Genomic DNA, 72,089 nt, shown 5'->3' with positions numbered 1-72,089 from the left:
AAGGAAGAGACTTTCAGCTTCATGATTAAATCTATCTAAACAGCTTAAAAAGAGTCTGCACTATCATGCTAGATCAATTTGCATTAGGTTTTTGCCAAGCAATTTTTTTCAGGCATGTTTTTTTTCTTTATTCTGTACATGAATAGCGTCCAGGTAAAATATTTTTAATTCATTTCAGGCTGGATTATTGGAAAAAAAGAGATATTTTTTCCTTGTTGTTACTTGATTTAATTAGTGCTCTGTTTTTAAAGTGGCAAGCCAAGCTTTGCCAAGTCTGGATCTCTGACTCATGCTAACAGGGTTTTATAGCCCCACCTGCATCTAAAGCAGCAAAAAAGGCCCAAAGCTTTATTTTTAACTCCATGTGCATACCTTGTCCATTCCATTAAAACACATAAATGTCAGCACCCTCTGCCTGCCCAGTGCTGGTCTGGGAGGAGGAGTTGGAGCCCAGCAAAACCCATATCCTGAGGGATCTGTGGGACATCACTGCTCAGGCAGGGATGGGGCAGGCAGGGAGCATCACTGATGTGCTGTTTGCTATGGACACTGTCTAAGTGAGCCTGAGATGGAGAGAGCCTCTATTTTTGTCTATTTTTTTCTAGTTTATTTTTGATTTGTTTTGTATTTTGGTCTTCTCTTACAGGAGCTTGCACCCCTCCAGAAGCAGAGGACCATGTGGGTGGAGCTTGGGCTGCCTGTAGTGGCGACCCAAAATCTCATTTACCTACCCAACATCCATGTGAGAGCTGTGAATGAGGAAAGGTGCACCTGCAATTCCCCTTTTTTTCCCCCCCTCTTTTCCCTTTCCCAACCCAAATGCTCCTTTTCACTCCTGAACCATGTCCAGGTGCTGACTGAGGCTGTTGGGGTGTGGATGAAGTTCTTTTCCCACCTCACTGCCCCTAAGGCAGGTCTCCCTCCTTCACCAGGAATCCGGGTGACTAAACCTTTAATCCCACTGGAAAAATGTTGTATTTAACATTGCTGAGGCTTTTGTGCAGGATGGGGCTTATTTTGATGATTTTCTTCAGCTTGAAAAGGTTTGTGGTGAAAAAAGCTTTTTGAAAATATGGAACCTCTCCATGTTTTGACTGTTAAATTTTTCATTTTGCTTTGAAATGGTCTTTACTTTCTTCTTTGGGTTAAAACCAGTAAAAATGTTTAAGGTAAAAAAAAAAAAAAAAGAATGAAAGGTTTCAAAATGACCAAAATTAGTGATTTGTTTAATTCTGTTTTTTTTCCCCAGTGGTCAGCTCAGAAATACTTTTTTTTTAACAATCCCTCTTTTTTCATCCTGAACAGGGACAGAAAAAAACCTCTGTGAGGCCAAAACCTCTGACAAGGTGGCAGAACCCCAACTTCCCAGGCTGTGCCCAGAGTCACCCCCCTGTAAAGGCGTCGGGGTCTGCTCCTCCAGAGGTCCCCAAACCCCTGTGCTGGAGGGCAGGGGAGGGAAGGATGCTCCAGGAGGTGGCTGATTCCTTCCTCCTGCCTCTCTCAGGGCCGGGATACCCTGGCACAAGGTTTGCCTGCTCACCCTGTGCTCTGCCTCATCCCTTTGGCCTACAAGGGCCCCAATCCTGCTCTTCCCAACGCCGCTGGCAACCTCCCCACTGGCTTTGGCAGGAACAGGCCTTTTGCTGTTGATTTTTTTTCCCTGTCAATCAGTTACTTTGACATCTAAATGTCAAATGACACCACATGGCATTTTTTTTCTTTTTTCTTTCTTTTTTTTTTTTCTTTCTTTTTTTTTTTTTTCTTGTGCTTGTAATTTAATTGCAAGTGCAAAATGGTGGGATCAGTGCGAAGGGTTTTGAGAGAATGTATCATTAGCAAATTCAATTAGCTGGCACTTGTGCCTGCTGGCATGGAGGGCCCTGAGAGTGCCAGGGAGGCTGGTGCTGCACAGAGGGGGCCACGGCAGCTCTCCCAGCCTTCCTGGCTCACCTTTTCTCCCTGCCCCCGAGGGGCAGGAGAGCCTTCCCTCTCCCCTCCTAAACAGCTCAGGAGAAGAGGCTGCACAGTCAAATTCTCCCTCTGCAATGATGATAACACAAGAGCCTGTCCTGCTTCCAGGAATTGTCTTACTGCACCAGCATTTCTTCAGTTGTAGCATCTTTCCTGGAAATAGTGTAACATGACATGCCCTCGCTGCCTGTCTCAGTGTGAATGAGAATACAGCAAAGCTCATGTTTTCCATTGTTGAGATATGAGCATAAATCTTTCACTAATGCACTGCTGTCTTTTATTATAACAGTCAATGCAGCAGAGAAAGGTATGTCAAATCTCTCCTTGTTGGTACAGTCAGTTGTTGGCATTGCCCTGACACGTTGTTTCTTTCCTTAAAATGGCTTTGTAAAGGGACTGAAATGAGTTGCTCAGCCTCTGGCAGCACCTTTGCGTGTTTTGACAAATCTGAGCCTTCAGTGTTGTAGGTATGAAGGTTCAAAACAGTGGGGAAACAGAGCTGGAATTATAGGCTTTGACAAAAGCCAGGCCCAAGTCAGAAGTGATTGTTCTGGATCCCTTTACCAGGGCAGATCCTGAGCTGGTACCTGCACGAGGCGAGGGATGAGGGCAGGACTGGGAAGGGACAAACCTTTTGTTGTGGCATGGCTGGGACCATCCATCCCACGCCTTCAGGATGCTTGCCCATCCTCTGCATCACCTGCTGATGTGGAGAACCAAATCCTCCCTGGCAGCCACCAGCAGAATGCATCACTGCAGCCTGAGGATGCCAGTTTGCAGGAGCTGAGGGTAACAGCTAGCTCAAAATCAGCTGTTCTCTGCAAAGGACAGATCTGGGCTGACCCATGAGGGTCTGAGTCCCCCTCAAAAGGCTGCAAAGCATTTGGCATTGATGTTAAGAAGCAGAAATTGTTTGGCAAAGCTCCTTGGCATTTTTTTAGTTGTTTTTTTTTTCTCAACACTGCACAAGATATTTTACAGCCTTTGTGAGTCTGTGGAGAGGCTGGTTTCTGGCATGGGGTGTGCTGGAGGCTGCAGGCTGTGCTGGAGCCTCAAGAGTGCAGCTGGTCTTTAAAACCAGCTTTACAGAAAGGAAATTTTCTGGTCCCGCTGGAAGGAGGTACAGTCTTGTGACACTTAGTGGAAATAGAGCAGGTTTAGTTTGGTCAAATGGGGAGTATTTCCAAGGAAACATAAGGTTTTTTACAGTGTCCCAAAGCTGAGGCAAGTCCAAAGTTTTCAGTCCAATTGTCTTGCTTTCTCAGGCTAATTTTATAAGGAGGCCCTAAAATGTGAACGAGGAGTGATCTTGTTCGGCCTGAAAAATAAAATTAGCACCAGTATGAAAAGGGCTGAATCCCAGACAACCTCAAATGTATATATTTTTTTTTAATGGAAGGATGCAAAGGCTCAGCTCAAAATATAACTGAAGTCCTTTTGGAAGAAGGCATTTCAGACTTGCCTGTGGTTGCAAAACCTTTTTTAGAGCAATAACAGAGAATAGCGATGCTCTTTCTCTTCTTTGTCTTGTAGGACTTTCTAGTCTATCCTGGGACAATTTCCCTCAAACCTGGTATTTGTCTAAGGTAGGAAACTTCATCCCTCCCAAGTCAGCCTGTCCTTCCTTTTCTCTCCATTTTGTGCTGGGCACTGTTAGAGTTCTCAGGCAAATTTCAACAAAAATCTGTATACCACTAGCCAGGAACAAGCCTGGACTGTACCACCTCTCTCCTCATGACTGATGGTCATGTTTCTTCTCTTCCTTGCCAGCAGCTTTGGAGTTCATCTTGAGTCTCTGCTCTTCTTGTTTGTGCCTTAAATGCATTTTGATCCCCTCCCTCTCTCTTTCCCACTCCAGCCCCACATGCCAGCTCACCCTCTGGCTGCAGCCATTCCAGATACACCACCCCTGGGGTTCCAGAGGGGTTGTTAAAGAGCAGTGATGACAAAACCTGGCTAACCTAGGTTGTGGCAGTGGCTGCCAGCAGCAGCTGCTGTAGGTAAACCAGAACCCTGATATTTTTACCATTTAAGTTGCTTCACTCCCCCAAGTGAATCTCTGCAGAGTTGCTCTCCTAGGTGTGACTGTTTAGGGTACGGTCCTCCCTGTAAGTTAGACATTCTCCCATAAAACAAATTTCAGCAACTTCATTCAACTTCTATATATAAAGTTTCCCTCAAACCCTTTTAAAACTAAGTCCTGTCTCCTCCCTTGGAAGCATCTGCTCCCCATTGCCAAATTCTTCCACGTTCCTGTCCCTTTGGTCGTGTTTTCTTTAAATCCTTTAAAAAATGTGCATTTTGGCTGTGCGGTCATGCCAAGGAGTGTGAGAGTTTGCACATTTCAAGCAGGGATTGGCCCATCTCGAATTGGTGCATCCAGAGAACCTGTCACAAGTTCCTTGAAGCACTTCTGCCTTCTGTTGCGCTGGCACGGAGCTGACGGGCGCTCATTTTGCATGTCTCGGCTCCGCGCTTGGCTGGGGAGGATATTTGCAAGGCTGGATATTTCTGGTTCTACTCCACGGAAGCCTTAAATGGAGTATTTGCTGTGCCCTGCCTCACGAAAAGGAGCCTCATAAAAAAAAACTTTGAAGGCTCCTGTTCAAAACCCTGATGTCAGACCCGCCTGGGTGGTGGTTTGTCTCTCTCCTGGTTGCTGAAGGAGTTTCTGAATTTTTTGGCTGTCGCCACGCTCCTTTAGCTCCCCTGCAGTTCTGCTGGCTTTGCCTTACCAATGGCTTTTGTAGGGCTTTCAATGCCATTTCCTCTTATCCTGCCCAAGCCACTTTCTCCACATGGGTTCAAAGATCTGGAAGGGGCTCACAAGGTGGTTTGGGTTATTTTCCACTGTGCAGGGCTGCAGTGGTGCTGTTCCCTATGCTTTGAACCACCCCATGGGGCTGACAGCTGAAAGTGTTTATGGTCTGAAACCCCAGAGCAGGTCCTTTTCCATGAAACAAAGTCTTTGGAGCCTTAAGAGGTATATTTCTGCTCGTCCCCTTGGGACTTTTCCATCAGGCAATGGCAGAAGGAGCCTGTGCTGAGCGATCAGCAAACACCAGCAGTTGTAGATCCCCATCGTGCAGCAGGAGCCACCTCCCTTGAGGTTACCAAACTAGCAGTGATATCATAGGGATGCAGGTCTATCACCTGTCTCATCTGTCAGTGGTGACTTAATAACCTGGCACCTGGAATCCTCTCACTTACATGAGTAAGAGGGAGGAATGATTGATTTAAAACCTCCTTTCTCCAAGTAGCTGCCGATTTTGTGTTGCCAGATAATATTGCTGGTGCCTTCTGACCTTAAGAGAGAGTAATCTAAGTTAAATATCAGGCATTTGGATCTTGGCGAAGTTCAGATTGCCAAAATGAAGAAATACAAATAGCTGGGAAGGCGACGCTGCGCCTTCCCTGGATGGCTGAACAAGTGCCATTAGCGCTTGAGTGTATTCCCAACTAGATATAAAAGGAATCGGGAGTGTTAAGGAAAAACAGAGTAAAGTGAATGCCTCTTACAGCTGTCGCAATGGGAAAGTTGCAACATTTGCTTGTAGGAAAAGATGCAGAAGCACACAGAGTACCTGTTAGCGCGAGCGGAGCCAGACTTGGGCAGGATTTCAAGTGTTACAGACACAATCCTGAAGGCTATATGCAGAGCAGCATGACTTTTCCATGATGCTGGTTAAGAAGACGTGCCTTTGCAAATTTTTTTTTTTTTTTGAGGCTGCCTAAGTTTTCTTGGGCCTTTATAGAGCAGATGTAGCTTAGGAGTGTTGAGTGCGCTGGGGGACTGAGCTGAGGGAATGGCATCCTTGGCTGTGTTATAAACACGGCTTGTCCCTTGGCTCCCCTCGCTGCAGATCAGGTTTCTAGCTGAGAAATAAAGTTCTCTGAGGGGGAAAAAAATCCGTCCTTGGTCCCTTTGTTCTGCTTTCCCATGGCAGACTGTGCTGACTTGTAGTGTTCCCTCTTTTGTCTATAAAGTTATAAGCTCTCTGGCTCAGATATGGTTACTCCTATAAACAGGGGTTGTGGCAGAGCCATTATGGGCAAAAGCAGAGCAATTTATTCCACCAGAGATTCTGGAGTTTGGGGAAAAATATTTGTCCAGATAGATTTTAGAAAATTAAAGACCTCATGCAAGAGGATTGTCAAAGAGAACTTTTTCTGGAATAAAAAAGGAAGGTTTTTCTTCTTGTTATTATTGAATATTTTCATGAAATGGAACAGAAAGTTGACCTGAGTCTCCAGGACTTTCCAGGCTGTCAGGCAAGGGCCTGGGTCATTCCTCTTTCTGTGGGGTGGCAAAGCCCTGTGGAACTCTCCAGGGAAATGAGCAATTCCCAGCACCCATGGTGCTGCTTTAGCAAATGATCCCTCTGTCATGAGCAACTCTTTCACTGGAAAATTTATCCTCAGGCTCATCTGGGATGATTATACAGCTTCTAAGGGTATTAGCAAATAGTGTTGGTCCTGGCTTTGTCTTGAGAAGGTTTCTATCACAATTAATTTTTGCCTACTCTCCATCCTTTCTTGTTTCTTGGAACATAGAGACATTGCTATAAATAACTGTGAGTTTAAATATGGATTTCTACATGCACATATAGACCCAAGTGCACAAATGGACATTTTATCATATCATACTATGCTGCATCATATCTTTTAATACAATATTGTGTGTCTGAAGTGAGAAGACACATTTTTCTGTCCTGGTTAGTCAAAGTGAAGCATCAAAGGTTAATTTCTTTCTGTCTGAAATCTGCATGAAGCAAGTTAGACACGATTTTACTTTGCCACGATAAACTTTGCATAGTATACCTTGTATAAAGGTAAAATACATTTTCCATGACTTAAACCTTTGTGGATCGGTGCTATGCTAAGGGCAATTAGATTTAACATCCCTGGAAGCTCCAAAGGCATTTTAAAGGACTCGCTCTTTTGTTCCAACTCTAGCACTCAAAAAGACTGAGACATTTTTGGAATAGGTTTTGATGGACTTATATGAAAATTTATATGACTAAGAATTGGATTTGTTCCTCTGGAATATTATGGATTATTTTTATGTGGGAATTACATAAGTGTGCAGAGCTGCATGCAGTTGGCTTAATGTAGCTAAAAATATATATTCTGATTTCCATTTGGAAAGGTAGCTGGATTTTTCCAGCTTCCCCTCTCAGTGATGACTTTATGGTGTGTATGGGTTATAGATTACAGGAAAAATTGAAATGCATAGTAAAATCAAGGGTTTTAAAATGGATTAATATTTGATTATATCTTTGAGAAGATGAATACTGATGTGTGTCCTTCTCCACTCCTGATTTTGAACTGTGGTCAAATCCCTTACAAATAAAAATGTATCTGAGAGACCAGCTGGATGTAAACAAGGACAGGAGTGGGCAGCACATGAGGAAGCAGAAACTGAAGCTGAACTCTCCTGCTCCAAAAGAGACCACATCAGAAAACCTGATCCTTTTATTTTAAACTATTGGCTGTCCCACTTAACACCAAATTTTGGTGCATTTTGCTTCACCTTCCATGTGGAGCAACACCAGGTTACAATGCCCCAAAAGATTTTAGGAAGTTGAATTGTGGTTCTGTGGGGAACTTTGCTAGAAGGGTTTTTGTGATGACTGTATCAAGTGATACAGCACAGTGACTCTCTGAAGGGAAGAATGATGCAAATATACTGCAAGAGAGATGAACAAAGGGTGTTCTTCTAAATTATCTGCACATTTGTTTCTCACCTAGAACAAATACGGTATAAAATTGTGGAGCTGACAGGAAACTTGCATCAGGTTTTTAAATGTTGTGTGAGATGGAACATGTTTTATGGCATAAAACCCAGATTCTGCTTTTGTTTTGTTTCTTCTGTATGTTTTCTAAAATGGACATGTCACTTTGGCTGTATAATCTTATCATATTTAGATTTGATTTAAATCCTGTCTTTTCTCAGCTGTGCTTGCTAATGGAATCATTCATGCTTTTTATACAGTTGATCTAATAATATTTTCCTCACTGCTCTCTGGCATTATTTTTTACTTTGTAGGAAGCATGGCAAAACTGGCAGTATAAATTGAGTCTGCATTTTAATGACATTGATGGTGATTTTTTCATGCATTTGGATAGGGTGGGGCTTTTTTTCCTCTCTTTGTACCATGGTCATTCCAATGTACTCTGGTGTGGGCATGCAAATGACTGATTGATTTGCAGGATTCTCTAATAAAGAGGAAGACTTTTCCAATATTTGCTGCTTAAACTGCTCTGTTCCTTCAGGCCATCAGTAGAATGTCCATGAGATATCTTCATTCTTCTCTCTTTATTTTTTAAGCAGTGAACTATGAACTTTGTTGGAAGTCCCTGGTCCCTCTTCAACACAACTGAAATGTTGTCTCCCACTGGAAAGCACTAGGAGATGGTAAGTCAATGACTTTCAGCATTTTCTGATAGGAAGATTTCTCAGATTTCAAATGAGGATTGGTGAACAAACACTTCTCATTTAGTGACAGTATAGTTTTTTTTCTGGATGCACTTAGAGAACAGATTATGGACTGTAGCAATGACTGTCTCTGCTACATTTTATACTTGCACAACCCCCACGATGATTTTAGCGATGGTGAGGGAAGAAGGACAAGTGTGGCTCTTCAGAATGGTTTTTCTTATTTTAAAGAGGGTCCAAGATGCCAAGTGCTACCTCAGGAGAGCGAAGCCCTTTACAGAGGCAGCAGATGCAGTTCAGCATTGCTCATTCTGTTGTGCTTCAACTCTGACCAGGGAAGCGCGAGCTCTTGGGACAGAAAGTGCTCTGTTTACACTCAGACCTTGGCATTTTTCCTAAGGGTACCAATTATAATGGTGTTTTTTGTGATATGGGCACACATCCATTATGAATTGGCTTGCACCCACCAACTCATTTGGTACAGGCCATGGAACATCCATCAGATGGCAACGATTCCCATTCGTGTGCAATGTTAAGGAAATCTAGATCATTACCAGCAGAATAATGAATTCCCTAGAATTGTTCCATTGTGCAATTATATGAAGTATGCTAAGAGAAAGGGCAGTTTCTCAATAAAGTACTCCTTTTTATTTTCCTAAACCACAGGAATGATAGATTATTAATCATGATTAATGCTCAGTTACAGTGAATTATAGTGGAGCAGTGCCTGGAAATCCCAGTCTGCTTGGTAAACTCATTTTCTTGCATAATAGGAAACTTACCTTGCATTTAAGAGAACCCAAACAGATGAAAGCAATGGAACCACCCATTTCATATAATTAAAAGAAAAATTTAATAGATACATACATTATTAGTCTGACACTCTTAAACTTTTTTTGATACTGTACAAGCATAATAGAAGAAATACAATTGCAAACATCTTAATTGTTTCCGTATTTTACTTTCTTCCTGAGAACCAAAATCTTCTAGAGCTCAGCTGTAGCACTCAGCCTGAATCCCTAAGCAGCACTGGAGTTAAGGCAGAGCTGTGCATTTTCTGGACATTTGGAAGATGTTGGTTGTTCTAGTTGATGATGCTTGAGAGCATACAAATGATCAAAGTGAGGGAAGTCAAATGAAGTAATATGATATATTCCATCCTTATATTTGGGGATGTACATGACATAATTTTTGCCCGCCCCACATCTAGGAGACGCGTACATGGAGAGGAAGGCACCAGAACAACATTATGGAAGGGCTCATGATCAGTCAGAGAACTTAATATCCTTTGAGATAACTGAACATTAAACTTTTGGAAGCTCCCAGAGGCTTATCCAATATTCAGCAAACATCAATTCCCCTAAAGTTTACATCCTAACCCGTATTGTGTTCTGAGAACAGAGTGAAAAGAGGTGAAAAGACATTTTTGTCTCAAGGATGAGACTGCTGGGTCATTTCCAAGAGGAGATCCTTAGAGAGCATCCCATGGTCCTTTCCTGTGGAAGGTAGCAATGCAGCTCTCCGTTATTCTCTCTGTCTCTCTCTTCCCCCAAGCAATCTGTCAGTGCATTTCTGGTGCCGGGGAGAGGCGTCGTGTCGGAGCGCTGTTCCCGTTTGCAAAACGGGAACTTCTATTTGTTGTTCTCAGGAGCTGGTTTCACGCGCTGACATCTCCCCGGGAGCACAGCTGAGTCCAACATGTTCCCAACAGCCATCCACCCAAACGCCTCCTACTCCAGCACCCAGACCTTCCTTCCCAGTAAATAAAAAATACAGAGACAGCCTCGAATTGTTCCAAATGCTTCGGCTTCACTGGAATGTCTGCCCATGTTCAGATCTGATAAATGGGTATTTTTCTGCACCAGGAAGTCAGTTTAGTGTGGGAATAGGATGGCTTTTCAAAGAGTTTCTGGAATAGTTAATGGAAAAGTCTGACTGACTTTCTCTGGTGTCAATATGTTTAAGTGTTCCTACATGTCATGAAAGTACAATGTTGCAATTACCAACTTTAAGACAGAAAACGAAGTTTTCAAAAGCTGCTGATTCTACTGTGTTGTATGAAATAACATGTTTTTCAAAGTTTCATTGCTCAAAAATGTCTCAAAAAAAATCTACTTCCTAAAGCATGAAACTGAGCAGTGTGCCCTTGTACACTTCAGGCAAGGAGATATTTCTGCATTATTTAAAACACCACCAACAGCAGCTCTCAATATATCCCAGTGTGATTCCATTCCTATTGCTGGGACTTCCTATCTAATCATGGCTGTAGTAATTCTGTCTTTGACCTTACCTGTGCCCTGTAGTAGACATGACCTCAGTATGCCAACATATGGATTAAAACACACACACACACAAAAAAAAAAATAAAAAAATAAAAAAAATCTTTTGAATAATGATTCCCACGAAAAGAGTTAGGAAAAAATCCACATTTGTGCCAAAAGCCCCCAGGCCCCAGTCCAGTTCCACAGCTGAATGAGACTTCACTTGCCATACCAGTTATACTGGTGTGGTCAATGTGTTTTTTCTTGCAGACTCAGAACTGGAACAAGACATCCTGGCTTGAAAGGCAAAGTCCCCATCTTTGATTCCCTCACTGACAACATTTTGGGGTATGCCACCCTCTGGTTTCCCCTCTTGGGCTCCATCCAGCCATTGCACATGGATTCTCCCATTTTGGAGATTGAAATCAAGAGCAAGGACTGCCAATATACATCTTTATTGGTGATTCTCTAGGAACTGGTATGTGGAACAAGCTTCCCTCTTTTCTGACTCCTAAATGCCTTGGCTCACAGTTTTTCTCCATAAATACCCACATGCCACTTTGTCAAGGACAACCTGTGGTAGAAAGGATAAAATGATCCAAACCTCTGTGGCCTGATATGTAGAAGTGAGAGTTTAGCTTAGCTTTGGAAGATTTAAGATCAAAATTCTGTGGGAGAATACAAACTGAAGCATTAAAACTCAGCATTGCCCATCCTGGGGTGGGTGGCCCAAACCAGTGCCTCCTGAAAAGCAATGGGTTGTGCTCTGGGGTTTGGGTCCAGAGCAGGCTGGGACAGGCATGGTATGAAGGACTAAAGATTTAGCTCCTTTCAGTGACTACAGCTGACAATGGGACAATGCAAGATAAGCAAATCTCTTCTATTCCCCACCAATGTCCTGTAAGGAGCAGAGAAATGAGGTGCTCTGGGCTGCTCGCTGCATTGCTGAGGTTTGTTGTCTTCTGGTCACCAGGCTTTGTAAGACACCTGGAAAAAGGTTGTTAGTGGTTCTACTTCTGGCTTTCTGATTTTTTTGAAAACATGAGTTTTCTAGAAGGGGGTAAGGAAAGGATATACACGTGATTTCCCCCCCATTAAATGTTTGTGCACCAGGACTACTCTGTGGCTTCAAAGTGGCTTCAATGATTTCAGAAATGCTTAATATTCCAGCATCTTGCCCAGGATCCTTGTTTGGGATTCCAGAGACACTTCTGCACTGAGATCAGTGGGGTTTTTGGGAGAAATTTCAGTGCTTATACAAAGCAAACACTGACTTTGGTGTTAGTCTATAAATACCTAATGTGAGCAAGCAATTCTGTATTTTCCTCTGTGCTTAATACCTGTGCTCTGCACCCTCAGGCAGCTGAATTTACATGTTTTTGTTGTCATGTGTGTAATGTGCAACATGTATTACCTTTTTATTAATCAGACCTGCCATCAGAAAAGAGATAGGGGGAATCTGAAAGCACAACCAGGATAGATACTGTCATTTTGTAATCTTTTGTGCACAGGTGGAGATGTCTGTTCTAGAATAGGTGGCAATATTCTGTTTCTTGCAAAATTCTTACAAATGAAAATCAAGCAAAGGAGTTACTGGTTATCTATGGGGTAATTCTTTGGAAATGTGCAGTCAATTCCCATTTAGGCTAATTACACTTAAGAAGCCTTTTCCTGTAACTAATGAACAATAGGCATAACCTGTTATTACATAACCATGGGCCAGCACATTAATACACTGTTGAATTGCAGTACCCTGTGAAAATGCTTTCTCCACAAAAGTCACTGGAGATTTTCAGTGACATTCGCTGTAATTACCAGTAGCATGATTTCTAATTCATTAATTTTTTTTTCTACCTATACTGGCCATATAAGAGTGTTTTAAGAGATTGAATAAATAAATTTTTAATTATAAAATGATGCTATATCATAAATTATTTATAATAACCAACAATGTGTAACACATGTTTAGGTATGAATCCATTAGGAAGATGAACATATATATATATATATATATATATATATATCAGTCCTAAAATAACGTCCTAATTTGTTCTGTGCTTATGAATGGCGAAATCAGTGTTTAAAGCAATTAAAGGTTTATAAAAGCTTGGATTGACAGTGGGTAAAGCAGCTAGCACACTTGGCACTTAGGAATTCTGTTTTTTTCATTTTTCTATGGCAGAGAAGACCCCTTTTTGTCCTTTATTGGTTTCAGCAGTTTGTGATATCATGCCACCAGAGCAGTACAGATATAGAGACCTCCAGGGAGGCAGCAACAAGATGCACATAGTCCTCATTGACAAAACCTCTGGTAATGATTAATATTAAAAAAAAAAAATCTCCTTCGTAATCTGTTGGGTAGTTTTGAGGGATTTTGTCAGTTATTTTCCTATCAGCGATAGCAGACTTCTGAAATCTCCATGGCGAGCTCCAGGCACTCCCCAGTCTCGTGGCAGGACTCAAAGAGGCTGCAATCAATGTCACAGTCGCAGTTGCAGTCGTTGTTGCCGTGGTCTTCGTCGGAGGTCTGGTAATATCTATTGGATGGACAACAGGTATCTGTCAGCCAATGTTCACAGGTATCAGGCAGCATTATAAGAAAGTCCCAAAACTGGCAGAACAAGCAGGCCAGGATAAGTGTTGCGCATTCATCTAAGAGAAAGGAAAAGCAGGGAGACGTAAGAACAAGTGTGAGCTGGGATTACCCAGGTGGCTACACAGAGCTGAGGGGCTGGGCTGAAAATACATTGATGACAATGACTTCCATAGAGACAAGTGAAAAGTTTATTTTCTACTTTAATTGCTCTGGGAAAACAGCAGCTGTATGAAAAGAATTTGAATGGAGACATTCTGTGGCAGTGAAATCCAGAAGAACAAACCCCTTAAACCAAATTTTATCTTCTCATGCCTGGACAGCAAGGATGCTGAAGAGGCACGAGAAGCTGGGAGGGGACACAGGCAGGACAGCTGACCCCAGCTGGCTGGAAAGATAGTCCAGACTATATGGCATCAATATAAATTAGGCAGAAAACAAGCAGAAGTTTCTGCTCAGATAACTAACTGGGCATCAGTTGGTGAATGGTAAGCAATTGCAATTTGTATCCCTTGTTTTGTATTTATTATTATTATTATTATTATTGTTATTATTATTATTTTCTCCTCCCATGTAAAAACACTACATTGTCCTGTATTATTATTATTATTATTATTATTATTATTATTATTATTATTTTCTTTCTCCCATGTAAAAACACTACATTATCCTATTACACTGTATTTATCTATCCCATGAGTTTTCTTCCTTTTATCCTTCTGGTACTCCCATTCTGCAGTGAGGCAGTGAGTGGGGGGTTCTGTGGGGCTGAGTAAACCATGACAGGTGACACTGGAGTTTATTTTCATTTTCACAAGTGTTTGCACTAAAAATGTTTAAAGCCTGCCAAAGACAGGGAGGGAGAGCAGGTCTGGGGAAGAGCATTCAGAGAGGGGAGTGTGTCTCAGCTCATGGTCCTCCCAACTCCCCACCAAACAGGGTTCTCACCTTTTTGTTCACAAATGTCAATTTTTCAAAGGAGACAAAAGTTTGGAAAACAGATTATGTAGGATGTGTGTTTGGAGGCAGTAAATATTCCTGAAAATTTTCTCACCATGACTAAAACTCTGTGCTATGTTTGTGCCCTCCCAAAATCAACTAATTAACTCCTCATCCCTCAGCCTCCAGCATCTGGGGAGACTTCTTGGGTGCAGCAGGTGTGAGATTCCAACTGTGTGAATCCACTTGGAGCACAGACCCAGACCTTTCCTTTTTTTTTTCCCTTTTTTTTTTTTTTTTTCCTTCTTGTTTTTGGAAAGGAAAAATGCCTTCAACAATATGAATGTCTTTTCATTGGTTCTTTCAGGAAAGCATATGGTTATAACCACATTTCTTGCCCTAGGATGAGTAACTGTGAACTCATTCAACTGCATTGGTTCTGTTGTGGCATTTTCTAGCTCACGTAACATGAAGTTCACTGCCAGGAAGTTTCCAGAATTATGCTTTTTTTTTTTTAGAAAGCTTTCTTGATGAAAAAACAAAATTAAAAAAAAAAATCATTCCAGCTTCTTTATTAAAAAGGCAAGGTAGCAAGAACAAATAGCATATGACTGAACTTCTTTCTAAATGGCATATCATCACCAATGTTATCAATTTTAATACTTATTTAAATATGTCAAGATCTATTTAGGTTCAGACAAGCACAACTAACTTCTAAGTCAGTTCTGTAAAATAAGAATGACTAGGTTTTGGTGATACTCAGTAAGTTCATGCTTATATTTTTTCCTAGCTAAATGAACTGAAATAATTATAAAATTGAAACAGTTAATAAGGTGACACCACTGTATTTAATTGTATGAAATTTACACTGTAGAAAATGTAATCATTTTATCCAGTAGTTCTTGGTGTAATTAAGACTATTCTTTTTAGATTACTTATGTTTATGAAATTTCTTTCCTATACATAGATGTGAGAGACAGAATTCAAAGTTATGTCTCAATTAAGGATTTGGCAATTTTTTTCTCCCTCTCCAAAGATCCATTTTTTTAATAACAGGTTTTTTTCCTGAATGTGTTACCATAATGATGCTTGTGTAATCTGGAGAGAATAGATACAATTCTTAGGGCTTCATCCAGGAAAGAGAGCACACAAAAAGCACAAGATTTTAATAATAAAGTAATGTTTCAGCACAGACTCTGTGATGTGCAGTAAAGATGCTTTTAAATTCCCATCAGAGCACACACCATGAACTGTGATAATGGATGTAACACATTTCAAAAAATCTGCATGTGTGAGGCTTTTTGGTCCTGTTTTAAGTGGGGTAATGTATATAAATAATAGATATTAGCAATTAGACATCCATTCCTATGCATTCATTTATATATTTGAAAATAAATTAGCCACAAACTGCATAAAAGAAGATGCAATCTCTTGTTTTCCCCTCTGTTTTCCCTGCTGTTTGCCAAACGGCATTACTGCGTTTATCTCAGTGAGAACAATGACCTCAGCTCTTGTTCTCTACATTGCTAGATTAATTAGCACAAAAGAAGAATTTATAATAATTTTTCTAGCGTGTGTCATCTCTAAGTTTTCCTGCTCTTGTTTGGTGGCATCTGCTCACACAGATGATGCTCTGAACAACCCTGGTCCAAAGCTTGCTGAAGCCTTTCTGGTCATCCTTTGTGAGACCTATGAGTGTTGTATTTGCTCTTGTCTGAGCACAGGGAACAAAATAATCACCAATTTTCTAATCTATTTCTTTGCCTTCAGAGGTTCTCCAAGCACCAGCAAACAGGATTTGGCCTTGTGTATGTAGAATAAGCAGTAAGTTGTCAGAGTGGAGTGAGCGGAGTACGCAATGACAACCACAAATCTGTCTTCCTTTGGTTTTCTTGGCTTCTGTCCAGACCTTAACATTATTAATTAAGCACAGATTGGGGTTTTTTTGTTGTTGTTAATTTCCTTCACATTTAGCTTTTTTAAGGAGGATGAAATCTGTTATTTGCATCACATGGTACACACCTGTGTGCCAGTAGTGGTTGAGCTAGACCTCAGACTCAAAATAGGGAGTGTCTGGACAAGAGGCCAAGTCCCCTAAATAAAATAAATACTTCAAATCCTTCTCTGAAATTGAGCATATTCCAATAGATGTATCATAGACATCCCTTTTGTAAGGATCTGTGACACAATAGAGATGTTAATGATTCTTGGAGAACAGGGCACTTTATTGTGTTGATCTGTATTTAGAAATGCTTAATTTAGGAATTGTTAAATGATATGCACGACAGATCCCAGCTCCATTGGATATAACAGGCTAATCCATTATTGCAAAAGGCACTCAAAAGAAACTTCTGAAATACTTCACAGAGCCTTTTTTTAACATCCACTGGAATAACCAAGAATAGATTTATCTGATACTGACACTGGTGTCTCTGTGCAAACTCTCATTACTAAAGTACAAATGCTCTGTGGCACAATAAGCTCTAAGCTCCTCTTCTATGACTTTAGTATCACTGACAATTTAAGATCATCATCTAGAAATTCTCATCTATCACACAAATGTCTTCAGGGCAACTTAACATTGCTTTTGGCGATGTTCTTGAACCTCCTGTTCAACATTTAATTTCGAGTTGGTTATACATAGTTCTTTTGCAGTGGGCATTATTTAGAAATCAGCTCAAATGTGATCTGTTTTATAAAACATACCGTCACTGTCTCTCTGATGTACTGATGCATCATCTTCAATGTAAGTGAATTCTCTGCATTTCTCCAGGGAAGCAATGGATGATCTGCTTGCATCTGACAATTTCTTCTCATTTTTGGTACCCTTTGATGAAGCGTCTGTGATGCTGAATTCTGCGACAGAACTCATAACAATACCTTTCATTGGCTTTTCATCTGTGTGTTTTTCATTTGTAAGCTGGTTATCTGGTGGGATTAGGAAAAAAAAAGACTGTGATACCAAGGCAGAGATCTGAGAGAATAACATATGCAGAATTTTCAAACCTACAGTTGTTTACTTCCAAGGCCTAACCCTTCTCACCTAATGATTTCTGTCTCTTTGCAGAGGTTTATTCATAGTAAAGGTATTTGTGAACTTGCCTTCTAAGGCTTTCTCTTAAACCCAGAGGACTTAGAGGCTAAGTAATAATTCACTTCCAGTGGGTGGGATCAGGTTTGGAAAGAAAGCAGAACTATTGCCTTGGCTGACATCTATTTAGAGTTTGATATCCTAACTTCAATTTGTGACATAAAAGAAGGCAAAACAATTATCTTGTTATTTATCAGCTGCAACTTCATTGCCCTAAATTAACAGCCAACAACATGCCTGTAGGTGGTACCTGGATGCAGGTGTGCCAGCTCACCGTGGCTCATAATCTTGTAGCAAAGACAGCCAGATGGTCTCTGCTTAGCATCCAGATTCCTTTTATTTCATAACTTCATCCCCACTTGCATTGTTGGCCTGGAAGTCAACTAGGAGATGGGATACTTCACATGCTGTCGGCATGCCAGAGAGGCAGCTCAAAAACCAGAGGGAGAGCTTAATTTTAAGCCCCAACTAGGGGAAAGGTTAAGAAGAGTTCTGAGTTCAATTTATTCTCGAAGAACTCCTCAGGCACAGATAAACATGGGTTGATATATAGTTTCACTCGATCTCTGAAGTGATCAAGTGGCCAAGAAACACAGTCATTCTCTCCATGGCGGGGATGATAAAACCTCATCAGTTCTTATCTACAGCTGATTAACTCCTGCACCTCAGATCAAGCACAGTCTCACTTTTTATCTCACTTAAATCTTGTGATATGCTTGCTCTTGAGCTATATACAGAAAATCAATCTTTACAAACACCTCAGTTTTGCAAATGCTACTTTCTGAGAGGAACAGTGAGTGCTCTGAAGTGGTTCGTCTGCACTTGCCTGCAAGGAGTCTGAAGAGAGGCCCCGCATGTCTCTTGGTTTTTAGGCACCTTTGACCTCTGACACATGTTGAAGAAAAGCCAAGGAAATGCTGACAGAGAGTGAAACCTTGATGAGACTGCAGCTGATCCCCCACTATCCTTGCAGAGAGAGGAGGAAATGTGGATGGGATGGATGGATTGCAGGGTAAGTGAAAAACCAGCGCAACCATAAGGCTTGAAGAGGGGGGAAGCAAGGATTTGAGAGATAAGTGGTATCTTGCTCAAGTCCAGTGAAGGCCACTGAGTTGGTGAGGGGTCTGGAAGACCTTCTGTGTGAGCAGAGGCTGGGGGAGCTGTCTTTGGTTGGCATGGAGGAGAAGGCAAAGAACAGTTCTTGATGCCTTGTACCCCTCCAGAGCCAGGGAAACTGAGAAGCCAGACCCCAACTCCTCCCAGCAGGGCACAGATGGAAAACGAGGAGAGGGCACTGTCAGAAGCTGCAGCAAAGGCAACTGGAACTGTCCAGGGAATGAATTCCTCATCATGGGATGTGTAAAGCACCAGAACAGACCACAGCAAGGCTATGTTTGTGTGAAGAGCTCAGCTGGGCATGGACCCCAGCAACCTGCTCTTACTCTGGGTTTCTGACAGAGGCCAAACGAGGTGATTCTAGAGTCCCTTCCAAGCTAATTTTCCTATGATTTATGTGATTCCATTTACTTACAGAATGAGTGAGCAAGTAATTTAAATTTCTAGACATGTTTCTAGCCATTTTTGGTCATTTTTACCTAGTGAAATACTTAGAAGCAGAAAAGCTGGGTAGAAGTTAGTAGAGTAAGATCTTGGGATAAGATAAGTATAAAAACTAGGCTATCATTTTCATTTTAAATCACTGCTTTGAAATTGTGTGTTGGCAGAGGTAACTGACTTCTTGATTTTGAAGTCATAATGACAACAAAGTCTACTGTGATGGAAATGTGAATTTCCCTGTCCAGGAGACTTGGCCTTGGGCAGGGAGTGAAAGATAGGGTGGAGGAAGCAAGAGAGCAGTGGCACAGAGAGGCGGCTCAGAAACCTATAACTGTCAGGTTTTGTGAGCATTATGGTGAAGGAAAGCCACAGGCAAGATGAGAAGGGCAGGAGAGGCAGTGGCACCACTGGGTGTGACCCAGCAGTGTAAAGCACAACAGTTCTCCCCTGAGCTTGTACCCTTGGTCATATAAAATCAGCATCCGAGGCTATGCATGTCTGGGTTTGCCCATCTGTGATGAGTTGTTGATGGTTTTCCCCTCAGAGTAAGCAAATACAGCTTTTCCCCCACTCTTTTCTGACTTCTTGGCCAGCCTCTTCAGTCCATAATGTGAAAACTCATGTATTTTGGATGTCCTTTCATGACTGTTTTCCAGTGTCTGTAAATCAATGACATTCCACAGGTTTGCCTGCACTTTCATTCAATAACAAACCATCTCCAGGAAAAGTGCTGATTAAAGCAGCAGAGCTCAGGAGGAAGCAATGACCCTCTTAGGCATTAGATTTATTGGATAGCAATTGTTTTGTGAGTCCAAAAGACACAAGCCCTACCTGTTAGCCAGGTGCCAATATCACAAATGGGTCCTGTTTGCTCACCCTGAGAGCTACACCCAGGCTGAGCCTTTGGATACACATGGATCAGATCAAAAGGCTTAGGCAAGAATAACTATTATTTTCCACTTTCAAAATCTGCCCAAAATTCTAAACTAGATATGTTTTAATCCATGATATATTTGTTGAGTTCCCCAATTCCGCAACAATACAATGGCCCACGGAATGGATTTAAGCATTCAAGAGGCGAGACTGAAAAAAAGTCTGACAGAAGTAATCAGTAAATGCCAGACTGACATTTACTGTATCCACCAACTTCTACTATTCATACTTGGAGTCAATTTTTATTCTTGAAGTGCTGTTGAAGAGAAATCAAAACCAGAAATAGAAAGGCATAGACATAACCTGAATTTTTCAATACAGCACCATCAAACAAAAGGGTAACAAAAGCTGTCACTCAGGGACTCTTCTGTTTGTTAAAGCATACTACATCTTGGAAAATACAGTACATTTTAGTGTCAGACTTTTAGTTTGAAAAGCTCCCTTTCAGTAATGTTATACTTGTCTTGTACAGCTAGATCAAGTCTTCATGCAATCACTGTAACAAGCAACTTGCTATGACAAGCGAGATCCTTGCTTCCAGAAAACACTGCAGGAGAGGCTAAAGCAGTGTACAATTATAGGTCTCCATTTCATTTTTATGCAATTACCTTCAGTTCAGCTGTGGGTCCATCTACATTATGTCTTTTATCAATTTAATGTTTGCACAAAGTGTCTGAAGAAATAAAGATTGTGCTAGACCAGCAGAAATAAAAAGGTGGTTAGCACTTTTTTTTTTTTCTATTATAGTTTGTTGCTGGATAGAACAGTAGTAGGTTGAGAGTTTGGAACAAATAGATGTAGCCAAATAAGTTTTAAAAATATATTACATACCACTGATACTAATTATGATTACTGTTAAATGAGAATATAAAAATCCCCAAATTACAATTAGAGATGGGAAGAGGGTCAAACTTTGCAACTCTCTTTTAAGAGTCTGTGTTCAGCTTCAAATGCCCACATATGTCTGTGTTTTTAACGTATAGAAATCAACCACTGAAGTGAACTTAAAGGGAAAAATAAGTGTATCATGATGAAGAAATCTCAGATTATTCAGTGTTAGACTGTTAGGCAGAGGCTGCTAAAGGTACACCCCCACAATGTGCCATTTTTAAGTAGTATGAAGTAGCAACTTTCTTCCTCACATGGGGAAGCTGGGACTTGCCTTGGCTGTTGCAGTAGAACACTGGGATTGTTCACCCATGTTTGTATTAAAGATAGTCTCAATACTCACTTGGAATTTCTTTTTTCTTTTTCTTTTTGGAGTTGGGCGATTCAGATGGCTGACTACAAGTGTCTAAATTCATGAAAGCACAAAGTAAATCACTTATTTTCCACTGAGGCCAGCCCCAGATCCCTCTGGTTAATAGGGAAGAGCAGTGATACCAAGACTGGCATTTGCAGTATGTCCCCTGACCTCTATTTCTCTTCATTGGCTTTAGGCACAAACTAGCATCTTGCAGCCCTGGAGAAGAGGAGTCTGCAGTTTCCCTGCATGCTTCTGAAATTAGATTTACTATAGAGGTATACAAGGGCTCTAAGTCTATTTTTGATAAAGGACATGCGGTTTAAGAGGTGCTCTGTTCTGCTGAACAGGGACTGCAGCAATGCAGGTAATCCAAGCAGCTCTCAGAGCAGCTGTTTAGGAGGAGGCTCCACTGAAGGAGAGGGAGAATTGATCTCTGACCCTCCTAGGGCTCATCCACATCTTACAAGCAAAGGACGAGGGAGCCTGTGGCTCTACTCAGTGCTGGCATTTATTCCAAATCCATCCTGGCAGTGGCCCTTTGTCTCATGCCCCTGTAGCAAGGAGTCCCAAGGGTTAATGCTAAACTGTGTGGAAAACTGTAGCAGTTTAGGACCTGTAACTTTTTAATTTTCCCCTGAGGCATGTTGGTGTATCAGCGCAGCATTCATTACCCCGTGCCCTGCTGTCGCTACCTGTCTGTTTAATGTAGCACATGCTCATCACTGAAAGAGCTGTGTGCCATGTCCATTCAGTCCCCAGATGACACAGGCAGAGCTACATCAGACCTGATGGGTGAAAACTTGTACGTATGAAGGCTTGGTCTGAACACACTGGCTCTCATAGAATGGAGAAACCCAGACCTCAGGGTTTGACAGCAGTGCTTCAAAAAGGCAAAAGCCAAATAAAAACCAAACACTTTTTCTTGATTATTTAATGGATATAATGGCCTGCCAGGGAGGGAGTAACTCTGCATACATGGGGACAGCAGCTTACCTGGATGGTCCTCACTGCTCGGTGTCACTCCAGGGAGGGCCAGTAGAGGCAGGGAGCTGGTGCGACGGTCTTGGTGGAGAAAAGAAAACAAAATTGAAGAGGGATAAGTGTCAAATGAATGTGGTTTGGCACAGCTGTTACTCACAGCCACTTAGTGACAGTCATTGACTTCATGAGTTGTTGGTCTGAGGTCAAACAGAAGCAAATCTGCTTCCTTGCAGAAGGAGGTTACATGGCATGGTGTGCTGTTTGTGTTACCCTCTGTCTTGTTTCAGGAAAGGAAGCAAAAAATAAGCTGCCAAGACAGAAAATTTCACCCAAGAAGAGGTGAAGAGAATCACCAGCAAACACAGCAATTCAGTTAGGTACAGAAAATTTGAGAGCTGGGAGGTCTGAGTTGAAATGTGGGGCATCATCCATGCTCAAACACCTCAGAAACCTTAAATGAGGATATCCCAGATCTTGAGTAAGGGAAGAGAGAGGAAATTTAAGCCCAAACTCCAAGCTTCATGGCTTGTCAGTCTTGGTGGACAAGATGCCCAAGGTCCCTGTGGTAACAAGCCCAGGTCCCCACACGGAACAATGCTGAGCTCCTCCACCTCAGATGGGCCTGCAAGGCTGTTCACTCCATGCCTAAGGCTTGGAGACTTAAATCTCCTTTCCTTCTCTCTCCATGTGTCAGGGAGACGAAGCAGGAGGGGGTGTGGGACTACCCCAGCAGTGAGTGCAGCAGATGGAGCAAACTCCATGGGAACTGCTGTTGCCCACATGGGAGAGGCCGGAGGGAGCACGGGCGCCGTGGCCCATCGAAGGGAGCTGCTCCAGACCAATATATCACAGGGGCTTTCAGAGATTCGTGCCCATTACATTTTGCTGAGCTCAGGCAGAAGGATGCAGGGGATTTGGAGACTGTTTATTTTTGTCATGAGGAAACAGGAAATAGTACACAAGGCTATAAATATATCCCGGGCTTCAGATGACATCATGAACTCGTGCAAGTACTTCACTACTGATTTACGATGATGGACTGGTAATTCACAGGAGCTTTGGGTTTACTTTATTTTGCTGTTGCAGTAACAAAGCTAATGGTGCAATCCCGGGAGGGGGTATTTTATCAATAGTGAATTTTTGACCTCATTGCATACATTGTAACTTCATGAATTAGTGACCCAGCTAACTGTAAAGCCTTCTATAGGCTTATTGTAAATCTATCACAGGACTGGCAAAAACTTTTGGCCCAGATCCTAAGCTCTGACAGGCATGTGTTGATGGACTGCATAGCAAGCACTTCCACTAATATTTCTCACTAATTATGCCATATATTAAGAAAAAATGAATGAAGCCAATGTTTATATGCCGCTTTAACTGCTTTTCATATAAGAAAGCAACACAATCCCTAATAAATTTTCACCTTCAACATTTCTATTCATTATAATTTTTACCATGATGAATGAAGTTAGAACTGGAAAGGGAGGGGGTTCATCTTGAAATCTGTTCAGTGAATGACTGAATTTACTTCCCTTCCCCAACTTGTGTCGAGGAAGGAGGGAACAGATGGACACAGGAAGAAGAGGGAGGCGAGTGCGGAACGAAGGAGATGGGTGAGGAACAGATGGAGTCAGGAGAAAGTGAAGAGGAGAGTCAGCAAGGATGGTAGAAAAGTTTTCCACTTGACCTTGAGTTGAAATGAAGATCTGCATGCAGCATGGGGCAGCTAGATTTTTGGGATGTATCCTTTTTTTTCTCCATGGCATTTAGCTATAAGGTCTTGTGGGCTATCACAGCAGCTCAGTGCATCCCAAGGGGTACAGCAGAGCCAGGACCTGGATTTTCCCTAGGGGTCACCTGCTGCAGAAGGGCACCTGCACTGTGTTCAAGTCCTCTAATGGTAATGGCAGGGGAGAACCGTGTGCCAACACAGGAACAAAAATGGGTTGGGATGTTGTAATTCTCCCAGGCATCCTATCCAAGCCAGAAATTGGAGTTTATAATTTTGAAGAAGTGTATTACACCCAGTTTGTTAGGATCCAATGGCCAAAATACTCAGAGTAATTTATGATTTTACCTGCTTAAAGCAAGACATTCGAGATGGCCTGATTTTCAGAATATGCTGAGCATCTGTGTTTTGATGTGTATTGAATTATATATCCCAAATCACTAGTAAGTCCTGGAAAATCTTGATTGTATTCTTAATTCGGTTAAATTGCCTGCATATACTCCACTGGTTCTGGCTTTGCTAGCTAAAGAATGGAAGAGGTGAAAGCTAAATATTGGCCATGTGTGTCATTCCCTTTGAAGAAAATGGGAGCCATGTGCACTCACCTAACAGCAATGTTTGGCCCCAACTATGATTTCACAGCTGGGCCCTAACTTCAGGAATGCCAAAGCACTAAATGACTCAATTGGAGTAATCTGATCAATGCTGTATTTTCGCTGTGGATTTAAATTGCACACACAGCAAGAGCAGAGTTGGTTTTCTTCTCTCTCAAAATCACTTTTCTCTGCAGACTTGATAGCATAAATATGAAGTATTGCTCTCATCACACAAATAAGTGAAATGGCAGAAAACGTATGTCAAATAAAATGCACAACATTACGTCCTTTTTACTTTTTGGAGGCTGTTTAAGAAAACGGCTTCATTAACTTTGACTGAATAAAAGGTTCCTTTAAGGGATTTCAATAGGTGACATGAAAAATGTTAATACGAATGATCAAGACAATGGAGGTTAAAACTGTTTTGAAAATATGTTTCTTTTATAGATCTCGGCTGTTGGAAGAGTTACAGAATAAATATACGGTAGTGCTGACATTCAGTGCTGTTTCATCTTAGCAAAGAGTTTTTAATAAAGAAAATTCTTTTCAAGGAATGCTTTCTGCAGCCAGTCTTCAAAAAGAGGTTCCCCCCCACCCCCAGTTTAATAAAATTAAAGTAATTTATGTCATATTGATATGTCGATATGTTTTTCAATAAACTTTTTCACAGGGATTTTTTTTTTAAATTCTCTTCACTTTAAAAATTATAATTATATGTCTTCCTCCCACTTTGAAAATGGCACAAGGTGCTCATTTGCAGAGCTCTACTGTTCAAATCTTCACTGAGAATAGAAATGTCATGACTCAGTTAACAATGCTTTATTATTCACATTGATCTTTTTTTATAGTGTTCTTTATCTCAAAAACATTGTAAATCAGATATCTTCCTCCCACTCTTTTGTTCATTTGCAAATTTTTATTATTCTAGTTTAAAAAAGCAATGGAGTGTCAAGAGTCAGTGTATATTGTTTATGTTCTTTTTTGCTTCAAAATTACTTTTAACTATAAAAAGTAAGATGTATAGCAGGAAAAAAAAGCTGGATTTAAAGATGCTTAAAAAAGAATTGAAGGGATCAGTGTGAATTTTATGCTGTTCTCTTACACCTTGGAGTTGTAACGACTTTGCAAGAAGGGGGACTGAGCAATTTATGAAAAAGGTTTTTATGTGCTAAGTCCAAAGTCCCTGTTGCATCAGACATCATCATCTGTGTTAAAGGCTGTGCATAATTCATGCCCTAAATGCCCACAATAGCAAAATTCCCAGTGTGTTCACTGGCTGGTTTGCAGGGCCTGCCCAGAGCCCTTCCTGTCCATGGCTCCCTGTCACAGCCTGCTGCGAGGTCCTCAGGAGCCCTCAGCTGATGAGCACCAGGATAAATCACCGAATTGTCACAGGAACCTCACAGCTTTGGTATCAGTGTTAACTGAAGCAGAAACACAGCATCAGCTGGTCAACAGGCAAGGCAATCCCTGAAACCCAGGGGGCTGGATGTGGGATACAGCTGTGCACCTTTCAGGAGAGCCTTATAAGAGCCCTCAGGACTTGTTTGGAGATTGGCTCTCCCAAATTCCCCTTCAGCCACTGTTTTCTTTCCCTGTCATTTTTTTTCTTTAGGTCCATATTTCTGTCCTGGCAGTCCTGACTTGTTGAATGGCTTCCATGAGATAAATCTATAGCAGGAATTGGGGTTGGTCCAGAGAGCAGCAGGATCTCATAGTATTTCACATGTTTCTTGCCGTTAGGTAATTTTTTTTATCATCTTCTCCCTGTTTTGAATTTTATGATCAGAGCATCCTGGGACCCTGTTGTTTTTCCAGCAGGTCTTGAAAGAGATAATCCTTTCTGGGAGTAACTGAGGCAGGGTGGCTATATAGCCGGTATTCAGGCTATACCTGAAGTTGTATTTAAGCTCCAGACTGGATTTTTTGTCTTACTGAATTACAGAGTGGTTTGGGTTGGAAGGGACTGAAATACCATCTAGTCCCAACCACCCACCATGGGCAGGAACACTTGCTACTAGACCAGGATGCTCCAAGCCCTGTGGAACCTGGCCTTGAGAACTCCAGAGATGGGGAGGACCTTGTAGGTGTGTGGTGGCCCTATTGTATGAAACAGCCCTAGAAATTGTTGTAAATGAAGCTAAAGTCTGCTTTCCAAATTATTTTTTTTCTTTCTTTTTGTTTAAAACTGCCCTCTGCTGAGATTTGCTAAAAGGGATAATTTAAAAACTCAGAACAAGTAAGTCACAAACTGAACCTGAACTGAAAGCACACAGCCCTGTCCTCCCCCCTCCAAGTGGAGAGCTTAGCAATGTTTGTTTTTATTAATGCCAGTAGGTCACCCCTGTTACCATATGTCTGTGCCAGTCCCTATCCTCTTCCCCAGGTTGGGATTTGGGATGCACAGCACCACACAGAGCCCCTGAGGCCATGCTCTGATGGGGCTGCCTGCATACCTCTCAGTGGCTGCTGGGGCAGATCCATCCCAGTGCTCATGGACATCTTCTTGTTTTGCAGGGCTAACTCAAACCTCTCAAATTCTCTTTATTCCTCACTGCACAGAGTGAAACTGGAAGATTTGATGTATTGTCTCATTTGAATTGACCTTACTGTTTTCAAAGAAGAGAAAAAACAAACTTTACAATTGTTATTGTTGTTATTGTTGCTTTGATGTCACTGCTGCGTTAATTCACTCCTCCTTCCTCTCGTGGTTAATGACTCACCCCACAATGAGGTTAAGATTGTCTGCCAATATGACCAAACTTCAGAAACAAAATCCTAACCTGAGCTGAGTAGCCAGAAGTGGACGGGGCTTTGTTAATCACTGCCACAGTAACTAAAGGTAGATGTCACCCATGGACAACCTTGTGCAATTGCTCACTCTTTAGCTGGGAAAATTTATGGGTAGTATAAACCAGAAAATGCTGAGCTGGTTACAAAAGAATTTTTTTCCATGTAAAACTCTGTGTCATTAAATTTGGAAAGCACTTAAAATTCTCAGTTTTATTTTTGGTAATCACTGTGTATTGAAAAGTGAAAATATCAGAGGGATCTCTAGGCAGAATTTGTGAACTTTCCAATGAAAAGACAGCACAGCGTCTTCCTTTCGTGTCCCAAGGTCCTTGACAACTGTGCTGCTTTCTGAATGACACAGAAGTGGTGTGCCAAGAGTTTACTCCCAAAGCAGGCATTACACACAGTTATGGTCACAAAGATATCCTTGCACAGCATTAATGGCAGAACTGTTCCAAGAATGTCAGCATTTTCATTTGGTGGGGGGAAACACTAACAAACCCATGTATATTAATACCATCCAACCCATATATATTCTTAAAATATATGTCCAAACATTTTAAATGCTGTGAAATAGAGCTGCAAATCACAAAAGATGCAGCACTTCTCACAGGTAGTCCTTAGAGCTCTACTGTTGGTAAATTGACATATGATATATATGACTACAATCCTCCACATCTTCTAATAAGGTATAAAAGCTTTTCTTTGACTTGAACCCAATGGTGAGTGGCAATCTGTGAGTCTTATGTCTTCTATGAGTCTTTTCCAGCAAACACTTCCATTTGTTTCTCTCTTGCCTGCACGCTGGGCTGGAACACAACTGGGAGCTGGACTTGCACACTGTAATAAACATTATTAATCTTATTGCCATCTGAGCACCTCCCCAGGTGTTGCAGAACAGGCTGTGCTGGACCATGCTGGAAAACTACTTATTTATCTTTGCAAGGGCTTGATCCTGTACCACCAGATGTCAAAGAAAACAGTTCCAGGGAGCTCAGATCAGGCTCCAAACCAGCCTCCAATATGGTGGCCTTCTCTGGGTTTCCTTGCTCTTTTCCTCAGAAAAAGGCACAGACAAAGCAATTAGCAATATCTGAAGCAGAAGATGTATCATGCTGTGCATCTTTTCACAAATCCTCTTTTCTCCCTGCACCAAAGATGCAAAACATCTATTCTGGGGGCAGACAGATGACATCCACTGTTACTTATGTATGTAATAAGTACTCTTAAAGTAGTGTAGTCTTGCCGGCTCTGGCAAAGGCAAACACGGTAAGTGTTCTGCTCACAGCATTAAACACACTTCTCTTGCTGTGCAGTGGAAGAATGTGTTTAAACTCGCAGTCTATCACTATTCCTGGATAGTGTAGGAGAGTCAGGAACACTCAAGATGTCTTTTCCTGTGTATATTAACTCGTTCTGAAGAAAATAGCGTTCTTAGAAAACACGACTCTTATGGCAGAAGCAAGTTTCCTTCATGATTGTGCCACAAAGGTTTCTGAACAGCTGCTGGTTCCTTTGGGTGCATGAAATATGAGGTTCAGCCTGCTTAGAAGTGCAAACACGTAATTTCTTCTCACTGTGGCACCTTCGCTGTGGTCATTTCCACCTGGATTTGTGATGCTGGCAAGTGCAGTAGTAACACAATGTCTGCATTGTGTGAGCTCTTGGAGGAGAGCTGTAGAGCTCCACAGCCCCAGGGAAATGCCAGTCTCCCCAGATCTGTCTGTTTGTCCTGCTTCACCAGGAGCTGCATTCACAAGGAGTTTTGTTAGTCTGATGTGGGCAGTGAACCCCAGAGTTTCAGGTGTTGCTGGATGGCAGCACAGCTCCCACCTGTCTGTGCACCACGCACAAGGAGGGAAGGGTTCTTGGGCAACCTTCAGCAGGCTGGGCTTGCCAAGGACACAGGAGTGGCACCTCTTGTCCATCCTCCTTGGGGCTGCTTGGCTTGGGGACAGATGAGAGCCCAATGCTCTCCCCAGCACTCCCTGACATAAAATCATCACTGAAGTTTTGCACAAGGCTCAGGTGTACAAACAATCCATGACATAAAATCATCACTGAAGTTTTGCACAAGGCTCAGGTGTACAAACCCTTCCAAGCAAGGAGGTCACAGCCCAGGCCCTGAGAGGAAGAAGTGGGTGTCAAAGAAATGGAAGAGGTGTCACTATTTTAACACAGATTAGGCAAAATCTAACCCCCATTAATCCTTCAGAGCAGGGCCACTGGTTTGTTCTTTTTCAATCTGTTCTGTATTCAAAGCAAGCACAGTTTTTTCTGTCGCTATACTGCTATTGTTAACAACTATAAATGTATTAAAAACACAGGGGCATTTTAGTATGTGTATTGTGCATAAGAAATATTGTTACATGACAAGCTCCAATTGGCAAGTGAAAAGAGGTTTTATTGAAGGAAATAGCAGTAGCAAACAGTGAACTATGCAGAATAATGGTAATTGTTCCTTTAACATTGGCAGCGCGCGTTCACTTAATATGACTGCTCCTCTGTCTCTGCCTCATCCAGACCCAGAGGACCTGTTAGACAAGCAGGCAGCCACCTCTCTCTGGGATCAAGCTGTCAATGCAAACTTGCTTTCTTTCTATTTCTCCGAGCTAAGCTATACCCCCAGAGCTCCTGAAGCTTTTCCTGAGTGAAAGCTTTAAAAAAGCTCCATTCTAAATTACATCACACGAGCTGTTCTCTTCAGACTGACAGAACAAAAGCAGGAGAGGGGGGGAAATGCCAAAAGTACCATCTGAATGACTTGAGTTGCACAGGATGATTTACCTCCTCATGCTTTATCAGAGCAGGTGAGCATCTTGACCTTGCCTACCAAAGCCTCATCAGTGTCCTCTAAGTAGCAGAGAAAGTTTGCATTGTGTGTGCATCCAGTACAAACAGAATCATAGAATGGTTTGGGTTGGAGGGGACCTTAAGGATCACACTATTCCAAGCCCCCTGCCATGGGCAGAGACACCTTCCACCAGCTGAGGTTTCTCAGAGCTCCATCCAGCCTGGTCTTGAACATTTCCAGGGATGGGGAACTTCTCTGGCTAACCAGTGCCAGTGTCTTGCTGTCTTCACAGTAAAACATCTCCTCCTAATATCGAGTCTAAACCTACTCTTCAGATTTAAGCCATTCCCCCTTATCTATCACTTCATGCCTTTGCCAAAAGCCCCCTCCCAGCTCTCTTGTAGGTTCTCATGAGGTACTGAATCCATCAGTTGTAGGCTTTTTGATGGCAACAATGAGGTCTTGGGGGTCCATTCCTTGTGGGGACATGGTGCTTTCTAAAATTTTTGGATTATGTGGTTTCTAGCACAGCCAGCTCATTGCTACTGGAAGAGCCCATCCTGTGGGTACTGCCCAGCCTGATGTACTCATCCTTTAATCAGCAACACCCCAATTAATGGTCATGGTGAGCACTGTTGAGGGCCACTGCCAAAATCTGAAAGGTCTCTTGGGTTGGCTCCATCTGGGACGCTCCAAATGACATTTTCAGAAGTAATTGGAGCAGATAAGCATTACCCACTTCTGGAGTGGCTGGGTAGAAAGCAGATAAATTGGCATATCTCCCCATTCTAAAGGCTTTCAGATGGTGTTAATTGGTATGAGAAGCCTCAGTTAGGAAAACATCCTCAGCTGGGAGGGGAGAGGGCCATAGGCCTTGCTTCTTCTTTAGCAGATAAATAGAGGAAAGAGGGCAAACAGCATCATGGCAGTTCTCCAGGTAATGTGCAAAATTAGTAGCCCTGGAAAGGAGGCAGCTTAAGGGCTTCCTGATACCAAAGTAATCAAGTGAGATCCTGCAAATGGGAATAAACAGCATTTTTGTGGCTCCTAAGCTGACATTTTGGGGTTCTTACTCAATTTTCATAAGAGAATGGTGGTGATGTTATGAGCTCATTCTCATGCTCTAAAGCTTTTAGGCCTCTGCACAGCATTTTTGTGTTTGTACTGCTGATTTGAGTAAGCTTCAAAATGTTTCTTTAGCATCATTAACATAAAAAATAATCTCAATTTAAAGATGGGCTGAAAGCTGAAACAGACGAAAAATATTAAGGAAAAAGTGTTGCTTCCATCCCCCAATGGAGTTAGACTTACTGAGCTAATTTTTTTAATGGAAAGTGCTACTTGAGTACCTGAAGTGATGCTCTGCTCCAAGAGCAGAGAAGGTGAGGGGTTTACCTGAGTGTCTAAGGGGCTGCCCAATTTGAGAAAATAATGGGAAAAGAAAGTTTCACTAGGCAGGAGAAGCTCCTCAGCTGGTGAAGTGCCTTTGTTATCCCACATGGGTGTTTTGTGAACACCTCAAAGCTGTATTGTTATTAGAGGAAAGAGAAAAGCCAAGCTATGTCCCCTAATTGACTTCATGAGTATGTTAAAATTAACTCCTAATAGAAATTGGGCTATACCCCTTCCCTTTGGTTAATGTCCTGTGGCCTCTCACTGAGATGATCTTGGATATGTTTTCCAACCAAAGTGATTCTATAATTCTGTATTTTCCCCAGGGAATGCAGCAATTTTCGTGCAGTTGACACAACCTGGCTTACCCAAAAGGGCAGAGACTGCTTGGGGATCCTGATTCACTGAGGCAGCATTGAACCCTGAGTTTCTGAGTGAGTAAAATTTGTCTTCTGCTGTCTTTGTTTTGGTAGCCTATGTTTGAGCTTTCTTTATGCCCCTGACCAGTGAAATGACTCTGCCTCAATCCATGAGAGACCATCCTAATGTCCATTCAAGGTGAAGGAATTTTTTGGTTGCAGGGCAAACCATAGCAAGTGTTGTATCTGATACCTGCACCAAAATGAAAATCTTAATTATGTAAACCTTCATTAAAATGATCACAACTGAGGTAACCACTGGTAATGAGCTGTATGCTTTGTCACATCCCTGCTGCTACCAATGGTACAGATAAAGATGCTGGACTTTTGAAGGTCATGGAATAAGTTATTAAACATAACCCCAGTATAGATTTCTGAACAATGGGTTTGGAATATTTTGAAAGTTCAAGTTTTTCTCGCCCATTTTTACTTCTCTGTTTCAGCATAGCAATGCTTCCTATCTTTTTAGGTATTCTAGGCTTTTGTGTAGCCTTTCACCACTATGACCTCTGAGAATCTCAAAATCTTTAACTGGCAAAGTTGAAAACTTGGTGATCTCTGTAGCACTGTGCCTTTCTCCTCTGTTTGGAGGGAGCCTTTCACCACTATGACCTCTGAGAATCTCAAAATCTTTAGCTGGCAAAGTTGAAAACTTGATCTCTGTAGCACTGTGTCTTTCTCCTCTGTTTGGAGGAGAAGATGTAGCTCTCATCTAAATGACTGAATGCTTGGGTGGCCCTGGGATCCCAATGGGTGTGGGATTTTGTGCCACACAGAGGTCACAAAAATAATGTTTTGCAGTTTCTTTGGTAAATCTTGATCTGAGTACAAATTGTGTCTCAAGTTGTGCTTCTAATAGTGCTAACCAGTAGCTTGCTTTGCTATAAAATGAGAAAAATATTACCTGGAAATAACTTTCAGATAACAGGCAGGGTGCCATATTCCCAGACTGAATTCCAGCATAGCTGGCCTTCCAGCTGGACAGCAGGGGAACTTCTTGTGACTTGGGGACAAGTGTGCTTGTAGGCAAAGGCTTGTGAGACTCTGACACTTTGCCACAAGCAAGACAGGAGTCCCTGGGGAGCTCTGTGTCTGAGAAGGGATTAATTTGCTTGTGCCACCGTGCAGACCACGCTGCCCTGTTTGATTCACAGCCTGGGCTGCTCTGTCTGGCTTCAGCCTTTGGGGGTGGATTGAGGGAATGACTTATTCCCATCTGGACTGAGGTCCAGAACATGTGCTTAGAAATCTGCAGATATCATTTCTCCTTTTTATTCTCCAGGAATGTGTAAGACAAGCTTTATGTTATCTTTGAGCTTGCTAAAAAGGGAACAGAAATTCATGCCTGTTTCCATGTGTTTATTTTGAGTCATGACTCTTCTGGGAAGGGTGATTTGTTTGTCTTTCCATGACAAATGACAATGGTTTAAGTTGCATCTCTGCCAACCTCTTTCTAAGTGGTTTCAAGTAGTTTACTTACAGGGATTATTTCATCTGCCACAGAACATGAGGCAGCTCTGAGGTAGTGTCTAACTTGCACTGAACAAAACCGTGGAAAGTTAGCTTAAGGCAGGAAATTTAAGGTTCAGTAGACAGTAGGATCACAGGAGCATGAAGTGATGGTTTGCAAGCATTTTGCACTTGGAGAAAAAAGAAATTATTTGACTTTTCCTCTCCTGATAGCGCCAGGAAGACCAGGAAAGTTTTGTAACATTGGATGTGCTGACTGCTTAACTTCTGACTGTCCTTCAATAAGAACTTGTGCTATTTAACCCCGTGTAAAGTGGGGGCATACAGTACCTAAGTATATATGATTTGGTGCTGAAGTAATGGCTGTAAGCTAATATAGGCTTCATAAATGTCATTGTCAAGGTCTTGTGGTTGCCTTGCTGAGCTTCTGAAAGAGTCTGAAATTTCTGTGCAGCAAACTTCTCCAGCTCTCACATCTTCTGGTCACTCGTTATCTACAGCAGGAGGGTCAGACTTAGGAGACTGCAGCTTCTTTCCAGCCTGCAGGTTTCCTCCCCCTTCAAGTCTGTTTTTTACTCTTGCCAGTACCCTGCCTTCTGTTTAAAAGCATTAGTAATACCAAATAAAGCTAAAGACGCTTGCTATAACAACTAAGTTGTTTCCTTTTTAATCAGAGCACATGCTTGTGCCAGGTTTGGCATGAAGAATCTGTGGAAGTGTTTGGTTCAGGGCACAGTAAGCTGATCATTTGTTAGAAGTAGTGCATTACATATAATTTTGCTTTTAGTGGTACAATTTACTGGGAGGTTGGTACAAGCATTGGTAATATAATTTTTGCTTGGTTGGAGGTGGTTAAAACATAAAGACTAGGAAATAATTCTATTGCCATGTGTGTTGAATTGTGGTTTGGTCGCAGCAGTTGTCTGCAGCTAAGTGGCCATCAAAACCTTTCTTGGGGTGGCAATAAATTATAAAAAAATCTTCTGAAAATATCAGTTTTCAAAGAGTAAAAGATGCAGCAATTATTGTGACACAGGTTTGCAGTCTGTTTCTGATTATCTTTTTGGCTGGAGAGTTGGGGTTTCTAATTGTAAGGTTAAGGAATCCTTTTTATCTATCTCTTGCCTCCTAATCCTATGCTAGACAGTATTGATTTCTGTGCCTTTTGTCTTCTGGGGAAGGAGACAATCTCTGGCTCATGCGAACATCTTGTTAGAGTCTGCTGAGGATTAGGGGGTGTGACAGTTTTCTTGCTGAGCCTTTTTATTGGGGATTTTTATGCCTGCTTTTCTGGGAGGTCTTTGAAATGTCTTTTATGTAGCAATCATTTCACTCTTTCTTTGTTGTCTCAAAAATGTTGAGGCTGTATTCTTCTCATCTGTTCCTGTTTATATTCCATACTAGCTGGTCATAACAGTTTAGCTTGAAACTATCATCACACCGTGTGCTTCTGAATCACAGGAGTGTTGCTAACAGCTCTAGGACGACTGCAAATTTGAGGGTTTTTTTAGGGCATCTGAAGATTTAGCATGATAGTTTAGTATGAAATACTGATAAAGAGGTTCCAGATGAAAAACAGTCTGGGAATTGGATTTTTCAAGCATCCTCAGCCAGGTATAGGCCCTTAAAAATGCTCCTGCTCTAAAGAGAGAGGTCCCCCTTAGGGTGGTGTTCATCATTCCAGCTCTACCTGATGGGTAGAATTGTTGTTCAGTCTTGCCTAAACTCCTACAGAAATCAATGGTAGACAAACCCATCCTGCTGCAAGTCATCTCACCTTGACTGAAGAGATTAAGCCAGGAAAAAATTGCTTTTGTGAAAGTCTAGTTTTGTCACTACTCTCACACCTACCCCGTGCAGCTGGCTACAGATAATTATTCAAACCAGAACTCAAACTTCTCTGAAGTCAGATGATTGACTAATCCTGGCCAAAGAAATGAGAGAAATTTAGCTTTTCAGAAGGTTCTTCATCTCAGTTTCAGGAAGTAATGGGTTCAGTCAATGTACTTCAATACAGGTAAAGCAGTAGATTATGTTGCCTAAAATTTTTATTAAATCAATGCTTCTATATCTTGAGTAGCTATCTTAAAACATATGGACTTCTCATATCTTTTAAAACGAGATGGTATTTCTGACACTGTGTAAGTTCAGGTACCAGCTGGGCAGATCCCAGATTTAAGGCTGGGCAAAGAGCCAGGTTTATGTAACCTTGCTGATAATGAAGATATGAGAGACAGGTTTCTGAGACATTCATAAGGGAAAACTGGTTGCATCACCTTCCCCTTAGATAAGATTGCAGTAAAAATTTTGGTATTGTGACTTCCTTACCAAAAATAGAGGGACTGATGTGCACAAGATGCTGTCTCCAAATACTAATCTAGCTAAACTCTTAATTTCACTGAACTTTGTAGAGGAAGAAGCTACCTGCATCCATGCTTACTTTTTGCTGCAATAAATACTTTCCTGAAAGCTGGTTTCCTTTTTTCCCTCCCTACCAAAAATTTGCCCCATATAACAGCACTTCCATCTCCCTTTGTGTACAGCCTCTTTAGCCTAATTTTTAGTGTCAAAAGCCGTATTTAATACAGTTCAATTTCACACATAACCACAAACTCCATTCTTCCAGATACAGCCTCAGTTTATTTTATATCACACATCTTTTTGTTAAGGTATTTTATACATAGCATAATATGCAATGATACGGCACTGATGTTTATCAAAATTGTTTTACACTGTACTTATTTCTATTCCTGTCTTTTGGATCAAGTACAATATGGCTGCAGGTTAATACCACCTTTTAAAAAAGGCTTAATGTGTTTATTTTCTCACCACATTCACTTCATCCACTAACTTGTTATATGGATTATATTTAATGGGAATCTTGTGGGACTATCAAAGGGCATTTATTTTCTATTGAAATAACAATTAAGATAACACTCAACTAATATAGTAATCAAATAAACCTGACAAATAACAAAAACTTTTTTAAAGCTGCAGAGGCATGCTAACAAATCTATTTGATCAATATATGGGATGTGAAAAAAGAGGAGACAAGATTGACTGATGAATAAAATGGAACTGACACAAATAGGCTGACAGCCAGTCGCAAGTCTCTTTAGGGCAAATGCAATTAACTTAGAATAATAGACTCAAATTTGATGGTTAGAAATGCATTTTTATTAACAATCACAGCCTGAATCATTATGCACTCTTATGAATAAAATTGTAGTTATGCTGAAAGTCTGTGTATACATGTATGTACAAAAAAGCCTTGTTGAAGGAGAGCTTTATTTTTGTGACAGAATGGTTGTGTGGGATTTAAAATATAAAGCATACACAAGTATAAATCTAAATATTCAAACCAGTGATATAAAAATTACATATTTAGTGTGCTAGTATTAATGATAAAGGCAATAAGCATTGGTCCCAGGACTGCTTGTTCTTTTGGGATGTGAAATTGCAATCAGGGATTTACAGATTTCATTCTGAGGCAGAGAAGTCATTACTAGAAACATAAGCTCATTCTCTTTACTTTAATAGCTATTTTAAATCATTCATTTAGAAAATACATTAACTATTTATTGTATAGGCAGTAGGTTTCCACTGGCATTTCATTTTCATGGTTTTTTATAATCCTTTTTAGCAAATTATTTTATTAAAAGCAGATTAGAATTAGCAAAAGGATCCTACCAATTTTTGAAAATGCTACTCTTGAAGAAGAATATTTCCCATTATTAACAGGTATGCAACATTAAAACTTTAAAGGAAGGGAAGAGATTCAATTGCTAATGTGTCCTTTTTCTTTTGACCTTCATTGCAGGGGCTGATTGCTATTTGTAAATTGCTTTCAAAATTATTAATCTCATTTAATTTCTGAATAAATACATAATCTTCTTTTTTTTCCCTCCCAAAAATCCTCAGGCTTTAGATATTAATAGAGCTGCCCAAAGGTTATGTTGTAGTGCAGACATCTCTTATTTGTGGGAAAAGAGAAAAAACACCACTTAATGCACGAAAACACTGCAGGTAAATATAAATTATAACATGAACATGAAGCCACAATACTTGCGGTGCTTGGTGCTTAAATATCTTCAGAAAAAGGTGGAATAGTAGGAATTAAAACTGCACTGGGAGTTATTTAAATCCAGTGTTCTCCAGGTTCATGTTTGTGGTGGACTTCTGGGCAGGCAGGGACAGGAGAGCAGCAAGACACAATAGCCCTGGTAGCCTAGACCATGAAAAACCTCACTCAAGTTCTCAGCCAGCTCCTGGGGCTGCTGCAAGCAGCATTCACACTTGGTTTTCTCCACCTTAAAGGTGATTTTAAGCCTTCCCAATTCTCCAAAGTGAGAAGTGCACAGACACGATGGGGAGGCAGAACACCTCCTGTCAAGTAGGGGAGAGGCTTGTGGAGATCACTGAGACCAGGGATGGTGTCTGGCTGGGGAAGAGATTTTTCTGGTAAACACCTGGTGTCTGGGGAATTTGTCTTTGATTTTCTGCCTCTAATTAGCCTTAAAGTCATTACTGTGAGGAAAAAACTTGGGAACTCCAACAGTTGCTGGAGACGTTCCAGCCATTTCTTTATCTCATAATCTATTCTAGATAGTCACCACAGCACTTTGTGAGCTGGCTTCTTGAATAGCTGGCATTGCTTGTTCTTAGTGATAAGATGGATGGGTCACATGTTGTTCTAGCACCACCAAATCTGGTGTGTGCCTTAAATTACGAAAATCTAGTTGGTTCTGCCATGGTTGTTTCACCCAGAAATCATTGCAAAATATTCCAAGACTTGGCTTGTTGAAGATGTCTCACAGGCCTGCATTTAGTGTAAAAAGGAGCCTGAGTAACTCAACTTGTGTTATCTGATTAATGTCTCCTTTGTAGACATGTTGCTGGAGACTGATGGAAGAAAAGCTACTTTTTTGAATGTGTTGCTAGAAAAAGAATGTTCTTCGACCACGCTTACTTCACATTTTAAATGAGAAACAAGTCTTACTAAATTTTGCTAAGTTACTTTCGGTAAACAGACTAAAGAAGAAGGAGCACTTGATCTCCTGATTTAGATGGGGCAGCTTCTTTAGAGTCAGTGCACAACTACTATGTGGAACTGGGGCTGTGGGCTCAGTGCTACCAACTTGTTGCTTTTAGGGTACTGAAATACTGACCAACTTCACACGGTGTTTCCTGATGTATGGTGATGTAGGAGAATGGAGGCTCAGGCCCTGCATGATGATAGACTAATTCTCCACTGATGCAATCATCCAACCAGAACAGGAATGACTCATTCCTCCCATAAATATCTTGAGGCCTCTGTGTGATCATTTAAACTCGTTCACACCAACCTCATCTCATTTGCTTGAATGGCCTTTCTCCTGAGTTAGGATGATACATGAAAGAGAAAATCCAGGCCCTTAAAAATAAAATCATAATTAGTTTCTCTTAATAGCTGCTCTATTAAAAAAAGTCAGGTCTTCAAAAAGTATATTAGCAAAAGACAATGTATCTAAGTACATTGTTTTTTTTTTTCCTAACTCAGCTGCCACAGGCTTGTTGCTGATGTTTCACACTTGCAATAGGTTTCTATTGGCATTTGTGTTCCATGTTTTTTATATTGTCTTGTCAGAAATTATTTTGTTTGAAGAAAATTAGAACTACAAAAATGTAGCTACCATGTCTTGAAATCACTTATCCTGAAAAAGGTATTTCTCCCCAGCACCTGCCACTTTTGCTCCACTGTATTTTAAATCTAGTTCTGAACTCTGATTTCACTGTTTCATGCTCCCAAAATATTAAAAGATTACATTCCCCATCGATTTACACTTTCCTCAGTTTTTATCTTCTACAAATAAGGCTTGGCCGAAATGTTCTTGATGAAATAAAAATACTTTTGCTTTGCTTTCTGTTCACCTCATCCTCGAGCAGGTGCCAGGCAATCTGCGGCAGCTCTTCTGCTACCTGAGAAATATTCAGATATAGAAACACCAGGCCAGCCTCTGTTGTCACAGCATGGAAAGCCAAAAATAGATGACATGAGAACATATTTCTTCCAATGAAAATTTTTGCAGCTACGTGAGTTCTTCAGATAAGCAGGTTTTAATGCTGGAAGAGAACAGTATTGGAATGAAGAATCTAGAATGTACATTTATAATATAAAAATAGTCTGTGTAATATAGGCTTAATTAGATAGGGACAGACATGTTTGAATATTCCTTCTTCCTGTGGTGAAGAATTGTGGCAACAGCTGGTCTTCTATGTCAGGTATATGTTTCCTCCTATTAATATGGTTGGAAAGCCACAAAATAAGTAAGTTTCTTCCAAAAGCTATATCTGTAACATGTTCAATTTGCCCTTCCATGGTTTGCAGTGTGATTCAGGACTACCCTGAAGGCTGGGTTGCACAGACATTGTCTTCAGTTAGGGCCACTGGCATGGGGGAATGATGGAATATTTTAAAGCTGAGGAATGATGCCAAAAAGGATTACAGATCATGCAGATGCAAAGGATCTCAGTTCAGCTAGACCCAGTCTTCATGATATGAAAATCTCTGTGGGCTAAACCTTTAGGTGATTTTCCTCTTATTTCTCCTTGAACTTCATTAAGTGACAGTGCCTGAAACACTTCCTAGGGCAGAGCATTGCCTAATCATCCTTGCTTGGAAAATATTTCCCTAGCATTCAAGCTGTGTTTAATTCTTTTCCCTAAATGAGCACAAGGACAGGTGCCCCACGGTGAAAGTGGAAAGTTATATAATGAGTAAGTAATTCCAAGTGGAGTAAAGAAGTCAGCACTGCAGATTCTTCAAAACTTGATATTTCTGGAATAATTTGTTTCCTCCTGGTTTTGGTGGTACTGCTTACTTGTGCTTTTCTTCACAGTAAAGGGTCACATTTTGTTCTTTCATGTGGTTTTCTTTTAAATCAAATTACCCTTAAAGACACCCAAGGCAATTGCCATTTCAGTTAGGATCTAAGTATGTTTGATGGATATCTTATTTATAATAGGCAGTGTCAGTGGTGCTAGGACAAGGGGTTGATTCTGCTTTACCTTTTATGACAGTGCTAATAAAGTTCTCTGGTTCCCAAATAACATGTAACAGCCCCGTTACTGCAGTGCAAAATTATGGTTAAGACTCAGCTGGTGGTTATTGTCCTGTAAATGTTCAGCATATTTCAGCGGTGCATTAGTACAAAGTTACTATGAGGAGTGACTGGTGATTTCTGCCATGGCCAGAAATCTGTCACACTAAACGCTCAGTGCAGATACAGGTGAAACATTTCTGTCCCTGAAAACTTGAGGTCTGCATAGGCAACTGAACTGTGGTGATTTTACAGATGATAAGCTGCAATGTGGACACAGATTTATTTTTTTCTGGAGAACACAAAAGCAGCTCAAGTAAAGTCAGGTACAAAACTATGTTCATTTGAGTGCTAAATGGATAATGAAAAGTCTATTTTTTCCTCCAGTTTTAAATAGTGTCAGCTATGGCCTTTATCCTTTCTATTGCTTTAAAATCCTTGCTTTATTTTCTGCTGTCATCAAGGAAAGAACTACATTGATTCACCTTCTAGGTGGCTTTCCAGCTGTGTCTGGTGTATATTTTTAATTCCTTTAGGTTCAGTTTGAATTGTTCATAGAACACTTACGTAATTTCAGTGAAGGTTCTAATGTTCTCCCAAGAGAAGGTGAATTTGTGAGGGTTGTCATTATGCTTCTTTTCAAATAACCTTTCCCAAAATTTTAAGGAAGGAAAACCACAAAATTGCACTAAAATGGCAAAACCCGCCCTATTTAAAATGTTGCTTTCTTGTGAAAATAAGCAAAAATACCTTGGAACTCAGAGTAGTCTGTGGAGCTCTGTGATTTTTGGGAGCAGGCTAGCCCAGTACAATTATCCTCTCTGTCTGGAGCTCACAGAACCCCTGTCAGTAATTTTTCTTCCAGAGGGATTTATTCCTTGCTGCATTAGTGAATGCAGCCAAACCCCAACACATCAGCAGAGAGCCCTGTCTAAACCTAGGTGCTGCTCCCTGAAAGCCAAAGGGAGTTTTGCCATCCACTTTGATGAAAGTAGGAACAAGCCCTTTATTTGCAACTTAAAGCAAGTAGGTTAGAATTATGAAGAATGATTATTTAAAATAGCAATGATGTAATATCAGTGTCAATTCCATTATTTTAACAGATGTAAATTTGCTCTGCTCTTGAACTCTGGTGAATTTTAATGGCAATATTAAAGAGATACTATTAAGACTACTTAAAAGAACTATTTGTAAAAAGTGTCTCCAGTTAGGGGGGGAAAAAGTTTAAATTGCTTTTTTATTCAGTCTGCACAATTATTTATTGAAGGGTTTTGTATATTACAAATTAATATGCATTAGAAGCTGAAAAGATCACACAATAATTCCAGTAGTCATTGAATATGGGAGAGCTTGCACTGTTTAGACAAAGCAAATAGAGTCTTTATCCAGCTGGAGTTTAGGCAGTCTTCACCATAGTGAAAATAAGGATTTTATAATGTACATTATGGGCAATGTAGATGAAGAAAGCAGTTTAAAATCAGCAGCTTAAATAGCTGTAATGTAAATTTACATACATTCCAAGGCAAGAGCCATGCCAACAACTCCAGTGTTGTGCCTGGCTAATGGTGACTGGTGCCTCTTCCCTGGCATTCCAAGGGAATCCAGGATTTGGAGGCACTTACAGGATTCAGCTCTAATTTTTAAAGAAACCTGCATTCCAGTGATGGGAGAAGGGGGTCAGAGTGACCAGTCCTGGAGCGAGACTTAAAATTGATGTGCAGAGCTGTGAGCATCTGCCTCAAAAATGTTTATTTTTGGGAGTGAAAGTTTAGTTTTAAAACCAGTTCTAGGGCTTCAGTTCAGAGCTGATAAAATGAAATGCAATATTTTGAACAGGCTGGTATTGCACAAACAAGGTTATCACAGGCCAGAAACGTAGGTGTTGCCACTTTTTTCTTTAAGAGTGATAAAGCAACAGAAAATGAGACTGAGAATCAGGGAAAGCCAGATTCTAACAGTTCAGTGCTGGCATTTTTATTAAGGGCTCATTTCTCTCGTTAAAGTAGATGTCAGTCCTTTGTGATTTTTACCTCATCTACAGCTATTAATTTTGGGTGCTAAAATTATTTCTGTTTATTTCTTGGCTATATGCAGAGTTCATTAAGAGGTGCTGGGCACTAGAAACTGCAGTCAAGGGTCTCAGCTACCCATAAAGCTGGATATTTAGAATATCTAAGTATTACATATACCTAAAGCAATCACACTTCTAAGTAATTGCTTCACCTCCACTCCTATTAATCACCTTCATGGAGCAAATAGGCTGCTTTAGTGGTTAAGTGCTGAAAAGGATTTGAGAACCTCAAGTGAAAAGTAAAAATTTGTCAAGTTTTTTTACCTCATAAGGGAAAACAAGGTGCCTGAGCAAAGCTGGACTTAGTGAATCATTTGACCTCACACCTGTTTCTTCTGAGTAAAGTCTGGGACTGCATTCTTGGAAGAATTCAGCTTTGATCCTAGAGGAAATGTCTCTTTCTATTAGTTTTTATTTCCTTTTCTTGCTGCATTCAAACTTGAATATTACCGAGGGCAAATCCATCAAACTTTCTCTAATTTTCCTCTGGGAGGTGAATCAGGCTTCATCTTCAAGTGACAGTCTTTCAGTTGTGGGAAAAAAAGGTCTTTAATTCTGTAAAAGCCACCTAGCTGAGAACTCTAGGCTGACCTACTGGGGCAGGAGAGAAGGTGGAGGGGGTATTTGGCTGCAGCATCTGCTGTGAACTCCCATGCAGACAGATTTAGACATCACTGCATGTAAACAGTCTTCAAGGGTGGAAAGAGCTTTTTTCTGTCAATGGAGACACACCACCACTAACCTTTTTTTTTTCTTTTCTCTGCATATAACAAGCTTTTCTATATTATGCAACAAACCACATTGATCAGCTGCTCTAAGTGCCTCTCCTGGGCCACCAGGTCACCCTGGCTGTGACACCACTGACCCAGAGCAGAGGGGTCAGTGCAGCCTGTTTGCATCACGGTTGACCCAAGCAGCTCTAGCTCAGCACAAACTTTTAAAGCACAGCCTAAAGCAGCCCAACAAGCAAGGCCTGGAAGAGTTTCCCTGCCAGAACTCAAACCCTATGCTGCCAGTTTGCTTGTAACTTATTGGTATGGTCTACACAGTGCTCTTGAGATTAATAAATATATAATCCCATATCCCATTACCACGCAGTGTTTGAAACATTTCCCATTAACAAAACACAGCGCAAGCAGGTAAAAATATCAATGCATCTCATTAGTGGGGGGAGAATGGAAAATATGTATTATATAAATGCCAAGTTTTGGGCTCCTGGGAGAAGTTTAGGGCAGTGGGGTGGGGAATGTATTTCTCCAGGTGGTCTCAAGTGGAAGGATAGAGTTTCTTGACTACAACAACAATTAGAAACAGCGCAATACTATAGCCAAGATGTGGCCTCTAATCAAAACCAAGGCATTCTTCATCTTCTATCAGAAGCAGATTCCGCAACAGGCCTAAGCACATGCCTAACTTCAGGCATATGAGTAATTCTGGGGACTCTGCTCTTGAAATTTTGGCCTAAAGAATCATATCTGATGTTTTCATTTTGTCAGCATGTGCATGGGTTGTTTTGAGTTGCACAGCAACCTGCAGTGTCCTGTGCTCTGATTTTCTTCAGCAGTAATAGAGAACTTGAGTGTGACAGGAATGAAGGTGGGGCTGAAGTATGGGAGATTGAAGCCTTGGGAAAAATAGCACAGGAAAACTGTGTGTGATGAATCCATGCACTGCAGACCCCCAGCCTGAAAACCAAACAGACCGAACCATTCAAATCTTTGAGTAGCAAATCTTTTTCTCCCATTTTATAGGAAAGCTGGCGACTGAAATCAAAACTGCAAAATACTGGGGGAGGAACACTGACATTATCAATTTCAGTGAGCAGATTCTGTTCTCTAGGTCTTCACAGCTGATCCTCTGTTAAAACACCATGCCTGGGCATGGGAAAGCAGATGTTTAATTTGTGGTTTGGGTCTGGCAGGGACCTTGGTAGTTGCTGCACTCTGCCTCAAAGATGAGGTTCAGATGGACAAAAGTCCTTTTATCCTTGTAATGTTGAACCCATAGCAGGGGGTGGGAACTAGATGGTCTTTTTGAGGTCGCTTCCATCCCAAAATAATCTGTGGTTCTAAGTAGATCAGCAGCTCTTATCTGCTTTTTTTACTTTTTAGATTGAAACAATCAAACCCAAATACTTCAATGGGTGGGTAATAATTCAACCCAAACCCAATAATTCAGTGGGTGGGTTTTTTAGGGAAGCAGCTCTACGTTGGTGTAGATTTAAAGGATATAATACACCTCTTCTTGGCTAAACACAAGCAGGTAGTCAGTCCTAACAGGTTTCCTACCATGATTTAGGATACCTTAGGCAAAACCTGGAGTACCAGTTTTTACCTGGGATCTTTCTAACTCACTCTTAATGTACTGTTTCTGGAAAGTTCTTCACGGGGGAAAAAAAGAAAAACAGCCAAAGAAATTAGAAGCTTGGAATGGGAAGTCTGTTGGTTTTCTGCTCTCATAAATTGCCTGCAAAACACACGTGGCTGTTGAAGGGCTGTGCTGAGGGGATAATTCCCCTGGCAGGGCAGCACCACATGTTCCTGCTTGTCCATGTGCTCCATGCAGCTGGACAGTGGATCGCATAACGCTGTCAGTGCCAGCTGGCCATCCCTGGGGACCCCTAGAACTGTAAATAGAGTGGGCAAAAAATCGTCCTGGAGGCACAGCACTACCTGTGGAAGCAGGAATGCTTGAGCCAGCTGCCCAAGCCTTGTAGTCAAGGCCACTTGACAGGTGGCCGTGCCTGGCCCAGGGCTCTGAGTTTGTCCTGGTCTCATGCCTGGAGCCTGGATGTCTGCCAGGGTGGTTAAGAGGTCACTGAGGGTGGTTTGGGGGCTGAGGGGAGGCTGGAGAAGTGCTGTGCCCTGCAGACCTAAGGACAGGCTCCTCATAAGGCGCTCAGCATAACTGGGGCTCTCAAACTTGCTGGCATTGCACTGAAAAATAATTCTGTGAGCAGAAGGGGCACGTGGTGTGTGCACAGCTGAGAGTCTACTGTTATTTGAATAACACCAGTTATTAGTTCAATTAGTTTATGTATTAACAGTTTTTCTTTAATTGAGAAAAGTCTGGACTATATAATCAAGCTCTTGTACAATCCATGCCCAGTTTTCCAATACCCACACTCTTATGTGGTACTGTGCTCACCCTTCCCACTTGTGATGCCCCATCCACGTGGTGTTCTGAAGCTCCTGCCATCTTTCCATCTTGTCCATCCTCCTCCCTGTCCCTAGGGAGCCCAGGCAATTCCTGCCCAAGGGGGTTCAGTAAGAAATGAGGACATTATAGAGCCAGCCAGCAGGGATGTCTGGCTGTCAGAGCTGTGACCTTGAAAGAGCACCCCTGTAAGGTTCAGTAGCAGGAGAACATGAGGAAGAAATTTTTGGCAGGCAGGATGAGAGTCAGGCGAGATTAGGTTAGGTGTGGCTCAAAAGACACTGCCTAGACACGTGCACCATTTGTTTTCCCAGAGCTGATGAAGGTGCATATTTGTAGTCCAATCATCCATTGCTCAGTGTTCTGACAAGTTCTTGTTTTATGAAAATGTAGAGAGATAAAAAAAACCCAACTTGGGAAAACTATGACATTGTACATATAAATCTGTTTTATTCTGTGTGAAATTTAACTGTAATGATCTTAATGATTTATGTAAAGTGAAATATTGGGTTTTCCTTTTTCTTTCTCTTTTAGCCCTGGTCTCACACAGGCATATTAATGATTATTTGTCAAAGTCACACTGTTTGCTTACAAGGTACGAAGGCTTTTTAGACACTATAATGACAGCTTTTGATTCACTTGATAATATTTAGAATAAGCCATAAAAGCCAATCTCTGAACGAACAGACCGCTTTTATTGGCTTTTAGTGCTATTACTGCTATCATAAGTGGTAAATTGGCCTAATGCAAGTAATACTGCTGTGTCATACTGTAAAAACCACTGCTGAGATTTTATATTTTATTTATTTTTCATGAAAAAATTTCAAGGCATGGGGACTGTACTATCCTTCTACAAGTATTGGTGATTCCCTCCAAGTCAGAGCTGGGGAAGCTTCCACTGCTGTTTGGAATTTCTTTGCTCAGTGGTTACCATTTCTGATGGAACAGGGCTGATCATAAAGTTGGTGGCCAAGAGTGTGAACTGAGCATCTTCCTAAAGCTCATGGGCTATTTATTTATTTAAATCATAAATAAACTAAGAAAAGGAAAAAAAGATTTCTTAGCTGGAAGCTGAATTGGATCTAATTCAAATACTTTATGCTAGATTTTATATGCCTTGTTTTATAATAACAATTGTATTTTTTTAAATAGTAAGCACTTAAAACACCTGCTGACAATAAATTTGGTCACCACGTCATCTAGCCAGAATGACTACCAGGTGCCATAATTGCTTTTTCCTATGATTCTCTTGGCTTTCTTCCCCTAACCTCATCATCTCTTATATTGTTTTACCCACTCCTGGAATATAAGCATGGACTTCAGAGCTTCAAAATTAACCTACAACTACTTTTTCTTTTAATAAGGAAATTTGGGTTTTTAGTGTTTATAGGTGAGGGAAACTGTTGAGAAAGTGAAACTGAAGAGACTTGAATTGACTTTTGAGTTTTCATTCTTTTATCTTCCCTCTTCTTCCTCTTTGCTCATGAACTTTCATAGTAGATATTTTTCAGTGGTTCTTGTTTGAGGGTGAATAGTGTAGTGGGTTTTAAATTAAGTTAAAACTTCAATATTGTGAAGGCAAATAAAACTTCATCATGGAAAACTGTGTAGTTATTAAAAAACTAGTCTAGTGACAGAGAAGCCAGAGTAATAATCAACAACTAAACTTGGACGCATGCTTGAAATAATTATTCATATTCAATATGCTGTAGGAACAGGAAGAATCATATTCCAATTTAAATTCTGGCATCCAAGCATTTGTGGATACATGAAAGCATTTTGGCACAAGTTTTAGTTGCCATGGGCATGTAACTAAACAGAGTTTTTGGTGCTAAAAGGGTTTAACTTCTATTTAAGACAATTATATTTACAAAGATCACAAATCAGAAAGTTCTCCAAAACTGATGTCTGAGTTTTCTTGTGTTGGAAGATACTGATTTGACCTGTACCTTACTCTGCAGAACTCAAGTGGTTTTATTTACCCAAAATCTACTCTTCCTTTGAATTGCAGGTGCAGTGATATAAGCAGGGATTGTTCCTAGTTGCCTCTCTGCTGTAGTAGCATCTCCTTTCATGTGAAGCTGTTTGTAGACATATTTCAGCAAGAACACCATAATCTGTCAGTAATCAGTTCTCTCATGTCTCAGCAATATCATGGCAATGTTTGTTTTTCTGTAGAGCACAGCAGTGACTGGTGCATCTACTTCTCTGTATCTGGAGCTCACTGATGTATTCAGGGAGAAGTTTTTCTTCCTGGGCATATTTCTGTGCTGTGTGTATTCATTTATATGTGAGAGAAGACAACATTATCATGTTTAACTGCTGCAATCATAAGCACATTAAGTAGACAGATAATAAACAATCCATCTGAATTTATGATTAAGTTAATTGTGTCTGTGTTTTTCTAATGTGTTTATTCAGATTAAAGACTGAAATTAGAATGAGACTATATAATCAAGAGACCCTAAGAGACTGTTTCACTCCTATAAAATAAAAATTAATTTAGTTTAGGGGGATAACAAAGATCTCTGCAACACTGAAATATCACTTAGGGGGTTAAGAGGCCTTGTGCAATTGTCTTCAAAGAGATGAATCTCAGGAGCAGTAGGAGTTATTAAGGAACTCAGCTGACACTGAGGGCTTCAGCACCTCATTTTTGCATGTGCACTTCTGTCCAGCAGGCAACAGACTCCCAGGTTCAACCTTCTACCCTGTGCATGCAGAAGGTCAGGAGGCTGGGACTCAAAAGGTGAGGGGATAGGTGAGGAAACAAGGAATTAAAGTTGGATGGGGTGTTGGATCTCAAAGATTTTCCACTTTTTACTGATAGCTGAATACTTTCCCTGACAGAATTAGAGCCCATCTCTTCACTCAGGTGTCCTTCCCTCTATCTCTCTGGAGCAATGAGCTTTAAGTGGTCAGTCCAGACAGAGACACTTGGGAATCTTCAAACCAAGATATTGCAGAGTATCGGATATCTGGGGATGAGAGTCTTCTTCTGGAAGGAGTGAATATGAGTATTCTCATGTTCATGTGCCCTGAGCCCAGATCTCAAGTCCCAGATCTAATCACCAAGCTGTTCTGAGGAGGGGTTTGTGTCCAGGATTTTATTACTGGTCATGTAGAGCAGTCACTTTTAATGTCTCTTTCCATTTGGACTTAGTTCTAAATACTCATTTAAAAATAGATGGAAAATAATTCTGTTGAACCTCAGCTAACAAGAAAGTTTTAAACTAATTTCACTTCTGATCTTTTTTCCTGTAATATCTTTCAAAAGCACTAGACCACCAGCCTACCCAGTATTTAGCCCATCCACACAGCATTTTGTCTTGAGTACTTAGGAGCAGTTGTATTTTAGAAAATTATTAGAAATCTTCAGACAGATGAGGCGAGGTCTATTTTTTCTCCATAATCTAATTATATTTAATCAGAATATTTCGTTGAACTGCTCCAATAATAAGGATTTTGCTACACCTCTGTATGACTGTGACTGTCAGTTTGGCTCCACATACCAGTGTGAAATCTCCCAGGCCTGTAAAACACTTCCCGAAAACTGGCTGTAAATAATCCCTGTTTATTCTCCCTTCTAACTCAAAGTAAATCAGGCCTGCATAGTTTTTGTTGTGATGGGCTTGCACTGCCTCAGATCTAGCAGAGCAGTTTGGCATTTGACCCTTCCCTCTATGAACTGAGGTGGTAAAATGAGCCATGGCTTTGTTCCTCCTTCTGCAGTGATGCTCTGAGATGATTAGTGCTATCTATTCTTAAGCATATTGAGACAAATCAGATTTTTTGAAAGTCAGTGCAGCTCTGTTGCTTTAATGGGATTATTCATCTCTTTGACACTGACCCTTAGGCTAAGATTTTCCATGCACCAATTTGCCATCTTAAGTAGGAAGTGCTATGGAGGCCCTTGGACATGTGGGTTCTGCTTTAATGTTTATGTTGCTGAGATATTCAACAACTAAAGGGTGTCTGTACTGTTATTTCATGTTTTGTTCAACTGACACAACGATGGGCAAAATTCTGAATATTTTGCCCAAGTACAGCAAAGAACAGAGTTGGTCTGGAAGACTTCCAGTAGTGAATGAAACAATACATTCAGGTCTTCCCCAGAACTGGCAGCTGAATGAAATAAACTTTTCCTTTGTAGAACAAATTTACTTTAGGCAATCAAACCTAAATAAACATTCACATATATTTTTATAATAGATATCCAGGATTTCCCCACATAGGAGTGTGACTTTAAACTTTTAAAACTTTAACACTATCACCCAGAGAAATACCCTTGTCTGTACATCCAAAGTCTTACATCTTCAGGGATCTTCCAGCTCGAAGGTCAAGGACCCCTCAGTTTATAACATTGTAATTAGGAGTGGTGAGCTGGGACCATTGCAGATTTCATATACTCCCTTTCCATTGGAAGAGTCTTTAAATCTGCTGTTTTACAACTTAAAGGAAGGGTTGTCTTCATTAATTCATTTGGTCATAGTCCTGAAGCTGACAAGGCATCTTCCAGGAATTTGAGCCCCCTGGGATCCTTGTCATCAGTTTTTAAATGTGCTCTTTTTTTTTGTGTGTGTGGTGTTCTTATCTGGAACCCGTCTGCTCGGATTAGAACATTCATCTCAGAAGCATTTGGCATTTTCTGTTACATGAAACTGAGAAGTCTTTCTTTGCTATCAGTCTTCTATAAAGCTTTTCAATGCAATGACTTAATTCAGGCTGAAAGAAGAGAGTGAAAAAAGCTTCTGGACCCAAGTCAGCAAAATTCAGGAAACAAGTGTCCAACCTTGTATGTAAAATTGCATTCACTGACTTGTGAAATTTTAGGAAGAAATTCTAAAAATGTCATTTAACTCCCTAAATGAAGGCACGCAAGTCAGATCAAAACACTCTGCTGAGAATAGTCTCAGCAGAAGTAAAAGCCTTGTACTTTTACTCCAGTCCTCCCAAACCAGGGATAAAACTGGAAGGTTGTAAAAACTGGGAAATTCCCTGAGTGTCTCCAGGACAATTCTCCTTCTGCAATACCAGTCTCATGGCATTGTGTCCTTCTCACTTTATTAATGCTTGTAAAATCTCTTCAAGCCCTTGGGTGAATGGGAGAGAAGTGTTCTTGGGAAAAGGCATTTTTGAGTGCTGCCATATAGAAAGGCTTTCCCCTTATCCCAGGAGCAGGCTGTGGGAAGTTTTGGTGAAGACAGGAATAATCTGCTCCTGTGTTGGGATGTACCACGAAGAAATGTGACCCAGTCTCACCCAATGGGACTAACACTGGAATAAGGTATTATTTGAATAATGCCACTACAGCCAGGCCTATGATATAAGTAAATCTCTCTTTCCTTATGAAATGTAGTCCTTTTAAGGGGTGAAATATAATCCTGAACAGAGGCTCTATTTACCACTTAAGCCCTATTTTATGGTTTAAGTGCTGACCTTGCACTGACCCTCAGTACTGGGCTGAATTTCACCCTACAGCAAAAATCTGCTGGCTGGAGCAGTGGATTAAAGAAATTGGGGCTAGACTTTTTACTATTTGCAAGACAATGAAAACAGACTTATTTTAGACAAAAATGTTTCTGATTTATGAGAATTTTAGTGCAAAAAGGGGCTATTTTGGAGAAAGTCTTGAGATTAGACTTTCAGTTATATTTTTGGCAAGAGAGTAAGGAAGCCATTTCATTAACTTTTCACTGGAAGTTATATATGGAGGGCATTTGTGTACACAGCTGGGCAGCATAAAACAGGAGGGCTTTGTGTGAAAATATCCTGAAATGAAATTTCATTTCTGTGTGACTTGGATCTGCGTTCCTGGGCTGCCGTGGCCAGTTTGGGATGAAACCATGGGAGGGCAGTGTGAGGCCCTCAAACATTTTTTTTTTCCCCTTGCATTTGCAATGGATGCAGAAATAGCGAACAGACCACTGTGGTCCCTGTGCAAAATCAGTGTCACCTTTTATAGCTTTATGTCCGTCAGATAAGCTCCCGCCTGCTCCCACGTTTCCATATGGCTGTAATCACCGAGTGATACCAAGAGATTTGTTTGTAAGGAACTCCAAAAGCCACATGCTGAGGCTGGTGTGAATTTAGCTCTGGTTTGACCTCCCTCCTTTCCCAACAGATGGCTGCTAATCTGGCCCTAAATCACTGCCATGGTGGAAGGAGCCACTGGCCCCTGTGAAAAGGCAGGGCTGTGGCTGTGCTGGGCAAGGTGGGACCATCCCAGAGCCAATTCCTGGGAATGCTGCTCATCCTTGAGTCCTGCCTTTCTAAAGGCATGTCTTGTGTGGCTTCCAGATTTTACAGGACCCTCTAATGCTGGGTTAGGGGCACAGAGATTCTTCTTGTTTGAGGTGTGATGATCTGCTTGTTGCTCATCGAATCACAGAATCCTCGAATGGTGGATTTGGGTTTGGGTTGGAAGGGACCTCTAAGATCATCCAGTTTCACCTCCTGCTGTGGGTGGGGACACATTTCACTACCCCAGGTGGCTCCAAGCTCCATCCAACTTGGCCTTGGACACTTCCAGGGAAGGGGCTGCCCCAGTTGCTCTGGGCACCCTGTGCCAGGGCCTCCCCACCCTCACAGGGAAGAATTTCTTTCTAACATCTAATTTAAGTATATTAATTTTATTTTAAATTTTAAAAAACTTCCCACTTTTTCTGTCACTCTCTCTGCACGGAATCTTGTGAGTGCATGAAGCAGGTGGGGATGCAAGGCCTTGCAGAGGACATTTCTCAAATATTATCTTCAAGTTATATTGGCTGTTCTTTATTTATACATGTCATATTCTAGGCACTGTCATTTATGTTATTTTGTGCATGTCAGGGCAAAATGTGCATAAGTGAGGATAGCACATGCACTGAGGATTCCTGCTCCAGTTTTCTATGGCAGATAACTTTTGAAGTGCTTCTTTGCTAATAAGCCCATGTTTCACTCTGCCCTGATGTTTTGTAGGCACTGATGTGGGGATCTCTGTATCTCCATCCAAAACCAACTCCCATCTCCAGCAACTCCCTCATTCTTCTCATGGAAGGAAAAAAGCTCCAATAATTGTCTCCCCTCCTACACAAAATAGGAGTCATTGTCTGGTTTTGCTACTATATCCCAGGTTCCTTGGGTTGGTTCCCAGCAGTGTTGAGGTCAGACAAGCAGAGCTGCCTTTTCTCCATGCTCATTCATAGAGATTCTGCTTGATGTGCATGTGATGGTCTGATGCATACCCTTCAGATGCAGGGTTTCTCATCTATTGTGGGATCTTTAGAAATAAATAGTCCTAAAGAATATTCCATACTATCAGAACACATTTCTGGTGTATGTATTCCTTACCCTGGGACATCATGGAATAGGACTGTAAACATTTCACCATCCTTGTTCTCACTTTCAGCCCTGGAAGTCTTCCATTTTATCCACATCTAGACTTCAGTGCTAAATGCCTCAAGAGATAAAGATGTTTTGGGAGTTTTTGAAGTCTAAGCTAACCTAGAAAACACATTTAACACTCTTCTCCCCTGTTTACATTTTGATTACTATTTCATTATGGTTCTACATTCTGCAGGTGCTGTAGAGGACCCCTCACCAGAAAAAGGCTTGTAGTACAAGGGAAAAAAGAAAAGGAAAGGATAAATTTGTCATTGTCCTTTAAAAAAAAAAAAAACAAAAACAGATCGAGGCCCTAATTATGATTTCCCACACTGTGCTGTCTTGTGCAACATTTTTGTCCCTGTGTCATCTTTAACTGCCATCAGTTTCCTGGTGCACCCCTGGCAGGGGTGTGAGGGCACATCAGTGGGTAAAAATGACTTATTTAGAGGCAGAGCCATGAGCTGAACTGTTTGTACTCTTCCTGCTGATAAGGCACAACCCTAGATGCCCAGCCTACTGTTTTTCTGTAACACTTCTGACAAGGCTGGTTTGGTTTCTGTTTTGCTTTGGGAAAGTTCTCCCTCAGAACCAGGATTTGATTTCTGCTCTTAGAGGGTTCATGACAGAAGTAAATTATCTTCTTCCAAGAAACAGTAGAAGATAAATAACTGGCAGCCAGATAAAAATCCTTCTGCCCTGCTTAAACTGTTTCTAATGTTGAAAGACAACAAAAATTTATAGATACTTTTTTGCTGTTGACCCACTCTACAACCAGTCCATGAGCCTTTACTTTGCAAAGCATTAGAAAAGACTGAAGTCTAGGAAAGACACTAAGACCACAGCCTAGTTGTTTATTTCTGATACTATGTGGTTCATTATTGTTTCTTTTAGAAGGAACAAATAATCAATACAAAACCATGAATAAAAATAACTTTTCTTTAAGACTGGATGCTAAAAGAACATATAGTCTTCTTTCTGTGCCTGATGGAAACAGTACAAGTCTGTTCTCCACAATTCTTTGTTTATTGGAATGCCTGAAATCTATACATGAGGTATTTTTAAAACATTTAAACATAGAAGTTAAGCTTCTGCTCCAGACAATTTGTTTCACCATATTCTAAAATCCCAGTGCATACCACAGAAGTGCTTGAAGCAAAGAAACAACAACAAATTTTTTTAAAAACAAACTTCAATTTAAGATAAAATAATTTCCATATTCTTATTTCAAGGAAAACTTGCTTTCCTCATGAGACACATTCAGTTATTGACTCAGCTGCTGTAGGAGATCTTCAAGGCCCAATTCTGCTCGGTGGCACTTTGGAAAGGAGAAGTGCCAATAGTCAACACTTGGCTCTTTCTGAGAGATTGTAGCTCCTCCAAGCACAGAACAATCAAAACATTGCTAATGATCCTGAAACTCTGCATGGTGTCTCTCCTTAGGATCTGGAGGAATAAAACCTTGTGAAGTAGCCTAGCTAAGTGAAATGAGCTCAAGTAGTGTACGGCTCTGAGGGATGTAACTGGCTTCTGGAGGAGGTCTGGACCAGAGGATAAATCACAATATGGGACACTGAGGGCTCTGCCATGACTCTTACCCTGTTCACAGATATGGTAAAATCCTCGAGGATAAATCACAATATGGGACACTGAGGGCTCTGCCATGACTGTTCACAGATATGGTAAAATCCTTTGGACTTTTATATCCCTTTGCAGAGTCGCAGATCTCTTGTGTTTTACTCTCTAGTGAAGGAATATTCTTTCAGTTCAGTTACATGTTTGCTGTTTGCTCTCTCAGCTCTGTCCCTCTCTGGGACACTCAAACTACAAAGTTTCTGCTTGCTGAGTTGTTGTTGAAGTTAAGTGACCCCTTGCAAGCAGAGGACTTTGGGTATCCAGTTAAGCCAAGTCTGCAGGTTGGTCAGTGAGCCCTGCTCCAGCAGGACCTTTTCATTCTGTGCAAATGATGCAAAAACATGGAAGGCTGCAAGGCAGGAAGCCTCCTTTGCTGAAAACTCCTTTGCAACTAAAAGATCTAACATACATCTAATGGCATGAGCTTAAAATAGTGATGCACATCTTACAGATGACATAACAGCGCCTATAAATGTGCCTTTTGCCCAATACTCCCATAGTCAGCATTTTCAAAATATGAGGTCACTTGTTGAGTCTTTCCAAAATAATTTTTTTTAGGATTAGAATACAACTATTCTCATTAAAAAGCATAATTTGCACCCAGCCATGGACTTTTAACTTCTGTCTTATGCATCTTGAAAACTTACTCTTGGAACTTCTATTTAATTCAAATCATACTTGTCTGTAATAAATGCAGTAAAGGGATTCTGCTATGACCAACAAATTTGCACAAAGATGTAATAAGCTGTGTTCTAACTTAGCAAATCAATTTTTTTTCAGCAAGAAATATGTCCTAAGAAGATTTATTCTTTATCGGTACAAACAATAAGGAAATCTTTCTAATTTTTTCTTTTTTTTAAAAAAAATAACTTAAAAATTAGAATGTAGTATTTGAAATACTGGTATTTGTTGCAAATTAGCTACTTCACACCATTTCTTTTTCAGCCTTTTAAACCTGAAAGGTCCCTCTGCTTGGCTTTTATGACTTGTCTACATTTGAGGGTCTATGTTTCTGTACATCCAAAGCGCTGACAACTGATGTTACTTTATTCTAAGACACTGCGAAATCTGAAGATTCAGGCTTGATCTTTACTCATGTTTGAGAATGTAATTACTAATAGTAACTAATAATATTAATCCAATTCAGTAACAGTTTTAGTTATTAAAAACTTTTCATCAGAAATAAGATGAGCATCCATACTTATAGGTCAGTTCAAATAAAACTTTCCCAGGAATGCAAGGACATTAGAAAAATGAGCTTTCAGGTTACTTTAAAATTTGATAAATTTAGGCCTTTCTTTACCAAAAGAAATTGTATGTGCACATTGAGCAGAAATTTCAGGCCATATTCAAGCCTATAGGCTATTTTCTGTCTTTTTTTTTTTTTTTTTTTTTTTAAGAAAAAGAGAAATGTCTGAACATAAACCAGTAACTAATAACTCAAAGTAACTTACCTTTTCTCAGCCAAGAAATATTTTGCTTTTCATGTTCAAAACTTTCAGCTGCTTTGATTTTTACCTTGTCTGTCTTGTCCTCTGACATCTGTGGGAGAGAAAAGAATTTGGGGATGTCAAGTTCTCTTAAAGGAAGTTTGACAGAGAAAGATGTTCTCTGTTTAGGTTCCTGCCATAATAAATTGTGCATACTTACACAGACACTTTTTTTCCCCTGCAGATTATTGATACTACATAATATCTGAGCCGTTGAATTTATGTTCTGTCCCTAAATGCTTTATCAATATTACATGGTTGCTGTTTGCAGAGGGATGCTTTTGTAATGTAACTATAAATTACATTATGAAATAAATTATAAGCTCAGATCATGGTGGTAGTAGATAAACATATAACACATAGAATAGGTACAGTCAGGCTGGGGAGGAGGCATCCAGGCTGCCTGTTTATTGTGGCTCAAAGTTGCTGTAAAGCCTGCTGTCAGAGAACTATAATTACATAAATAGTAATAAATATTTATAAAGACAGCTTGAAAAAAGTGTCCCCCCCCCAAAAAAAAAAAAATCTTTACTGCCACTTGCACCAATTTATTTGCTGTAAAGCGAAGAATCCCGAGCGAGTCCCGGTACCTGAGGGCATTACGTGCCCAGCCCCTGCACTGTGGTTTGTGCTAGGAATAAGATCAGGCAGCCTGGGCTTCTCCTAACTGCATTCAGTGGAAATAGAAGGCAGTCATCTCAAGCATTTCTCTGTTTTTACCTGTATCTCCCACCCAGGCACAGAGCAGCAGGGTTCAGGCGCCGAGGAGAGGAGCCCTTGGCCGAATCCCTCGCTGGGTGTTGGTGTCCAGCATTCCCACACACGGCAAACCGAAAGGATGAGCAGTGCACTCTCTGCCTGCCTGCTGTGTGGTGCCAGATTTGTCTTGCTGCCAGCATCAGCCAACTTACTGCTGAGGGTTTGGGGCTTTTTCTCCCCCCCTCGTTGTTGTTTGCATTCACTTTTAGAGCTGGGGAGGGAAGGAGGAGGGTAGTGAGTATCCCAGCACTACTAGAGTGGTTTAAAAAAAAAGATATCAGAGGCTTTTCAAATAGAAAAAAATGGTTTGGAGAGTTATTACTGCAGTTCATAACCCAGTGAATCTGTGAGAGGAGGAAGAAAATAGAAAGGGAACCAGGAAATTAATAGCAACAAATCAGATAAATGTGCCATGGTTTTGGCTAAATATAAGTTAAGATACTGAAGGATATAGAAATTAGACACCAAATATCTATTTACAGCTGTCACTTTGGCAAAGGAATGGTCTTAGCCTGTGGGGAGCTGAGTGTTGTGACCCTCCCCAGCTCAGGAAGGGCAGCTCAGCCCTTCCCTCCAGTGCCACGGGGCTGAGTGCTCCCTGCTGGGGACAGCACAAGGGGGCAGGGGACAACCGGGGTGGGCTTGCCACACCTTGGAGTCACTACAAAGTTCAGTTTGTTTGTTGATTTTAAAAATTCTCTTGCCACAGTTACCAGCAATATTGCTGTACTGGTAGTAGGTGTAGGATGAAGCCTAAAGAGATGATGATTTTAGGGTGCTCAGGCAGGTTGTCTTTTCATACAGGACAAAAAAAGTCACTCTGCTTCTCAGAACTGAATTTTGAAAGGGTTGGTTGTGGAGTATGTGCAGAATTACTCATTTATCATACTTTTTAAGTGATATTTACAAAATTTCAAGCAACATTTGTCAGCAGATACTATAATCCAGGATTCCAGTGCTTAAGTGTGGCCAATAAATAATAACATATTCCATTTGTTATGACAATTATCTTCCTCTATCCTCCCATCACATGTCATTCTTGCTAGAAAAAAAATGTTTTCTTTCTTTTTTTTTTTTAAAATCTCCTGTGCCAACCTGACGGAGATTCTTCTACCATCTTTAGCTAATTTTGAACTGCGTGCTAAGTGCCTACTTACTTTTCCAAATTGCAATGATTATCTTGCATGGTTTGAAAACCTGTTTTAAGCAGAGTGCTTCAGAAACAGTTGCAACCACGGTGGGGGGAAACTCTAGGGGTAGTATTTTAAGATCTTTGTTCCATTCTCCTTGGATGCAGCTTTGAGAATCATGTGTTTTCAATTGCAGTTCCTGTTCTCCCAGAAACACCTATTTTTCCATGTTGTTGCATCTGCAATGTTTTAAATTTATCAGTGTTGGTGGTTCTTCAGCTGGATTTTCCAGGCTGTGGAGCTCCTGGTGGATCCTAATAAAATCATCTGGGCTCCACACAGAGCAGTCTGAACCTCTCTGATTGTAGCTTGGGTCTGGTGCTACTCTGCATTTCAGAAGCCTCTGTTTAAAATGAAGATACAGGTGGTTTCCAAACTAAACTAGAGTGAAAGTTCCCTAGTTCATCTGGCACATCCTCACTGTTTTTCTAGAGGTTTTGACAAAATCCTAATGCCTTTCCCAAAGAAAGTAAAACAGATGAGGAGAAAGCCCTTCTAAAACCACAGACCTGAAAACTGCTGTGGCTTGAGGTAACAGCCCCTGAAGCCTTGTCCTTCAGGGGTTCTGTCACTTAAACTCTTTGAAAAGCCAGCAGGAGCCAGGACTGAGCCTCCAGGAATGTGAGCAGCCAGTGGTGCTTGAAGACAGCTGAATGTATCCCCCAAACCTTGACAAATACCAGTTTGTCAACACCAAGCAAACACAGACCTGACTTTCCATCAGGTTTTATACCTCTGTATTTGAGCATTAACAAAGGTAATGCAGATCAGTGCTCTGGGATGTTCTCTTCACCTGCTGTCCTGAGATACCCTGCAGGACCCCCAAGTGTTGGTAGCTTGTAAACCAACAGAAGTTACTGAACAAGAAATAACCCAGAAGTGAGCTAAGAAAATATTAAATAACTTTCTTACTCTTCATACTCTCCATTACTGATATTCAATTAATGGTCCTGACGTTTTTCAGTCCAGGAATATTAAATGTAACCTTTCATGATCTTGATCAGCTCCAGTTTTCTACTGAGACATGTTCCTGTGAGCTATTTTTTGCTTCATTTAATTAAGTTATTTTGGATAAATGCATCAATATTTCTGTTTCCTAATCAATCTTAAAGTAGTTAGAGGAAAGGCAACCTTGCCATACATCCTCAGTAATGCCAGGTTTTGCAAAGGAAGAAAAAAACATTATGAGAGAAGGTTATTAAAATATTGAGTAAACTTGTTTCTGTTAAAGCTGTAATTGAATTTTTAAAGCCCTGGCTGATTTTAAACACCGAACTTTAGTTTATGGTTTGATAATTCATTTCACTTTCATTTTTATAGGTTTTATTTTATAGCTACTAAATATCTATGGGCCATCCCATGTTCATTTTCCTTCCTGGATGTGAAATAGGGTATTTAAATGGAGGATTAAAAATAAAAATCATAATGCCAAAATAGATGTGGTATCAGTTTCCAAATAAATGTACTGTATCAAGTGCTTGTTGAGATTCAAGAGTATATTTTTCTGGTCTGCTCAGCTGGGTCTGCAGTCAAGTCTTTGTGGAGTTGGAGGATAGGAAACTTTAATTGGCTGTAATAACCATCAAAACAGGGGAAAAATCTCACTGTTGGTTCTAGCAAGCATCAAAACTGTTAAAGTTTTGTGAAGATCAGGAGTCCAGTACTGGATCTTGTCATGAGTACGAGGGAGGATGTGTAGCCACAGTGAGGAGAGTTTTTGTTACACCTATGAGTACAGCATTTAAAATATTTAATTTCATTACCTGAAATTACTTTTTACTGGAGGATACGAACTATGTGCCTAAAAGTTGAATTTTCCAGCGTGAATTTTACACAGCTCAGCATTAAATTAAGCAGTTACTTCTTTCTTGCACAAACCAGGTAAAATATAGCCACTTGTCCACTGGCAAGTGGCGCTCTGTAGCTTTGGAATACCCCACACTGCTGTAAATGTGTGGTTTATTTAAAAAAAAAAAAAAAAGGTATGATGAAACTATGCCTTTGCTCCCTTTTGCACCCTGGGGTGATCATTTCCAATAATAAAGTGAGTATAATGTGATGTGCCCTGTCAAAGTTAAGGAATCTCTTCTTGATCACGCATCTGTAGGTAGAATATTAAGTTGTGGGAACACGATATACAGCCAAATTATCCTGGTGATTTAATGTAAAATGCATGGTTTTTTAGCCGAACCATCATGTCCTGTGAGTGCTTCAAATGCAAAACAGGCTGTTTAGAGAGACTACCTCAAACTGGCACTGACAAATGATCTATATGCTGCAGAGACCCAGAGCAGTACAAAGATAAGATTTTGCTCCTCATCACTTGTAGACACTCCAGATAATTTCTCAGTAATTCTGTGTCCTGCAAGAGGAGACACAGGGCTTTATTTCACTTTTCCACTCGATGCCACTGTAGGTCAGTGAAAGTCTGGGAATGTGTTTAGGCTGGAGGATGGAATAAAACCTTGAAAAGAGTTGCAGAGGCAGGTTAGTATAGAGGTCACTCATAACATGGAGAAAGCCCAAACAAATGAAATTAAGAATGGTCCATACTTCCACTGTGTAGTAAAGAAAAGAGAGAGACATCACATATTTCATTGTCAGGAGGGCAGAGAGGTTACTTGGTGTCTTTGTGAGAAAGTGACAATTGGGACACTGCTAGGAAAAGAGGATGAAGCTCCAGTGTGAAATAAATGTGACGATGAGTGTGGTGCTGGGGTGAGGAAGGCAGAGAGACCCAGGCACTAGCCCTGGAGCCATGAAAGCCCTGTCCCAGCTGGGAGAGGGTCTCTGAATGCAGTAGTGGCCTGGGCCATTTTCTCTCCTACCAGTGAAAATTCAAGCCCAGAGTCTGAGTCTGTAGTAACACAAGCTGTGTGTGCCTCTGCACATCCTGGCCTGCAGCAGAAAATCCTTCCATGCTGTGTTGTGTTTTGCCCATCATGGGCCACGTTCTTCACGACCTCTGTGTGTATTCTCTTTACAAATTCTTCTGCTTTGCCCTGTCATTTGGGTGGAAAGTATCTTAAACCCAAGAGGTTTTCTAAACACTGGTTTATAGTGTGTTACAGGGTGATTTGACATTTTAGAGGCTCAGTTTGGTGCATTTAGAAAGGCAGGTGAAGCAGTGTCCCTTGACCTGGAGGGATCCATCTGTGCTACAGGGAACTTCTGGAAAAATAATTGAAAGCTTCTTGGATATCACAGCAAAAATTGGGACAGACTTGTCATGATGAGATGGAAAATAAGCAGAATAATTGCTGCTGTATCACAGTATAAGTGAGACAGGAATGTGACCATCTCAGGGAGGTGTAGCCTTTGGCAGATGGGTGCAACCAACAGCAGTTACAGGACTTTTATGGGAGTGTACAGGTGAAAAATGAAGGTAATATCTTAATTGAAGCAATCCTTTGCTGCTATCTAAGAGCTGGATATCTTGGATTATTGTAATGCCACTAGCTGAATATTTTTCAATCACCTCCTTTTTAGTTCAATGCAGGATTGTCTAGCCAATGCTCAGACAAGCTGTCCTTGAAGTCCTGTGAAGACACTCAGGCAGATGCCCTTTCTAGACAGCCCAGGGCTTTTCAATCCTGTTCACAAATACATAAACTTCTCATGATGTCTATTCTAACTCTTCCTTCACTGTAGATTTAACCCATAACTCTTATCCTCTCTGAAATGCTCATGCAAATCTGAGTTTCCTGTCCCTTTGCAACAATCTTTACAGCAGATGAAGGAATGTTATCACATGTCCTCAGTTTTTATCAATACTTACATTTAGATCACATTCTTTAGCCTGTGGTCATGATTTTTGCAGGTGTCACCTTTCTGGTGTCCAGAACTGTTCTTGTTCCTCCTAAGGCCTTGCCCACATGGACAGAGCAGTGAGGTTACTGGCATGTTTCACAGGCCTGTTAGCCCATCCCAGACTGATATTTGTATTTTTCACGACAGCATGAAATTGTTGACTTCTGTTTGGTTTATAATCCATGCTGTTCCCCAGATTCTGTTCTGCAGCACAGAAATGCAACCAGTTGTTTTCTTTTTTAATGCTACAGTTTTCTCCTACCTAAGCAGAGGACTGTGCAGCAGTGTTTCCAGAATTTCACCCTAATCTTCTTCACACTGTTTTCCTGGTTTGTGAAGGTCATTTTGAACTCTCATCCTGTCCTCTAACAAGCTTGTTAGCCCACCTTGTTGTGGTCCCACCATCATCTGGTGGAGTTTTGCAGAATTTCTGTGGAAATCCCTTGCCTCTGCAATATAGGTGCTTGGAGTACGTCAGAAATGAAGCTCTGTGCTTCCCAAACTACGCATGTGCCTCCACAGCTCATTCCCTTTCAGGAATCCATGAATATCTTTAATTTCTGACTCTTTGCAGTCTGCTAAGCTGCAGAGCCATCCTCTTGAGCATCAGTATGACCCATGTGGGGACACAGAGAAAAATCCCTTGTGTTTTCAGCAAGAGAATACTGAGAGCACTGACAGACAGATCACACTGTCTTTAATATTATTTGTGAGCCAGGTAGGCACAAGAGTGATTTGTTACATCTTCCATCAAATGTAAAAAGCTGGTGGCAAGTATTTTCTAATGAAGAGGAACCTGAGCACTTACGGACTCCTTTGTTGACTGGCAAAGCTTGACAGCAGTTCCCTAAACAGCACTATCCCAGAAAAGATGTCAGTGAAATCACTGTGCTTTTTAAACAGAGAGAAAACTGACTTGAGTGTTTTCCCCTCATGCTTTTAAATAAGCTGCTTCCCAACAGTGGTTGAAATGTGGTCGCTTCTCGGAGGTGCTGAGCAGAGCTGAGAAGGAGGGGGTTTGTCTAAATTACTCTTACAAGAAAAAGACAAAATTAGATCTCTACATTATTTCAGGAAGGTGTCAAAGGAATTTGTAGTTGCCTTAAGTCAGCGCTATTATTTCTTAGCTAACCACTACTGAAATGAAATTTTTGCATTTTTCCTAGGTTTGTTTGGCTTGTTTAAATCCTGATCAGGCCAGATAGGAGGCAGCAGTAACAACAACAATCAGCAACTTGGTGAACTCTTAGGTAGGCTCTCACTGGGGTATCAGAAACCTCAGGTCAAACTCCTGCATGATTGTGTTTCCTTCCAGCTGGAGGGAAACAGGTCTGGCAAGAGAGATTAAGAGGTTGTCCTAAAGCAGAGAGTAGGTTGGTGGTCAAGGGGGTTACCTGGAATCTTTCTTACTAATGCTTCTATGAGATTCTTTGTAAGATCTGTGATTTGGAGTAATGAAAAGTTGTCCTGGAAGTGTTAAATTCTATTTGGATGGGGTTCTGAGCAACCTGGTCTCAGGGAAGTTGCCCCTGGCCATGGAAGAGGGGTTGGAATCAGATGATCTTTAAGATTCCTTCTGACCCAAACCATCCTATGATTTTATGGAATGGTGAAAACTGTGAAGTCTCAAAGTTTTGTTTAAGAGGAAATGTGTTTCCTCCCTGAGCACATGCAACTGCAACTGAAGAAAACGTGAGCTCCAGGAGTTCAGAATCTGGAAAATAAGGCCTGGTGTCTAAATGAAATTGAACCTCAAAAAGAAAAGTAGTTTTCTGGCCCTTTTGGAGCCAAAACAAAGAAGTATTTATTCTATTTGATCAGCTATTCACAAATGATGTCTTTGTATCTTTAAAATAACTACAAACCAAATTTAAACTGGAAGCTCTCATCTTTGATGTTATCTGCAGATAAGATAGAGCTTTGAAGCACTGACAGAGGCTAATTGGAACAGAATACCAATACAACCAAAAATTAATAGAAAACACAAGGACTGTTTGGAGCACTGTCATTCTAAACTGGGACCATTTCTTTTCAAATCCTACAGGATTTCAGGAATAAAGTGCAATCCTATGGACTGTAGTTAAAAGGGGAGAATTGTCTGATTCTATGTACCATGATACTTCAAACACAGTCATTACGTTAGTTATTTGTTGAATTGTATTGTATTTCTGTGTTGTATTTTTAAGTATCAAAATCTTTCCAATATGTAGCAGGCTGAAACAAGGTGGAGGAAGGTGTGCCACAGGTTAAATAGTATCCAATTCACGTTTGCATTTGAACCAGGCTGTTTTTCCCCTGTTTTGTTTCGAGGATGGCATTACTTTCCATCCTGAACTTGAAAAAAATTTATTAAAGTTGCTGGAGGTTTGGTTGGCTTCTGGTGAGAGAAACCATGGAAGGGCAGGGCAGAGTGGAAACGTGTTTTGTTTTGGGGAAGAACTTGTTTGGGTATGAGTTCAGGCAGCCCTTGGGTTGGATTTAGTGCTGCTTTGCCCTGTGGACAACCTCAGACCCTAAACTGGGATGAGGTGGTGGAAATGAGATGTGTATGTTTGTACCCTCACTCCCAGCAGTGTAAGCAGGCAATGTGCTCTCTAGACTTGTCTAAGAAACCCCCTTGGTAGTAAAAGGAAATCATTCCTGTTGCTTAGCCAACCTGATATTAAGCAATGCCAGAGCTGAGGTTGCTCAGGCAACCTTATTTCTACTCCCTCATTCATTAACATATGAGGTGATCATATGATTGAGGCTGCTAATTTTTATTTCATGATGTATCTTGGGTTCAAACAAGGACTCGTGCAAGACAACTTGTCCTGCCATGCAAAGTCTGAGGACAAGACCTCAGAGTTTTCAAATACTTCACCTGCTTTGCTGGAAGTGTGAGGAGTAAGCAGGAGGTCTGTGGCCATTCTGAAAAAAATCTGTCAAGTGTGAACAAAATCTCTGAGGAGAACTGTGCTTCTGTGAGTTCCTGGCATGGAGACCCTCTGCCTTCTTGGGGACAGCACTTCACCCTCTGCTCTCTTACCCAAGGGTAGCACAGGTATCCCAGCCTCTGTATCCACATTTCTCTTAGCTGTGGTTCTCATATTAGGGAGCATCTTTCTGTCCAGACAGGTACCCACGGACTTCAGGGACAAGGCAGCAGCTCTTTATCTCTTGTAAAGCACCACCTATCCTTGCCAAAACTGCAATTGAAAATACTGTTGATGTCATTGCCTGCAGTGTTTCAAACCACTCACCGTGGCTATTCTATTTTCACAAGTGATTTGCTACCAATAGTCATTAGCCCTTAGCTAAACCAACAGTGACTGTTTTCAAATATTACCTGGGTGGTCAAACGTAGGATTTATAAATTTTTGCGAAGGTCTCCTTCTGCTCTGCAGTTTGGATGACAAGCACCCTAACACTTATTTAGCTATGCTTAGTCCTCTACTTGAAAGCAGAAGGTGTGTCTTATCTGTAGAAGTGAAAAGTTGTACAGTATCAGCAGCTTTTGTTTTAATGCCTACTGCTTTTCGTTCTTGAGAACTTGGAATTTTGCAATCCTGTTAAGTGCCTGTATTCTCCGATAAATATTCTGCGCTGTTGCTGTATTTCAGTTGTTAGGTTTCTCAGGGGAAAAAGGCAGTAAAGAAAGAAAATGAATAAATAAACAGTTCAAAGCCTTGAGTGTCCAAAAATATTGCAGTATCTTGATTTGAATAATCGAAAATTGCGACACTCTATTTGGGTACATTTCATCACATTGAAAGCTTTGCATGCAAATCCAAACCCTGCTACTCCCTCTAAATCCTTGGAATATTTTCATTGCCAGTCTCTTGCTATTTTGTTCATTCAAAGAAAAAAAAAAAAAAAAGAGGAGAAAAAAGAAAAAGAGCAAGGCTACTTTTTATTTACAAATAAAGTTAACTTGTATTTAATGCAATAAAAAAAAAAAAAAGACCCACCAGATAGAATGGGAGGATTGTATTCCCACATGTTTGCAATTACTAAAAATCCCTTGATTTTCTTCTTTTATTTAACTACAGAAGCACATGAGATTACTACATAGGATGCGGATCTATTTCAGAATATGTTAAGCTGTAGTTCTGTTAGTCTTAGCTGGAAATTCTGGAAATCTAAATCAAAACAGCAACAAGACCCCTGCTCCAATACTTTACTCAGAAGTTGGACTGAGAAAGGACTTAATGCCATCATCTCAAATGAGAGCGTTTTAGTGGACTTTTGTTTCTACTTAAATTCCAAAGAAAAGCCATGGATCAGCTTAGTCTGAGTTCTCTCGACATTTGAGTTTGCCAGGAGGGTTTGTTCAAATTACATCTTTTATCCAGATCTGTTTCTTTCCATGTCTGATCACAAAAGCAAGGAAACTATCACAGAGAAATTTGAAGAATGAGGGGAAGAGCCTCATTCCTAGCACCTAGCCACGCTTTGGTTCTTCACACAAGTTCTTCTCCACAGTCCCCTTCTGCCTTATCCTTTCTTTCACATCCCTTTTCCTTTAGTTTGTGCCACGATATAAAACTCTGCTGACCCAAAGCACTCTGAAGAACCAGGGAGCACTTCTGAACATCCTCAGATGTGCCCAAATCCAGGGAAAAGAGCCCAAAAGGCATTGTTTGGAGGGGGAAGTGGCACAGTAGAGCCCAGAGATGGAATGAGTGACGTGAGTACATTGGGGTGGGAGCTCCAAAGGCTCTCATTCCCTGGCCCAGCTTGTTTGACAGTACTTAATTTTTAACAGGTGGAAATTTCTGAAATATGCGTCTTGAAATATCTGCTTAGCTTGCCTAGAAAGCTTTAATAATTGATGGAAATTCAGACTTGAGGTATAGTAATGATTTATATGGGGAGCTGTCTTTACACAATCTGCTCTCAAAGCTTTCTAGAGTATTACTCTTAGTGTCTAATTAACTTCCGAAGAGTGATACTCCTCCTTTCACTACACTGATTGATCAAGGGCTTAACTGCAAGTCATATTTTCCAAGTGATTCCCCAGTGTCTTCTCAGCTCTTATGAGCTTTTGCTGAGGAATAGAACTGTCTTGGACACCAAGAACTACTTTCAAGTTTTCAGATACTACATCTTTTACATCAGGCTGTTCCTGTTGCTGTTTAGCCCCTGGTGCCATTGCATAGAAATTTCTAGTCCTTAGGCTTTGAGTGTTGTGATCTAAACATTTTTCTTCTCCCCAGTAGCAGTTCTTCATAGCATATCTGCTGGAACACTGTTTTGAGACTTGTGATGATAAAGATTACAATAAAATACACAAAAAATTCAAGTAACTAATAATGATTTAGCACTGAGACGTGGTAGTGCAAGTCCCAGCTACCACCTAAGGACCTTGAAAAGACAGAGTCACTCCCTTGTTCAACCATTTGCATGCTGAGGGATCTGTGTAAATCATCTACAGAGACCTTAGGATGATCAGAATTATTACCATGTTTATTTTCAAGCTGTTGAGTATTTAATTTGTTTAAAACTTTACGAGAATGAAGAGAAAAACTGACAAGACAGTGAACAGGGAAGGTCTTATGAATTTCAGGGTCTGTTCTTCTGTCAGTAAGTTTGCTGTCCCAAGTGATACAAACCCTTAGAGATCCATGGATATGGGAAACACAAAGTGCAGACAGCTCTTTGACTGACTCTTTTTTAAAGAAAAGATCAGGTCCTTTTGCAGAATAATTTTTAGGCTCACCAGAGGATGGTGGGGAAAAAATGCACATTTTCTCAGTAGTTAAATATCTGTTTATGGCTTTTTGTCCCACTATTTCCCTGTTCCTTGCTCACATTCTCAATGAATGTCTCAGTTCTTGGCACAACTTGCCATGTTACCCACAACCAAAGTGTTTCATAACTATTTTCCTATCCATATCTACACTGACATTTGATATTGGCAGCTCATGGTCAGCTGATAAAAACCTCAAGGAGGGGCAGCTCTTTCTGGGCCACAGACAGGCTGCCCTGACCCCAGAAATTACACCCTGAAACCTCTTTTGAATACATCAAGTTCTGCAATCTACTATTTTCTTAGCCACTTCCCTCCCCATTTATGGTGATAAGTCTTGTCCAGTAAAGGCTGCTCTTACAGCAGTATTGTGTGTGCCATTTGTTCCCAGGATAATTTTTTAAAATCTATTTTGTTTCTTTGAAATTCTTTTCACAAAATCTGTCCCTTCACCCTGCCCCTGAGGGCTGTGCAGCAATGGATCTGGCTTCAGGGACTGTGTGCTCAGGCTCATCTATAACTGAGAGCCACCAGCTTGAGAGGATCTACATTCCTGAGATCTAAATATTCCTCTGAAAGGATTAATGGCCCCACCTTTTAAGAAATTAGCTATACCTCCATTTCCTCTTTCCATCCAAACAGCATTTCTGGTACTAATAACACCAGCCAGAGCAAAAGAGGAGATAAAAGCTCTGGTGGCAGAGTTCCATGTGTGAAGGAAGGTGTCATAAAGTCTTGGAGGGCTCATCCAAAGTTTGTACCAAAACTAATGACTGGCTTTGTCATTTAAATCGCTCCGGAACCCCAATGTATTTATTGGGAAATTTCATCAGACAAAAGCAAGTCTGAGAGTCCTACATTGGAACTTCTTGGAGAATTTCATTTCTCTGGAACAACAATGAGGATACTTAGTGTATCTTCATGAGTTATAAGCTGATAACTGGATTCAGGCACTTCATGGATTTTTTCTCTCTTTCTTATATGGAATTGTGTTGTTCAATTTTCAGCTCGTTCTGTTCAGGTGTGAGTGAGTTTGGTAGCTGCTTTGACAAATGCCTTATGCTAGAATTCCCCAAGGAGAGCTACAAAGGGAGAGATGAACATTGTTGGTCCAGCATTTCTTCCAAACTGAAGCATTAGAACTTGATGCAAATTATATTAGAGATATAAGGATCTTGCTTCAGCTAGATTCTGATCTACTTTACCAATGGGAGGGAATGCACATAAAGCATCTAATGAAGATGCTCTTGCCCAATAAGTTGTCTTATTTGAAACAATTTGAAAATATATCATTTTGAGACCAAGATGTTGATCCTTCATTCTCCTGTTTGTACTATTACTTTCAGAAAACAAGCATTTTGTCATAATAAAAAAGCACTTGGTACAAGTAGAATATAAATATAATTAATTGTAGATGATGATGCTTTGTCCAAACAGGAAAAGGTAACCCTGGGATTGTCCAGTGCTTTGTGTTGGTCTAATACTGCTCCTAAAGAAGGATAAACATAGTGTTAAATTTTCTGCTGATTTTGTAAGGCTAATCTCTTGTGAAAATCTCACTCTAAATCAGTTACACAATTAGTGAAACATACTCAAAGAATTGTAGGTACGGTCCTTATATGTCATGTCATAGCAGCACTGGTAGAAACCCTTTAAATGTCCTAAACCAAAAATTTCCAAAATATGACATGGTAGTAATGTCGGGAAGTTTGGTACATCCCTGTTTCTGTTTCTGGTGCTGCCTTCAACTTCTGAGCAGCTACTGATAAAAAAAATTGTGGCCCCTGTGCAAAAATAAGTGGAGTTTGGGTAACAGAAAGTGTTAAATCCTGTAAGAAAATTATGTCTCAACAAAAATACCTGTATCTCCTACTAAGATGTCTTGTTTATCAGCCTGCCTCCCTCCTGGTGGTACAGGATAGAACTGCCTTGGCTTAAAAACAAAAAAGGTGGGTGGAAAACCCTTGCAAATGAAGGCACACAGTTGTCTTAGTGCACTTATGAATCACTTTGAAAAGCTCACATTCCTATTACAGCAATTTTAATAACAAAACACATTGCCCAGACAGCCTGATGTTAAATGTGCGCAGCTCTTTAGAGAAGAAGGGCTGCAGACAGCAACATTTAAATTGTGGGGCTTCTCCAGGGTGAAGCTGCACAAGAGCTGATCAGTAAAGCAAGAAATCACTGCTGCAGTGTGTGCAAGGGAAGGAGGTAATAGGGACGCTGCTACCTGAGGAAAAGGGCAAGTCCTCTCACAGATAACGGACGAGAGAGATGTAAGAGGAGAAAACCATGTAAGGAAAGATTAGAATTTTTTAAAATGTGGAAAATTGTTTAACGCTGAAGTTGTATCTCAAAGCAGTCCTGCCTATCCCAAGACCACTGCACGTTTGTAACCTCAACTTTGCAGACCACACTGTTTCTCCCAGATAACGGGGATATGCAGATAGTAAGAGGCACAAAAATAAATTAGAAAAGGATTTCTTTAATGCTTCTAATAATGTATTTGGACATGATTATCATAATGAATCTTGTAAAAGGAATTTACTGTTTCCCCTTTTATATGATGTATTTCTGACCTTCACCCGCCTGATATGCGATTCCTATTCAGTGAAGGTGCCCATAATAGAGGGGCAAGAAGGATGATCAGAGTTCAAACAATAGGGTAAGAAATGCAGAGTAGAGGGAAAAAGCTTCCATTTTCCCATAAGCTGGGGCATAGAAGATACTGCAGCCTCAGCTCTACAGTATCTTATGAACAAACAAATTATGCATGAGTTTGCTCAGGGGACTACTCAGCTACTCAACAATAATGGGTAATTGCCCTCACAAACTTATCCTCATATCACTCATACACACCAACACTTATACTGAAAAGAAAAGACGTGAAGAACAAATTTCAATATAAAACACATTATTATTATGAAAATGACACATTTCCATTTAACCCTTCTCTAACAAAAAGAACTCGCTGCGTTTCAAAGAAAATGGGGCTGGGGAATTTTAGACGTTATTCTCAGTATTTTCCCTTGGAAGGCACACTCAAGATTGTTTTACTTGGCACATTCTGTACTCTTCATTGTAGCAAAGGCTTGCGGGTATCTAATGACACAATCACAGAATGCCATAGAAATTTGGAACAAAATCCCCATCTTCGATACAATTCAGCAGATTCACGCCATATGGAAATCCTGCTGTTTAATGTAACACCATTAAAAGCCACATATTGCTAAATTCATCTCTCAAAGATTTTTGCAAAAGTTGCAGGAACAATATTATTTCTGAGTTTTTAACCTTTATTCAGCCTCCAGCATTCTTAGGAGTCAAACGTGTGTTTCATAACTGGAAATCCAACTACTTCATATGCTGGTGATATTTTGATTTCTCAAACATGCCTAGTAGTATAATGGTCTTGTCTCCTTCACAAAGAACTAGTCAGTTACAACTTGATCAATAACTGGGAAAGAGATGAACCATAGCTGGCACTCAGGGTCCTAAAATATAGATTAATTTAAATTTATTCTCTACATCTTCACCCTGAGCATCTTATTCATTCCTTTTCTTTGTCATATACTTTCAGTTCTAAGTGGCAAGCTCCCTGGGTCTGAGATTGTGTGTTAGCATTTTGAATTGCAAAGCTCTTTGGTGTTTCTGGACTGCAAATGAAATCATTGATAAAGCTATTTGCTGCACAGCCACCCATTTTCATTTTCAGTCCATCCCTTTAGGAAAATCTGCTACTGAAGGCAGTGCTAAGGACATGGAATTTGAGTAGAAAGAAGGTGGTTCTGGCTGCTGTGTAGATGCTTTACCAAAGCTTTACCCAATGTTCGTTATGCCTGCATAGAGCTCAGCTCTTCTTACTGGACTGCTCAGGGTGCAAGGATTTTCCAGCTTTATCTGCTTGCAGGAATTGCACCAGAAAGGATACAGAAAATGGTAAAGAATCCACCCCCTTTTTACAGGGTCTTCTCCCAAAATCCTTCTGAAATCTGAAGTAGTATGTCTACCCAACATTGAGAGTGTGACTAGAGAGACATCATGAAAAAGGAGCATGGTGCAGTTCGCCATGTTAAAAGGAGTATCTTCAAACTCAGAAGTACCTTGTGTAAGATGTGTGTACCAGGGATCTCAGAGGCACTTGGGAAGAGTGTGCTACACAAGCTGTAAGCTGCCTTTTCTTTCTGAACTTATTCCAGGTGTATCCACTTCCTTTCCATGTCCAAATCTGGGGTAGAGATCATCGCAAGAGTCAGCATCTCCAGGTGTGGCAGGTTCAGCCACACTACCAAAAAGCCACCATTTCCAGATGCTGAGTCCTCATGAACATATGGTGATCACAGGTGTCTAGAGAAGGGTCAACATCTTTCTGAAAATATAATTCAGGGAGGATCTAAAATATCTTCCAAGTCAGCAAGAATAATGGCAGGTGGCTAAGAGCCTGAGAGGTTTTGCAGATTCCTTTGTTATTTATATAATTGTGTCACAGATGTGCAAGATGAACTGGGTCCAACATCTCCAGGAGATGACAGGGGAGTTTAGAGAGGAGGAGTGAGTGGACCTAAACTAGGAAGAGAGAGGAAACATGGGTAGCTG

At 40.8% G+C, this 72,089-nt stretch overlaps 1 protein-coding gene across 1 annotated transcript; it reads right to left on the bottom strand.

Moving 5' to 3' along the window:
* Positions 1 to 12,631: 12,631 nt before the first annotated feature.
* On the bottom strand, positions 12,632 to 56,840 carry MDFIC2 (MyoD family inhibitor domain containing 2). The gene is made up of 5 exons (XM_041425970.1): positions 56,721 to 56,840; positions 55,965 to 56,052; positions 22,024 to 22,092; positions 16,910 to 17,131; positions 12,632 to 13,323 (listed from the first exon to the last, which is right to left on the bottom strand). Exons 2-5 carry the CDS (start codon positions 56,050 to 56,052, stop codon positions 13,064 to 13,066), a joined length of 639 nt encoding a protein of 212 aa, XP_041281904.1. The 5' UTR covers positions 56,721 to 56,840; the 3' UTR covers positions 12,632 to 13,063.
* Between the last annotated feature and the right edge of the window lie 15,249 nt (positions 56,841 to 72,089).

This window comes from Onychostruthus taczanowskii, unplaced genomic scaffold (genome assembly GCF_017590055.1).
Source record: "Onychostruthus taczanowskii isolate IOZ18803 unplaced genomic scaffold, ASM1759005v1 scaffold9, whole genome shotgun sequence".
Classification (NCBI taxonomy): domain Eukaryota; kingdom Metazoa; phylum Chordata; class Aves; order Passeriformes; family Passeridae; genus Onychostruthus; species Onychostruthus taczanowskii.
Note: the sequence above shows the minus strand (reverse complement) of the source record. Positions and strands in the feature narration are given on the sequence as shown.

Coding starts and splice junctions, on each gene's coding strand:
- MDFIC2 (XM_041425970.1), bottom strand. CDS start 56,052: ATGTCAGAGGACAAGACAGACAAGGTAAAAATCAAAGCAGCTGAAAGT. Junction 22,093..55,964: donor TATTTCTTGGCTGAGAAAAG/GTAAGTTACTTT, acceptor TTCTCCACCAAG/ACCGTCGCACCAGCTCCCTG. Junction 13,324..16,909: donor ACATCAGAGAGACAGTGACG/GTATGTTTTATA, acceptor CCTTTCTCTTAG/ATGAATGCGCAACACTTATC.